Source organism: Artibeus jamaicensis, unplaced genomic scaffold (genome assembly GCF_021234435.1).
Source record: "Artibeus jamaicensis isolate MK-2021 breed Jamaican fruit bat unplaced genomic scaffold, CSHL_Jam_final contig_490, whole genome shotgun sequence".
NCBI lineage: Eukaryota > Metazoa > Chordata > Mammalia > Chiroptera > Phyllostomidae > Artibeus > Artibeus jamaicensis.
Genome location: NW_026521861.1, coordinates 16876783 through 16947631, shown reverse-complemented (window position 1 = coordinate 16947631; position 70849 = coordinate 16876783). Strand labels below are relative to the sequence as shown.

At 53.4% G+C, this 70849-nt stretch overlaps 1 protein-coding gene across 1 annotated transcript; it reads right to left on the bottom strand.

Moving 5' to 3' along the window:
* Window positions 1-23438: 23438 nt before the first annotated feature.
* On the bottom strand, window positions 23439-69729 carry HTRA1 (HtrA serine peptidase 1). Its single transcript, XM_037164857.2, has 9 exons — window positions 69055-69729; window positions 47105-47204; window positions 46464-46668; window positions 30392-30586; window positions 29621-29653; window positions 28197-28311; window positions 26929-26986; window positions 25396-25491; window positions 23439-24149 (listed from the first exon to the last, which is right to left on the bottom strand). Exons 1-9 carry the CDS (start codon window positions 69530-69532, stop codon window positions 23981-23983), a joined length of 1449 nt encoding a protein of 482 aa, XP_037020752.1. The 5' UTR covers window positions 69533-69729; the 3' UTR covers window positions 23439-23980.
* Between the last annotated feature and the right edge of the window lie 1120 nt (window positions 69730-70849).

The following is a 70849-nucleotide window of genomic DNA, read 5'->3' as shown; positions in this document are numbered from 1 at the left end:
TTTCTTGACCACACTGAGTCCCAGTGGTAGAATGGGCAGTTACAAAGGTATGAGCAGAGTGGGAATGATAGGCTAGATACAGGTCACCAGGACCGAAAGCCCTGATATCTAACAACAGACAGAACTGAAAAAACAAGCATTGTAGGACCTTGCCCTCCTGGCATGTGACATTTCCTCCCCTGGCATGTCACTAGTCATGGGGTAGACCCCCTTGGAGGAGAAACAGGGGTGAGAGAATAGCCTCACAGACTGCCAGACAAGCCCTGATACAACCACTCCCAAGCATTCAGCCCTCAGACCATGAAGTTCTGACCTGTATCACATTATCTTAAGAACAAAGCCTTGGGATCTACTGGAGGCAGAGTCTTGGTAGAACTAGAAATAACATCTAGGTCTCAGTTGTGTTTCTATTCCAGGCCCAGAAAAGCAGCAAGGCCAGGCAGGGTGAGCCATGGCTGACTTAAGGACCAGCTGTGATGACGAACGAGCCCCTAGCCTGGTGCTGACCAATCATTGGAATCACTCATGACTATGAAAGCTGATGCATATTCCACTGAGATTCTCCCCTGAGACCTCCAGGTAAAAGCCCTGAAGATGAAGGACACAGTAGCTTTCTGTCTCTAGAGCACACCTGTGCCTTCCCCTCACCATCCCCATTTTCTTTGCTTCTCTTTCTCCTAAGCTCCAAGAGCCCTTCTTTTGCGTCTGTATACTTCTTCCACCTCTGTGGCCTTCTAAAGAAACTTTCGTTTGTAACCAAGTTCCTTGGCTCTGAATTCTTCCTCAGCCCAACTCAAGAACTGAGGTTGAGACTTCCGCCAAGATGGAGGTTTAAGGTGGATGTGCCTGCCTCCTCTCACAACCAAGTTTAAGGACAACTAAATATTAGCATCAGAAAACACAGCCAGAACACGGAAAACTGAACTTTTCGGAAGTCCGCAAACAACAAATTCTTCGGCCCGGCCGGTAAGGGGCAAAACCGGCGGGCGGCGGGTGAGGAGTTACAAAGGAGAACTCGATCGACCCGGGCGCGGGCGCGGAATCCAGACGCGCGAATCCAGTCGCACGGGTTCCAAACCCAGGATTGGACCTAGTGAGCAGCCCACCGGGGGAGCGACTACGGAGGAGTCAGTGGGGAGGCAGTGGCAGCGAGTTGACTGTGGGTGCCCGGTTACGCGTGGGTGAGGGAGTGAGCAGTGGGACCGGCTGCGGCGGCGGCGCCATTTTCCCCGCTCTGACCACGCCCCCACATACAGCGTCACAACCCAGTGACCTGGGACTCCAAGGCGCCACTTCTCTCACTTAAAGGGCCAGAACAGACCAAAAATGTCGCAGGGGGTCCTCAAAGTCCCGGAGATAAATCTAAGTGACGAAGAAATAGCAAATCTCTCAGACGCACAGTTTAAAACACTGGTCGTCAGCTTCCTCACAGATCTGGTGGACTATAGCCACAAATTAGAGAAACATATGAAGGCTAAATTAAGGGAAATGAATGGAATTCCACAGGAAACCCATAGAGATGAAAAAAAAACTGGGACTCAACTCAATGGAGTGAACCAGAAGGAAGAAAAAAATGATCAATCAGAAAGGAATGAAGAAATAAGAATTCAGAAAAATGAGGAGAAGCTTAGGAACTTCCAGGACATCTTTAAACGCTCCAATATCCGAATTATAGGGGTACCAGAAGGGGGAAAGACACAACCACCAGTGGAAAAACTATTTGAACAAATAATAAAAGAAAATTTCCCCAATCTGGCAAAGGAAACAGACTTCCAAGAAATCCAAGAAGCACAGAGAGTACCAAAAAAGTTGGACTCAAGAAGAAACACACCAAGGCATATCATAATTACATTAGCCAAAATTAAAACGAAGGAGAGAATCCTGGAAGCAGCAAGAGCTAAGGGGACAATCACCTACAAAGGAGTCCCCATCAGGCTGTCAGCAGATTTCTCAAAAGAGACCTTACAGGCAAGAAGGGGCTGGAAAGAAATATTCCAAGTCATGAAAACTAAAGACCTACAACCAAGATTGCTCTACCCAGCAAAACTTTCATTTAGAACGGAAGGACAGATAAGGTGCTTCTCAGATAAGACCAAATTCAAGGAGTTCATCATCACCAAGCCCTTATTATATGAAATGTTAAAGGGACTTATCTAAGAAAAAGAAGTTAAAGAAACATGAACAGTGAAAGGACAACAAGCTCACAGTTATTAACAACCACACCTAAAACGAAAGCAAACTAAAAGGACAGCTAGATCAGGAGTGGAAACATAGAAATGAAGATCTCAAGTAGGGTTAGCAACAGGGGAGTGGGAGGAGAAGACGGGGAGAGAAGGTACAGAAAACAAGTAGCATAGACAGTAGATAGAAAATAGATGGGGGGGGGCAAGAATAGTATAGGAAATACAGAACCTAAAGGACTTGAGACACATGGACATAAGCTAAAGGGGGGGGTAATGGGGGGGGTTGGGGGGGGCAGGGTGGAGGGGAATGAAGGGGGGAATAGAACAACTGTAACAGCATAAACAATTCAAAAAAATAAATAAATTTATTTAATTAAAAAAAAAAAAAAAAAGAACTGAGGTTGAGGAACCAAGGTCATTGAACCCAGGTCCAACATCCAGTGCCTTTTCACTGCTAACACCACTGGTCCTTGGAAGATAATAATTACATTTCAGAACGTTCCTCTCTTTTTTTAAAGTCTTCACAGAAAAGTGGAAGTCACTTTTACTTTATGCACAAATGAATTTTCCTCCCTAAATGCAGCATGTTCCACTTGACCATGTGGGCCGGTCCTTCTGCTTGCTCACACTCTTGCACATTTTCTCGTCCCCCTCTCCTGAAGAGCCAGGTCCTATTTCACCATTTTCCTTTTGGAGAGTTTTGTTGTCTCTTCTTTGTCATCCACTGTGGGTTGCAGAATTAGTGCTGAGCCATCACAGCATCTGTGACTAGACAGGACAAGCCCTATTTTTCCTATTCAAAAATATCAGGGAAGGACTCTGATTGGCCTAACTTAGCTCCAGTGCTCAACCCTGAGCCAATCAGCTAAGACCAGTTGCTGGGGCCTCTAAGAATATGGCAATCCCCACTCTAATAGATGAAGCAATTTCCGAAAGCAATCGGAAACCTATTATCAAAAGAATTGAAGACAAAATACTCAAAACAATTGACACTCACAACAAATGAGACCCCATGGTAGATGAAGTGGCACAGAGCAAGAGCATCAATCACAAAGGTGACACTTAAGCTAAGTCATGAAAGAGGAGCAGGTAGGAAGGAAGCAGGGTGGGGAGGGTGCTTAGCGAGGGCTCTTGGTGCAGGGGGATTGAACACATACAGGGCCGTGAAGGTGCAAGGATTCGAGGAAGCAGACACACTTGAAAACTGCAAATGAAACATAAAGTGAGAGAGGCAAGTGTGAGTGATGGGGCATCAGAAGTAAGCAGGAGCCAGGGGGTGGGCCTCAGGGGTGAGCACCTGACGGAGGAGAGCCAGTGCTGTTGAGGAGGTAGACAGGGTTCTGCTCATCTCTACAGCAATTTCTCATGAATCTGGAGGCCTGTGACACTCACCTCTTTGCTTTATCTTCTTTGGGCTTTGAATCAGTGCTTTAGCCTTTGGACCTGGCTGCTATCAGACAAATGTTCTAGAAGCCTTCAATGCCCATTGTCTACAGGACAGACTTCCAAGTTTGACATTGAAGGCCCTCCACCATACCCATCCAATCGACCTACCTGCGCAAAAATGTTCTTCTGGCCAACCCGCATCTTCACCACAGCCTTCCCCTTCTTCATCTCTTCTCATTTCCACACACCAGCCCAGCTCTCCATCTGCAGCCTGGTCCATTCTCCAAGCCCACCTTCAACTTTCACCTTTGGGGGAGCATGAGAAAAGATCTGTCCACTAATCTGCTGCTTCAGACACACCTCCTGGCATCAACCCTTTGTTACATGCTTGCCTCTCATCTTCTGAGCTTAACTGTGAGCTCCTGGAGGCAGGGTACACGCTCGTAACAACACTCTCCACTTTTCAACATCTCAATTGGATTAACATGAATCAGAACCTGAGCAGTGCTCTATCCTTGTTAAAAGGGTGAACATTGGAACTTAGCACCAAACTGAGATGCCCTGACTGAGCCAACGAAGTGCAAGAGGACAGAAGAGAGTCATCCTTTTCACGCTGAGATTCAGACAATTTCGTACAGGTTGCAGCACTGCCAAGTGGGTCGTCTCCCCACCTAGCAGCCGTATCAGCAAGTCCTCACCTCCATAAAGGTCTGACTCACTTAACAGCAAGAGACAAGGGGTTTCACCCGGGAGAGTGACAACAGAAATCTCCAATGGAACTTTCCCGTGGACTGGATGAACCTCAGCATCATGTTGAATCTCTTGCACACATAAAAGATATATTCATAATCAAAATAGCTATTAAAGTTTTCATGAAAAATGACCAAGAAGCTTATAAAAACGATATTATAGTTAGATGTTGAGCTGTTGGCCAAGAAATCACCAATAAATTAATCATGGATTCAGCAAATGCTGCTGAAGCAAAGTAGACTGTGGACCATAAAGGAAATGTTTTGTCTGCATTAACTGCATCAGCCCTGCTAGTTTAACTTTGGGGAAGGACTTTGGGGAAGATATATTGGATGACTTGATGCTCTATATCAACTTACAGATTTTCTCTCAATATGCTTTTCTACAGCAAAATGGAGGCATTCAAAAATCATTTTATGGACCTTAGGCCCCACAAACTGGCCCATAAGAAGCATTTCCACCAGTTGATGGTAGAGTTTCTGCCATGAAACAGCAGAATCAGTGGCCATCATTTAGTCCACAAATACTTATTATACCTACTATGTTCCAGGAATGTGTGCTGAGCAAGGATCAAAAGCCCTGGCTTTTGGGGGCCTGCAGACTAGAGAAGAGATGATTCAAAAGCAAACATGTAAGTAGAGGGGAACTGAACCCGCACTTCTCCCCTGATCCTCTCCTCATGCACTTTCATCACCCAACTCACTTATTTAGATGTAACTAACCACCACCAGAAAGTAACAGTGGAAACTGTTCAGGATTTGCTGCAACCTCCCCTTTAAGGGGTTCACTGAGATGTCTTGTGTCAACTTGACAACAGAAATACTTCTCACCTGAGTTAATGGACATGAAGGCGATTCTCGTTATGACGGGTGTTCTCATCTGAGCATCCTGACCTTTCCTGGAGGGAGACAGCCAAAAGACTCTCTCCTCCACCGATGACCCACATTCTGACTGTGGCCAGATTTGTGATTCAGGGAACAAGACTGGGGTTGGCCCATTGGAAACTCCAGTTCAAAAGAATAAAGGTCAGGACTTCCGCCAAGATGGAGGCATAGGTGGATGTGCTGTGCCTTCTCACACAACCAAGTTTAGGGACAACTAAATATTAGCATCAGAAAACACAACCAGAACACGGAAAATTGAACTTTTCGGAAGTCCGTTAACAACAAATTCTTCAGCCCGACCGGTAAGGGACCAAACCGGCGACTGGTGAGGGGTTGCACAGGAGGACTCCGGTCTGACGGACCCAGGCGCGGAATCCAGACGCGCGAATCCAGACGCACGGGTTCCAAACGCAGGATTGGACCTAGTGAGCGACCGAGCAACCCACCAGGTGAGCGACTGCAGAGGAGACAGTGGGGAGGCGGTGCTGCGTTTTGACTGCGGTGGCCTATCTGCGCGCGAGTGGACAGGCGAGGGAGTGGGCGGCTGGACCGGCTGCAGCGGTTGAGGGCACCGCCATTTCCCCCGCTCTGACCACGCCTCCACATACAGCGTCACAACCCAGCGACCTGGGAGTCCAAGGCGCCGCTTCTCCCGCTTAAAGGGCCAGAACAGACCAAAAATGTCTCAGGAAGACCTCAAAGCCCCAGAGATAAATCTAAGCGACGAAGAAATAGCAAAACTCTCAGACGCACAATTTAAAACACTGGTCATCAGGATCCTCACAGATCTGGTTGATTATAGCCACAAATTAGAGAAACGTATGAAGGCTAAACTAATGGAAATGAATGGAATTCCACAGGAAACCCATAGCGATGAAAAGGAAACTGGGACTCAAATCAATGGAGTGGACCAGAAGAAAGCAAATAATGGCCAAACAGAAAAGAGTCAAGGAGCAAGAATTCAAAGAAATGAGGAGAGTCTTAGGAACCTCCAGGACATCTTTAAACGCTCCAATATCCGAATTATAGGGGTACCAGAAGGGGGAAAGGCACAGCCACCAGTGGAAAACTTATTTGAACAAATAATAAAAGAAAATTTCCCCAATCTGGCAAAGGAAATAGACTTCCAAGAAATCCAAGAAGCTCAGAGAGTACCAAAAAAGTTGGACTCAAGAAGAAACACACCAAGGCATATCATAATTACATTAGCCAAAATTAAAACGAAGGAGAGAATCCTAGAAGCAGCAAGAGCTAAGGGGACAATCACCTACAAAGGAGTCCCCATCAGACTGTCAGCAGATTTCTCAAAAGAGACCTTACAGGCAAGAAGGGGCTGGAAAGAAATATTCCAAGTCATGAAATCTAAAGACCTACAACCAAGATTGCTCTATCCAGCAAAACTTTCATTTAGAATGGAAGGACAGATAAGGTGCTTCTCAGATAAGATCAAATTCAAGGAGTTCATCATCACCAAGCCCTTATTATATGAAATGTTAAAGGGACTTATCTAAGAAAAAGAAGTTAAAGAAACATGAACAGTGAAAGAACAACAAGCTCACAGTTATTAACAACCACACCTAAAACGAAAGCAAACTAAAAGGACAGCTAGATCAGGAGTGGAAACATAGAAATGAAGATCTCAAGGAGGGTTAGCAACAGGGGAGTGGGAGGAGGAGATGGGGGGAGAAGGTACAGAAAATAAGTAGCATAGACAGTAGATAGAAAATAGATGGGGGGGCAAGAATAGCATGGGAAATATAGAACCTAAAGGACTTGAGACACATGGACATAAACTAAAGGGGGGTAATGGTGGGGAGGGGGGGCAGGGTGGAGGGGAATGAAGGGGGGAATAGAACAACTGTAACAGCATAATCAATTTAAAAAAATAAATTAAAAAAATTAAAAAAAAAAAAGAATAAAGGTCAGGTGAGAAGTAGTAACTGCCAGTGCCATTGTGCATCCTGCCAAATGGCAGTCATGGTGCACTGTAAGTGCTCCAGAATCCCTTTAGTACAATATTAACCCCCTTTCAGACAGGGATTCCCAAACCTGGTCCCGTGGACCTAGGGGCTTACAGGCCCCATGAACTCTTAACATGCAGGGTGAGCGTGCATTTTTCTAGGTATAGAGTTCATGATTTTCATCCAGTTTGCAGAAGAATCAAGCTTTAGAGGCTGATGTTCTCACCCAACCAGCCATTATGAGCAGAGGTCCAAGTGCAGAAAGCAGAGCCGTGAGTTTTTGCTCTATAGTCATGGCCACCCACAGGAGGGTGCCCACCTGCTCTGAAGTCCAGGTGACAATAAGCTTTATTAGGTTCCATGCATTGTGCCAAGCACCTTAGCTGTAGGGTCTCATTTGCCCTCCCATGGTCTTCAAGACTAGAACTAATACTATCCACTTTACAGATGAGGAAATGGGCTTGGGAAAGTTTAGTAAGTAGCCTATTATTACAAATAATAAGTGTGAGTGTTTGGATGCTATTCCAGTTCTAAGGGGTTTCAGGCCTGCAGGCTTGACCACTACCTTCTCTCTGCTCTCCCCATGGTCAGGAGCATTTGCCATCTCCTATGGGAACCAAAGAGCACTATGATTATACAGAGCCTTGAATTACTGCCCCCCCCCACTGTTAAAATCAAGTCCAGAGTCTAGCACCAGAAGTCCTCAAAGATGTCTATGGAAAAATCCAATTTAAAAAAAGGAAAAAAGGAGTGGACTTATGGCCAAGATGGAGGCAAAGGTAGATAAACTTTGCTTCTTCACGCACCCCAAAGAAGGACTACAACAAATTTAAAAACAAAAAACAACCAGAACTGCCAGAAAATCAAACTTTATGGAAGTCTGACAACCAAGGAGTTATGGAAGAACTATTCATCAAGACCAGTAGGAGGGGTGGAGAATGGCAGTTGTGGAGGAGAGGATGTACATTAAGGAGGCAGCTGGCAGACCAGATGGTCCCACATTTGCGTGCAGATAAACCAGGAGGAATAACTAGGGGGCAAGACAGACCACACAACCCAGGGTTCCAGTGTGGGGAAATAAAGCCTCAAACCTATGGCTGTAAACACCTGTGGGGATTTTGGTAGTGGGAAAAACTCCTAGCCTCACAGGAGAGTCCATTGGAGGGACCCACAGGGTCATAGAACATACATAAACCCACCCAGTCCAGAACTGACACCTGAAAGGGCCCAATTTGCTTGTGGTTAGCAAGGGAGGTAACTGAAAGCAGGGCGAGAGCCAAGCGAACAGCACTGTTCCCTCTCAGACCCTTCCCCACAGACAGAGCCATAACACAGCCAAGTGGGTTGCCCCGCCCTGGCAAATGTGTAAGGCTCCACCCCTTACAATGTAATAGGTGTGCCAAGACAAAGAAATATGGCTCAAATGAAGGAACAGATCAAAGCTCCAGAAAAACAACTAAGCAATGTAGAGATAGCCAATCTATCAGATACTGAGTTCAAAACACTGGTAATCAGGATGCTCACAGAAATGATTGAGTATGGATGCAAAATAAAGGAAGAAGTGAAGGCTATACAAAGCAAATAAAGGAAAATATACAAAGAACCGACAGTGAAGGGAAGGACACTGGGACTCAAATCAACTATTCAAAACTGAAGGAAGAAATAAACATTTAATTGGAACAGAAGGAAGAAACAAGAATTCAAAAATATGAAGAGAGGCTTAGGAACCTCTAGGACAACTTTAAATGTTCCAACATCTGAATGACAAGGGTGCCAGAAAGAGAAGAGGAAGAGCAAGAAATCGAAAACTTATTTGAAAAAATAATGGAGAACTTTCCCAATCTGGCAAAGGAGATAGACTTCCAGGAAGGCCAGGAAGCTCAGAGAGTCCCAAACAAGTTGGGCCTAAGGAAGTACACACCAAGGCACATCATAACTCCATTATTCAAGATTAAAGATAAGGAGGGAATCTGAAAAGCCACAAGAGAAAAGAGACAGTTACTTACAAAGGAGTTCCCATAAGAGTATCAACTGATTTCTCAGAAGAAACTTTGCAGGCAAGAAGGGGCTAGAAAGAAGTATTTGAAGTCATGAAAGGTAAGGACCTACATCCAAGTTTACTCTATCCAGCAAAGTTATATTTAGAATGGAAGGGCAGATAAAGTGCTTCCCAGATAAGGTCAAGTTAAAGGAGTTCATCCTCACCAAGCCCTTATTATATGAAATGTTGAAGGGACTCATCCAAGAAAAAGAAGATAAAAAATAGGAACAGTGAAAGGACAGCAAACTTACAGTTATTAACAGCCACACCTAAAACAAAAGTAAACTCAGTGGACACCTAAAACAGCGGAGCCACAGAAATGGAAATCACATGGAGTGTTAGCAACAGGGGAGTGGGAGGAGGAGAAGGGGGGAGAAGGTACAGAGAATAAGTAGCATAGACAGTTGGGAGAAAATAGACAGGGGGAGGGCAAGAATAGTATGGGAAATGTAGAAGCTAAAGAACTTATGACACATGGACATGAACTAAAGGGGGGAATGTGGGTGGGAGAGGGTGTGCAGGGTGGAGGGGAATGAAGGGGGGAAAATGGGACAACTGTAATAGCATCATCAATAAAACACATCATTAAAAAAAGAAGCTTAATGGATAGGCACACAATAGAAAGGACAGCTAGATCAGGAGTGGAAACAAAGAAATGAAGATCTCAAGGAGGGTTAGCAACAGGGGAGTGGGAGGAGGAGATGGGGGGAGAAGGTACAGAAATCAAGTAGCATAGACAGTAGATAGAAAATAGATGGGGGGGGCAAGAATAGTATGGGAAATATAGAACCTAAAGGACTTGAGACACATGGACATAAACTAAAGGGGGGTAATGGTGGGGTTGGGGGGGCAGGGTGGAGGGGAATGAAGGGGGGAATAGAACAACTGTAACAGCATAATCAATTCAAAAAAATAAATAAATTAAAAAAAAAGAATAGTACAGGAAATGAAGAAGCCAAAGAATTTACATGCACAACCTGTGGACATGAACAAGGGGGTGTGGGGGATGCTGGAGGGAGGGAGGTGCAGGGCAGAGGGGAGAAAGGAGAGGGAAAAATGGGACAACTCTAATAGCATAATCAGTAAAATACATATTAAAAAAAAAACAAACCCAGACAGATTCCCAAGGTCTCACACAGCCAGGAGCTCTGATGCCTCAGTGCACATGTCAAAGAGGCATTATGCACTAATAACAGGTAAACAGACGAACATAATAGTCTCCGTTGACTTTTTCCAGGTTTAGCTATTTAATTGTGGTCCACTCAAGGGTGAAAAACACAAGTTCCCCACCCTCTGTCAAGATCGCTTTGCCAAAGCTTATAATTCAACTCAAATCAAGCATGATGTAGGTAGTACTTACCACTTACAGGGTGACAGCCCCCAGGCCGCTGTGGAAGGGGAGGTGGCCACAGTGACGACTGAAACATCTCACAGATCCTTCCTGGAAAAAAAAAAATAAGGACACGGTATACATTTTGTGTAATCAATTCTAAAACTTGGGCACGACTCCTTGGGATTAAAAGAGTAACGGTGACGCAGATCACCCCCATCACCGCCATTTCATGAGAGCTGACGCCAGAACGGGCACGTTACATGCAGGTTCTCAGAGCCCACAACAACTCCAGGGGGTAGAATGTATTGTCTCGTTTTGGAGATGGAGGCAAGTCAAGAAAACTGCCCCTTGGTTAATCACTGAGTGGCTGAGTGAGCCACTCTCTGCCTCCCACCCCTGAGTCCTGCCTACCTCCCCCTGGCGCCTGCTGCTAACCCTCGGCTGTAATGTGAATGTCCTCTCTCATTATCTGTTTCATAGACTCGGTCTTCCAAGAAATACATTCAAAACAGTAATTTTGAAAACAGAGTGGACTTGTAGTCTTGATCACCACCCAACAGGGCTCTAAGATCTCGGAGGAGATAAAGCCAAAACTGGGGCTTCCCTCCCAGGGTGAGTTTCAAGACATCAACCATTCACTGCCTTCCATTCACTTCCTCATGAGCAACTCAGATATTGGACCACAAGCCCATGGCTAAGGGCTCCAGGAGCCTGCTCCCCGGGAGCTGCCTCACCCAGCAGATGTGCTCGTTTCCTGTGCATGACAATGAACATGAGAAACAGCACCAGCCTCCTAGCATCGGATGCAGGAGCAGATCCAGTGTATCCATCTTTGCATTGTGGTTAATCATTGACAGTATTTCTGTATAACTCAGATAATGCCAATAATCTCCAGCACAAAAAAAAAAATCTGCCAGAAAGATTAATTTTCATTGCCCCATTATGTTATAAATCAACACAATCCCAGACCTTCAGGTTACCAAGGGCTTAGGTTATGGGAAAATGCCTAGTTTTAAGAGTGGCTTCATTGTTATGGAGAACTCTGATTCCCAAAAGGTTTCCCAGCTAAGTCCACCATCCTCTGTTTTTTTAAACATCAGGCTCCTAAGAGACACATACTGTACAATCAAGTTGTACACTGACCTGATGCGATTTGTTGAACAGGACGAATGATAAATTTTTACTTAGCAAAAGTGACACATGCTAGAGATGCCATACAATGCTCACGTAACTGCTACTCTGCAGAACTGAAACTCAGTCCCAAGAATTCACCTGTCCAACACATGTTCTAAGGACTCAAGCTTCATGCTGTGTAGTTCATGAAACTACTAAGATTGTTCATATTTTGAAAAACCTTTGTCCAATAAACAGAACACTTGCCAATGGCCTCAAATCGAAGGTAACATCACAGTCAGGGGGTGGGGGGGGGGTTCAGAAGCACTAATAGGTTGCTCAGGGAATTCTCACACAGGTGACCTTTGAGACTCGCACATTAAAGAAACGAAACTGATGTATCTTGGGTACGAGATGTATCTTGGTACAATTGATGGCCTTGGGTACAAGGCCATCCCCTCCCCAGGCAGGGTGCCAGGCAGCAATGCCCTGGGGCTGACCCCCACCCTGGTAGGGGACAGAAATGCTCCCAGTTTTTTTTTCCAGAAGGGAGAGCTAAGATAAAGGTCATTTTTAACCCTGGGAAAGGGGGCTAATTTGTTTAGTTAGCAATTTAAAGGTGGCGATAATCAGAAAGTCATAGAGCAGGCGTGGTCACAGAGGGACTTCCCAAAGCCCCTTTTCACTCCGGAACTGCCCAGCCCCTTGGCCTCCACAGGCTTCACCTTCTTCCTCCCTCCTGCCTCTCTCACCGACCTTCTCTCTCTTTCAGCCTCCTCGGTCCCGACTTCCTCCACTTCTTGTTCTTCCTCACTGAGAGCTAAATCATGTAAAGAAATTTTTATCTTTACTGTTGTTCATTTAAAAATCGGAGGACCCCTATTTCTAGTTCCCTTTATAAAAGCTTACTAAGTTTATTTGCATTTTCCTTTGGATTATCATATCTTTTTCTTGGCGCGATAGGGATTCTCTGTGCTCCCTAAATACTGTGCATCCCTTTTGTGCAAGCTTTTGAGCTGGAACCCCTAAAAACACAAATATTTTAGATGCAGTTTTCTCGAGGGCAGAGATATGTTTTATTCATCTTGGCGCTGCTTCCCACAGGGCAGCCGACTCAAAAATGGAGAGAGCGTTCAAAATCCAGCTACGAAACAAGGTCCGTGAGCCCAGCTGAGGGCGTGGATGTAGTACTGAGAGGAGATGGCACCCAGCCGTGGATGTTTCTTATTGCTTCTGTTCCAAATGACCACAAATGGAGTAGTTTAAAATAACAACAAATTTGTTATCTTACGGTTCTCTTGGGCAGAAGTACAAAACGGGCCATAAAGACTAAAGCCGAGGTGTGGGCATAGCTGTGTTCCTTCTGAAGGTTCTTCCTCTCCTGGGAGAGGATCCGTTTCCTTAAGTCTCCTGGTGACGTGAGGTGGCCACATCCCTTGGCTCACGTCCCCTCCTCCGTCTGCAAAGTGAATCAGCCCAACCTCGGCCTCTGAAGTCACAGGTCCTTTTTCTCCTTCTGATCCTCCTGCCCCTCTCTTTCAGGGACCCCTGTGGTTATACTGGCCCACCCAGATAGCCCAGAATAATCTCCACACCTGAACAGACTGAATTTGATCCCACCTGAGGAATGTAACCTGTCTGGGGATTAGGGTGAGGATGGACCTTGGGTCGGGGAGGAGGGTTAGGAGTGTTCAGCCCACCTCAGGCGAGCACATGTCTTGGAATCGAGGAAACTGGGTTGCAGGAGGGGGAGCCCCTCGCGTGGGAGTGGGGGGCTTGGCTTCCTAGAAGAAACGTCTTTCCAGCAGAAGCAGGAAGGGCAGGTCAAGTTAGTAAGAGCTTGCATTTTGGGGTCATGCAAACCTGAAGCCTCAGTATCCTTCTATGTAGATTAATATAATTCATATTTATGTCACAGGGTAGGAGGAGTAAACAAGATGACGCACATAGAGTCCCAGGCGTGCGGTGGGTGTGCCCTGTGACAGTATGAAGGACATAGACAGAAGACTTCGGAAGCATCAGAGAGGGCGTCCACTGTAACTGCTCATTACACACCATTCCCCTCCAGGCTAAAAGGCTGCAGCAGAAGAGAAAGTGAAAAAAATGTGGCATCCTAAGTGTGACCAAGAAAACATCTTACGGTGCCCTTATCCTTCCCAGAAGTTACCAGTTCCACCTCCAGTGGCCACAGTCTCCTGCCAAGTGACTAGACTATATCCGTCCAGAAGAAAAAGAAATTGCGGCTGTGGTCAAGCCAAAAGAAATGCCCTTGGCTCCAATCAGGAAACGGTGTCCACAGCAATCCAGCAGCTGGGCAGCAGCCACGTGGGCTGTGCCCCAGGGGCTGGCTATTGTCCTCGTCCCCTGCAAGGAAACGCTCCCTTCTTGAGTTTCCTCAGACAAGGTTTTCTTCTAGAACACTGGCTGGGGTTTGTGAGCAAAACAAGTCTGAGGGGACTGTCAGTGACGCCCCCGGTGGTGGGCAGCTGACTCCGCCCAGCTTGGCGGCTGCTCCCTGAATGCCCAGAGCTGGGAGGCTGGTGTTTGGCCCCCACCAGGAAGAGTGTGGGAAGTTGCACCCCCCCCCCCCCCCCCGCCGCTCTCTGCGTGCCCGAACCCTAGGTCGGGGAGGGAGTAAGACCACAAGAACAACAATGGCACGGAGACACACCCAGCATCCTCCGGAGGGGCAATGGTGGTGATGTCGGGACAGGAGAGGAAAATCAGAAAGCAGAGGTGACTGGAGCCGAGAAACCAGGTGTCCGGAGCCTGTGCATCTTGGGCTCCTTCAGCGTAATAGTCACCCAGGTCTCCAATATTTAAACATAAAAGGCTCCCACACCACCTATGCTGAGGGCATCAGGAAGTCCCTGATGCTTGTAACTCCCACTTCCTACGCCCACCGAGCTGCATGGACTCACCATGGCCTGACCACCTCATCCGTTTGCTCCTCTGGGTCAAGCACTGGCCTAAAGGTTCATCAGCAAATCTTTACTCCAGTTTGGGGGCCATGGAGAGAGTTAACCTAAGAGCAAGAGCTTTGAGTATAAACCCCTCCCTCAGCTCTTCCCACCTTTGGTAATTTCCCTCCGGCTTCCTGAGAGGCTATGCACTGGGCTTGTTACACTGTGTCTCAGGGACACCCAGCAACTGGCCAGCTCCTCTCGCCTTCTTTGAGGAAGCAGCTCAGCCATCTCCTTCTCCTCCTAGACCAGGGTTTCTCCTGAGTTGGAGCCTCCACCTTTAAAATCCCAAAGCCTTCCAAATCCAGCCCCAAACAAAGGACTGTAAAGGCAACACGGACAGAGCCACGGTGGAACAGCGCTGCAGATGCATGCCTGAGGGACTGCCCTGCACGTCACACCCCCTCAAGTCACAAGGGCTCCCAAGGTCCAGGGCAGGTGAATCTCTGGAAAGAGCGAGTGACTCACAAAGGAGCCTGAGACAGCAGGGGGTGACTGGAGAGTGGGGGCGGGCGGGTGGTAGGGGCTATGGAAACAGAGGTAAGCCTCGGGAGGACAGCAGCCCCATCTGTAGGGATGGGGTACATACCCCGCAAGAGTTAGTCCCTGGCAAGCCTCGAGGGGGGAATCCTGTCCCCTGGTAGGGGACTTTCAAGGTGCGTGCTAGATGCTAGATGGTAGTAGAGTCAGCTTTTCCTTAGTGGTTGCACTTGCAATGGAAGTGAGAAATTTTTGTTGTGAGGTGCACCTGAGCGTCGTTTCAGTGATGGACACCAGGCTTCATCAGCCAGCGGCCGTGTGGCGACATGCTCGTACCCCGAGGGTGAGGCGGTACTCTCCCGTTGCAAAGGGTAAGGCGTCAGAGGAGAGCTTTTGTTAATGACACAGATCAGACGGCCGCGGAGAAGTGTGTTTCCTGATGAACTTCTCCGTGGCATTGTTTACAATGACTACACTAGGTGGTACCAAAAAGGGCTTTTATTCATGGCCTGCACTTGAGTATTACTCCCAAGGTGAACATCACACGGCGGCAGAGGTTTCCTTCCTCCCTCCTTCCTTCCCTCCTTGTGATAACAGGTGTGCACACTAGATAACATCAGAGAGTAACTTTCAAGACAGGCACTCAGACGTTATTCACTACTTGTACACTAGATGGCAGCAGAGTGGTGATTCTGGCTGGCTTCATCACCCCGCTACCTGTGTGATTTCAGGCAAATAAATGGAAGCTGTTTCCTCTTATGTTGGTTGCAGGTAACTGGCTCCCTCTCAGGGCACCTGTGAGGGTTCAGCGAGGTGGGGCTTTTAGCTCCTGCACATGTGATCAGCCTCACTCTCCCTCTCTCCTCCCTTCTTTGCCCTTTCTTCCCTTCTACGGCTGAATAAATCAAGAGTTTAGCAAATAGTCTTCTTTTAGCAGATGAGCTCTCCTATTGGTGTCCAACCAGCCACACTCCCCCTGGGCACTCACTCCTGCGCCTGTCTGGCTTCCTCCTCAGGGCAGCACTGACCACAGCCTCTCCCTGGTCCCCACAGCCCTGCTCCTCTGTAAACTCACGTCCTGCCTCGGCTCTGGCCAGCGCCAACCCCCACCAGTCTTCTCACGGCTCTCTCTGCTTCCTGTCCCCTATTTGTCCCATCCAACTGCCACATTGTGACCGCATGCTCTTTCCAAATTAGGGGTCTAATCCTGTCACTTCCCCTGCACGAGAACTACCAACAGCTTCCCCCACCCCAGCCTGGAGAACAGCATGTCTGTCTATCAACGGGACGGTGTTGAGACTCTATATTGGACGCCACTTTCTTCTCCTGGTTTTATTTCAGACCACACCACCCAGGCCAGTCTCCAGGAACCCCAGAGGTCAACATTAGCCTCCCTGCCTGGAAGACCAGCCAGGGCTTTGACACAAACGTGTCCCCACAATACCCCTTCCCCTCTCAGCAGTGCCCAGGGTGGGAACCAGAGAGTCACCGGGACATGTGTCGGGTGGCTGTCACAACACTCAGACTGCAGGAATGTGCCCTGGCGGGATAGCCACCTGTTTAAAATGGAGTCCTGTTTGGAATATACAAGGGAAGTTTCTCGAGACCCCCGGACAGAACATTCTTGTCAAAGGAACCACAAAGCCCAAGGCCTCTTGATTTTTCAACCTCTGGTCCCCGGGCCAGGGCAGGGCTGGGGGGCAGCCTCCTGTGGGACAGAAGCAGCTCTGAGCAGTGGGCCCAGGCCCAGCCTGACCTGCGGTGGCCACAGCTGCTCATCTTTCAGGGGCTGTTGTTTCTGGGGCCACTTCTCCCAAATCTGACCCTCTGGAACAATTGCAGAGGAGCATTATAATGAGAATAATGCAATACCACTTTCCCTTTCAAATTGGCTGCATGTGGAAATCTCTCGGGGAGCCTTTCAAAACTGCAAATCCTGATCACAGCCCACAGCCTCTGAACCAGAACCTCAGAGGTTCTGAGTCCAGGCCTGGACGTCACTGCTTCTGAAGCTTCCCACAGTGGTTCTGCTGCACAGCCACGTGTAGGAAAGGCCAGCACTCTTGACACTGCAGGACAGAACATAAGCACAGCCATTCAGAAAGACGTGACAATATGCATCCCTCTGACAGGTGATTCCACTTCCAGCCCACGGAAATAATTGAGATTTAGTTACAGAGATGTTGATGCCAACTGTATACATCATAGCAATAAGCTGGACATATTTTAAAATCCAAGCTGAACAACAGGGAGTTCTGGTACGGTCCTATTCTGTGACCCTTACAGAATATTCTAGAGTGGTCTTGTTTTGGAGACAGAAACGTGCAGGGTAAGAGGTTGTGGGACGGTGTCGGTGGGGAAGTCAGGTTACATTGAGCGGTGTGGTGACCATCTGGTGAGACGGAGTATGCCTATCTATCTGCAGGCAGACACGAGAGCGAGGGTGCTCACCACGAGTGGGCGCTGAGAGCAGGGAGGGGCGGTCCCGAATTCTTCTCAGTAGGTTGGATGAGTGCGTGTTCAGAATCCACTGTTTTAGACAAGGACCCCCAAGGGTTGGCTTCCTCCGAGCCTCAGTGAGGGGTGGGAGTAGACCGTAGGCATGGAATCCCTTGCTTAGCACCTGGGATGGCAGCAGAGAAACGTTTTCTTGTGACCTACACTCAAGCATTAAGATGCACCTAAGTGCCCGCAGTCTGTTTGCATGAAGGCATGCACTAAGGTCACGTGAGTTCATCGGTTGCATACTATGTGGCATCAGAGAAGAGCGTTCATCCCTGACCTTCCCTAAGGTGTTGTTCCAAGGATGCACACTAGATGGCAGCAGAGAAGCGCGTTTCCTGATGAACTCCCCACTGGCGTTACTTACACTATGCAAAAAAGGGGCTTTTCTTCACGACCGAACTTGGGTATTACTCCCAAGGTGTTATTCTGAAGCGCTCACAAGGTCCCGGGCAGGTGAATTACTTGCTCCGTGCCCCTGGAAGGAGTGACTCACATCAGAGCCTGAGACAGCAGCCGGTGACATGAGGGTCCCAGAGAGCAGGGGCTGGGGGCACAGAGGAGGTGGCAATGGCTGTAAATAAACACACCGACAAGTTGCCACCTGGGACAAGACTGACGTACTATGTCAGTTCCCAGAATTTCTTGCTGGGAGGCAGAGGGCCCAGCATGAGAGGGAAGCAGATCTCACCTCCCGGGCACGTGCTCAGTGGAAGAGCCCGCCAGCATGTGGGCTCCCTGGCTCTGCTTGGAGTGGGTCTGTGTCTCACTTGTGTCCGCACAGTGTGGACACAAAACCAGCACTGGATAAAAGGTCACGGGCACAGCATGTGAGCAAGATGAACAGCAGACACTGATCTGACCATCCCCAAGCTCAGCGGCCATATCTGGAGGGAACACTCTCCCGAGACCCCCACTCGCTTTGATTGACTTGCATCGATACCACAGAGCCGTCCACACACTGTCAGTGCAGCAGATTGAGGAGGGGCCTGATGAGAGAATAAACCAGAAAATAGCTTTAGACTCTAGCCGAGGCTTCTTGACCACTGGGATTTCTGACGAAGCTGGAGTCCTAGGGGGAGTGATCTAGGCTTCCAGGGTGCATTTTTTCCGCTCAGTGTGGAGGCAAGGCCTTCCAGATGAAGCACATTTTTTACCCTGGGTGGCGCTTCAGACTTTGCATTCCACTGTAATGACTCAGCAGACAGCACGCAGTGGGAAGGGCACAGGTCAGGCAGGCACCTGGCAGGGAGCAGAGGGAGCGGGGCAGTCTGTGGTGGATCGGAGACGGGAGTCCCTCCAGCCCTCTGTCCGCGCCCGCCGTGTCCGTGACCCTCCATGGGGGCAGGGTGGGTGATGCCCATGAAGCAGAGGGTGACGTTCCTGTCCTGTAAAGTCACTCTCACAAACCAGCCACCAAGCCTGTGCGGGGCCAGCTTTTCTTCACTGCTTCACAGGTGGGCCAGCGGGAAATGGTACCAAGGTGGAGGTGCGGGACTTCGGTGACAACCATCCCTGGCACGGTCAGCTGAAGGGGACGGTGGCCTAGCAGTTAGGAGAGAGGACTCTGAAGCCAGATAGGTACCTGGGTCCCAGCACCCCGGCTATGTGATATCAGGCTCTGCCCCCACAGCCCCATCTGTAAAACGGGGGTCCTCCCGTGCTGGTGGCTGAGGAGGTGCAGCCGGGGCAAAAGACAAAACTTGCCTGGCCCACCGAGACACATTTCACAGAAAGCCCCTCTGTAAAGGGTCTGAACCACTTTTCACTCTTTTACCTGAAAATGCATTTGTTAGTGTTTACTCCATTTGATCTTTGCTGATTCTTGGCAGGCGTGATGCGAGGCCATTGCTTTTTAAAGTTCTAAATAAAACCACCGCCCGGTGGCAGGAAGCCCTCTGCTGGGTGCGTACTCCACCCTCATTCTGATGGGAGCCCCACAGGGCCACGGCCTCCTTCCGGGTGGGAGCCGGCTGGGACAGCGGTGAGTCCGCCCAGCTGGGCCCCAGGACACAGATGGGGTCAGTGGCCCTGTTGGCACCGCACGAAAGCCGGGGCCCTTCTGCTGTGTGCTTCCAACACGCGGGCATTATTGGATTCCAAGAACTGGCCTCCTGCCTGGCGGTCAGGGTCCCTTCTGTGAGCTGTGGCTAAGTGCCCCTGGGGGCTGAGGCTGGGTGGGTACTAAGAAATAGAACCCACCACACTTGTTTTAAACCAGGGATAGCTCTCTGATGAGCAACCTGATGGTCCTCTCAGATCTGGGCAGCCAAGAGTCACATGTTAGGAGCTAATTCTGGTGACGGTTCTTTAGAACTACATGGGGTCCCTGCAGGAGAGCTGGGAGTGACCTGTGGCATGAAGATGGCTGTGGGAGACGGCACTGTGGCCTGTGTGAGACCCCCCCACACACGGGCCAGGCAGTCAGTGGGGGAAATAGGTGGCCCAGAGGTGAGGACAGCTCCGCCCTCTCCAGCCTGCCTGCCAGTTACATCCCCGAGCGGCTGAGTGAGGTCACACAACCCGCTCAGCCCGGTCCCTGCCAATCGATCGGCACTGTCAGGCCACAGGAGAAACCTGTTTGCTGTCCTGGCACAAAGCCGCTCTGATGCCGTCATGCTTCTGACCTCACCGATCGCCACCTTCAGGGCAGACGGCAGCTTCCATAGTAACCTTGAATCTGGCTGGACTGGCCCATTCGCCCAGACATAGTTCTCTTCCGCACAACCTCAGTGAGGCTGGCCCCGCTCCTGTGGCATTTGCCTAGCACCCTCCTTGCCACTGCCCGAGGCTCAGGGCTGTCTGAAGTGTTAGCCTGGCAGGGGAAGCACCATGCAAGTCCTAATAAAAATGCATGTTCTTCATCATCCGTAGACATGGGCATGCTTCCAGATTCTCAGATGGAAACATGCAGCCAGGAAAGAGAAGGACAGCTCCCACTCTGCAGGGCCCAGGAAGCTCAGGGCACAGATCTGATGTGGAGCCTCTCTCCCGGCCAGGGCAGGGCTGGATGGGGACCCTCAGGTGACGCAAATGTGCTGGGGAAATGAAGCCCTGTGACTGGCAACACTGGAAGTTTTGCGAAAGCTGAACGCAAAGGACCAGAGCCGAAGGAGCGGAGATTGGGAGAGGCAAGGGTGAGTGGGAAAGAGACAGGGGGGAGGGGTAGCTGCTGAGTCACCAGCCAGTGGGGCTGTTTGGGGGCCCGAGAGGACCAGGAAGAACCACACACTGAGTGGGGGCTGCCTGACCACCTCCCTGAAGCGGAGGTGGGCCCAGGCCAGTGCAGAGATGGAAGGACCTGGAGTCTTGGTTCTTTGAAGGTAAAGGTGAGTGGGGAGCACCACACAGAGGCCATGGGTTCAGACCTCCCGGGCTCACAGCCCCCCACTTGTTAGCTCCGTGACTTGAGCAAGATGCTGAATTTCTGAGCATCACTTTCCTCGCCTGTGGGAGGGATAAATTTAGCAACTACCTGAGGGTGGAGCTGAGGAATTGAACCAGCTAACAAAGGCAACATGCTCAAGCTGACGTCTGTCACACAGCAAACTACCACCCAACAGATGTCGGCTTCTGTGATTGTCATTACAGACCAGAACAATAGCAGGCTAATCACCAAAGCAGCCAGCAGCTGTATTTACCTAGTGGCCCAGTGCCATTATGGTGAACCCTCACCACTCCAGGGCAGGCAGACATTGTTAGTGTCCCCGTTTCACACCAGGGGAAACGCAGGCTCAAAGCCATTGGTTCCCGGCACGTATGCGGCCAGCTACGGGAGCGCTTACCAAGTGCCATGTATTGATTCATTTAATCCCCAAACAGCCACAGGAAGTAGGTGCAATGATTATCCCCATTTTACAGATGGGCAACAGGCAAAGAGAGGTTAAGGAGCTGGCTCAAAGGTCACCCAGCCAGTAATACACAGGTAGTAGCATTGAAGTCCACGCTCTTTTGAATCAGCTCTGCCTCCCAGGTTTAAGGCTTATTGATGTTACAGAATCTCCAACACAGCCCAAAGCAAGAAGAAACAGGCCTGCCCAGTGGGGCTCAGTTGGTCGGGCGCGTCCCTCAAAGCCAAAGGTCACTGGTTTTATTCCCAGTCAGGGCGCATGCCCCGGTTGCGGGCTCAGTCCTGGGGCGGGGTGCGAGTGAGTAGCAACTCCTCCCTGTTTCTCTCTCACACCTCGTCACATCCGCGCTTCCCTCCCTCTTTTCTCCTTCCCTGCTCCTTTCTCTAAAATCTTTTCTTTTTTAAAAGAAGACGAAGAAGAAACATATGTCCTGGAAGGTCTGCAGAAGCCACAAGGATGAGTGTGGGATGCGGGGCGAGCAGCCCCGCAGGTCGGTGCGATCCTCACCAGGCCCAGGACCCCGAGGGGCGGTGCGGCCATGGGCCAAACTCATGATGCCCCAAGGCGTGTGCTGAGCTGCCGTGTCTGTGGCCTTGGATGCCACTGCACATGCAGGCAAATCTCCAACCCCACCCAGAGCCGCTGGAGCTCAGGGACATGCTGCTGAGTGTTGACAGAGGACTCAGGCCAGTCGGCTGCCAGGCTCGTTCCTTCCAGAGGGACCATCTGTAACCTCCCAAGCGTGACAGGCTGGAGAGAGATGGGCGCCACCCAGCGCATCCTCCCCAACGGTGGCTGTACCTCAGCCCCGGGAACCACCCAGGGGAGAGGCCCACAGGCCAAACAGCTGAGGAGGAGGGTCTGTAGCCACAGGCCCCGCTCTGAGTCATCATCCTCTTTCAATGGACAGGGAGGGGACGCCAGCAGTGAAAGGACTTACCAGCTCCTTCCGGCCCCTATGAGGTCATCTGAGCGGAGGGAAGAGGGATGCACCAGGGTTGCACCGGACACAGCTGCTCAGCTGCCTCGGGTCAACACTGACGAGGCCTTTGCTGAACTGGATTGTTCCTACGTTTCACTTGGGCTGTGGGCCTTCCACGGCCTCTCCTGTTTTGAATTGATCTCAGAGGGCCTAGTGTCCTATCGATCCAGGAAGGGCTAAGCTCTCCACCTGGAGAACTGAACCTCCATCCAGTCTGAGGCCCCCCTTTTGCCTGATGACTCTTAGAGGGCTGTTGACCGTCTGCTCTTGCTGCAAACATGCCCCTCTCTGGTGTGTGCTCCCTCAGGGCTCAGACCTGTGTAGACTTTCAAGCTAACGTTTTCCAACAGGCTTCTTGGGTCCAGCTCCCCGAGCCCCCGGAAGCCTCTGCAGAGGCAGAGACGCCTCCAGCTGCCCGAGGCTGTGCCTGCTCCGGGCCGCTTCCCGGGCCGCCCTGCTCTCCACCCGCCAAGGCTTACGGTCTGTTTTTCTTTCAGAGCCCGAAACAAGTGGACTTGCCTTCCTCGGCCTGTGCTTTCTGGGGATTGAGGACAGTTTCTCATCACATGCCAGTCTCCTGCAGTGTCTCCCTTTCAAAAAACAAAAGGCCTGGCTTTTTGACCGAACTCTGGGGAGAAAGGGGCGGGGTCTGTTTTGCTCCGCATTCAAGCCTGTACCCTGGGTCCTGAGCCCAGTGCAGAGCAGGGGCCCAGAAACCCTGTGCGGACTGACTGCATCGTGGATGAGGTTGACTGACTCCTTCTAGCTTGAAAAGCCCCAGACACAAGTGCAGCTGCCCTCAAGTCCAATTTCACAAAGCCAGGGCAGACGGCATGGACGTTCGTGACACCAGGAAGCCCCACAGGGTGACTCTGAAATAACTGCTATGACTCCAAGCTCAATGCTGTGTGGACAAGTTTCACGAGAAGCCCGCTGACCCTATAATCGCCTCCAAGAAGCTGCAACCAGCTGTTTGAGGAAAGGAAAGGAAGCACACCAGAAAGCGAAGTATGAAGAAGTATTTTAATAGCTCAAACTCAAAGCCATCGTGCTCCCAGTTCCAAGGAGGTGGCCCAGAGAGGCAACTTTGGCTCACGTGGAAGCCAGCGTCCGCCCTCCTGCGGTCGGCATCTACCTGCTCTGGGTGCTGACTCAGAGGAAAGCAAACCCACGCCCAGGGCCGCTGTGGCTCCCCTGGGGCTTTCCTCTTATCTACGCGTTACATCAATGGCCTTCCTGGGACTGGGATGATGACTCAGTTGAAGTAGACGAATGTTGGCTGTCTAATAAGCAGGAACGGTCCAGGCTGGCAAGAAAAAGCACACTGCGCACATACGATACAGGAGGGCGAGTCTCTGCCTGTGGACCTACAAGGTACATGGGTTCTGCCTGCACACTATCAAGGAGAGGTCCGTTGGCCAGGGTGTTTCTGCTGAACAAGCAACACGGCGGTCAGAGTCTTGGGCGTCCCGTGCCACCAGCCCAGAGTCACTGTGCACCGTCCAAGGAAGAGCCTTCGAAGGAAACATGAAGTCCAGCTCATGCCTCTGCCTACGGGTCGATTTCCTCCGGGGTCACCGTGAGCATCACGTCTTCATTGCCCCGGCGAACAACCATGTTCAGGGTGTTTTCCTTTTTAATGACGTCGCTGACGTCGTTGGCGGAGACCACCGACTGTCCATTGATGCTAATGATGACATCATTTTCCTTGAGCCCACCGCTGCAACACAAGGAGAAAACAACTGTGATGCTGTCCTTCCTCCAGTCTAAGTGCCAGGAAAGGTGACCGACTTGACAGTGGCAGAGGTGCAGTTTAGGACCTAGAAGCCCCAGGCGAACAGGGTGGGTGGTCGTGAACTTATGTGACTTAAACCCCTGAAGGACTGCATTATTTCCTTTTGAGATCAAGTCCATCACAGAAATGCCTGCCAGCACTCGTGGGACCCACGGCAGACTGACCACAAAGGAGGCACAGATGTGCCATATTTACCCGCCATGTGCCATGGCCAAGGCCAACTCTCTTGTAATGGGCATCACAGCCCACAGAGCCGTTCCTACAGGGATGGGTGGAATGGTTCTCTCAGGGGACACTTCTTCCAAGTCATTGTTGCTGTAACTGTAGCTCTTGTGAATGACAGCATCAGAGAAGCTGTCCCAGCCTTAATGGTCTAGCACAGGGGCCAACTAACTACTTCTTCACAGGGCCAGACAGGAAACATCTTAGTCTTTGTGGGCCTTACTTGTCTTCTGTCACAGCTACTCGCCTCTGCTGTTACCCTCAAAGCCACCGTCGAGGACATTTCCTGTATTGGGTAGGGCTGTGTTCCAGTGAATCTTCACATACAGACACTGAGGTTGGAATTTCACATGATGTTTGTGTGTCATAAAATACTATTCTTATCTAAAGTGCTTTCAAGCATTTAAAATGCAAAACCTATTCTTAACCTCTGGGTGGTCCCAGAGCAGGCAGCCCACCCAACCTGGCCCCCTGGTCGGCTGCCCTCCTCTGGGTGTCAGGTCAGTGCAGGTGACAGACCCTGACTGTAGGCTGCGCTACTTCTTCCCATCTCACTTCGCTGCTGGTACTTGGTTATTCTTCTAGAGCCATGGACAGGCCTGGCCGGACCTGTAACAGACGCGATTAGAGGAGGAGGCACAGGGGCCCTGCTCCTTAAACCCTCTTCCCCAGCCAGGCCTGTCCGGAGACTCATCGTGAGCCCACAGCTCCTTCCATCTAGATGACCCCTCATGAATCGAGGACTTTGGAAGGCAGGAAGCTCCCTTTTGCTGGTGAGTCCTAAGCGGAACCAGGGAGGAAGGCCCAACTGGCAGGACTGACCGAGGACGTCCAACCAATTTGTCCAGATCCTCACAATCACCTGAGCTGACGTGAAAAGGGCACAGCCCTTCCCACAACCCCCAGGGACTACAAGGTATTCGGAAAAGGAAAAGAAATTCCAACTCACGCTTCCGCGGGGGTGTCAGGAATCACTTCGATGATATATGCTCCCGAAAGCACATCCGGGAAGTCTCGGTGGCGGTCCTTCAGCTCCTTGGCCTTGCTGTTTAGGAGAAAAAGCCCGTGTTGACATTAAGTACCAACAGGCCCTCCACTGCGGGGACCCGGCTCCCACCCGGCTTCTCCTCCTGTCCCTGAGTCCAAAGTAAAATCCCTCCAGGAAACCTGATTCTGCTTTAAATTTCCTGTCCATGAGACTCAGAGATTTACCAGGTAACAGTAGGAGAAGTGTTTCATCATTATCATTAATTTTATTCATTAACTGATAGTAGCTACCATTCAAGGAGTCAGCATCAGATAGCAGTTGGCTTGTCTGAAGCCTCAGCTCTGTCACCTTCTGTGTGACCTTGGGCTGCAGCTTAACCTTTCTGTGCGTTAGTTTCCTCAAATGCTAAAGGGGGATCATGGCTCAGCTCTGTGACGTGGGTTGTTGGGAGGATTAGATGGAATCACCTGCTTGCAGCACCAGGCCCTGGTGCAGAGCAAGCAGGTGACGAACAGTGGCTAGTGTCACTGTGGCTGTGCTCGTTGTCACCACCCACTTGGACACACGTTAAACCACTCGGTCCCCATCACACACCCAAATGCCTACAATGGTATCCTCATCCTGGACATCAGGAAACAAAGGCATTTCAAGGCCACGTCAGTCTCAAGGTCACAAACCAGGACCTGGCCAAGCTCAGACGAGAACCCAGGAGGCCGGACCCCAGGCTGACACCTCTGTCTCCCATAGTTCAAGGCCAGAACTGCTGCCCATTTTAGTCTTGGCTAAGAAAGGTACCAGCATTCATAATATGTATCAAGCCTCTCATATAGGTTCACAGTTAATTCATAATTAATTATAATAATAATATAGTAATGTCTACATGAACATGCTCTGCCCTTTGCTGAGTTTACCTACAACAATTTCAACCACGCCCTTGGTTACCAACATTCATGTGATTACATCAGATTTCTTCACCAAGGGTGAAAAACACCAGCATGTTATGGGCCTGGCGGCCACATGCCACAACTTCCACCAGCTCAGAAAAACAAGCCCATCAACCTCTGGGCCTGGCCTGGCATTCCTGGAGCCTCGGCCCACAGGCGGCAGAGCAGTGCTGGCGGGGCGGGGTGCGCTGGCACGGAGGGAGGTGCCCGGGGCACTCCCGGAATGTGGGTTTCCACAGAGCGAGTGGCGAAAGCAAGGCCTGAGGGAGAGTGACCAACACCACCTGCTGTTCAGACCAGCCTTCAAAGAGGAGGGCAGAATGTTCTAGAAGGAAGGCCCTTTTTAGAACACAAAAACAAACTAAAAGGTAAAGCAAGAGGTCAAGGATAGCAACCCCCCCCTCTTTCCTAATGTGGCACAGTTTTAATCAGAGACTGAGAGATCTTAAAGCAGTGTAGAGTTTCTCTTTTAGGGGTACCAGCCAGCACCTTCTGAAGTTCAGGTTCATTTACACTTTAGACATAGACACACATACATCCTGCTACCCACCTGGATGTGAGCGACATCATTCGGATGCCAATGTACTTCTTCTTAGTGATGGCTTTGCCTGGTGGGACAACAAAAGGACAACGGAGGGCAGCACGGTTGGTGGCTGTGCTGGGGACACCAGGACCCATGAGGTCCAACCCCCAGTTTGCAGTGGAGAAGGTCAGGGTCAATGGGGACACAGACCGAGACTGCAGTTCAGATTTGGCTGTGGGACCTTGGAAAGTCCTGTCACTTCAGTTAATGGCCAAAAACCCTGGGTGTGGTCCTTGATTCCTCTCGATGCCACCCTGACACCTGATAGGGGTTCCAGCCTCCCTACAAACCCAGATGTGGCCCCATCTGTCCACCCTGGCCTGGGCAACTGGGACAGCCTCTTGCCTGGTCTCCCAACTGCCACCCGCCCCTCCACCTGAGTCACCTCCCAGCCCCGAGAGCGACCTTTCAAACACATCAACCAGATCTGAACATCACTGTCCGCCCTGCAGCTAATGTGCCCCTCACCCCGGCCAGCGGTGACCCTGGTGGGCTTCGCTCCGCACCTGAGCGCTCACCGCATCCAGCTGGCAGGCCTGCTGTGGGGCCCGGGGCTCACCACGCTGTGCCCAGGGCGGACGCCCTGGCCCCCCGTCAGGACGCTCTCCCCCGACATCCCTACCTGCTGGCTCTCACTCCTTCAGGCCCCAGCTTAGAAGTTGCTTCCAGCCACACCACCTGCACCGGCTGTCCCTGCCCCCGGCTGCCCCCCGCTCCCCAGCTCCCTAGCCACTACCCTGCTTCCTGTTCTGGGAAGCATGTCCTGCTATCTGAAACCCTCCTATTTAATTTGTCCACCATCAGCCTCCCCGCTCCCCCAGGTAGAAGGTAAACAACACCCCTGCAAGGGACCCCCAGCCTGACCCCGAGCAGATGGGTCCATAAACACTCATGGAATGATCTCCCCACACCTCAGCTTTCTCCTTAGTCAAATGGGACCGATGACCCCTCCTGAGAGGGCACGGAAACTAAACGACACGAGCGAATCGAGAATCGAGGGTTAGGCATCGCCCAGGATGGTGCCTGGCACACAGGAACCCGTGTGAAGTGTCCCAGATCTCAGGTCACAAATGGCACATCTCTGCGACCTAACACGGGGGCTCACCACACGCAGCCCTTTCCCTTCCTGGCTGAAAGTCTCGGGGTCTTTGGTGGGCCATTCTCCCGCCCCAAGTCCCGGAGCAGCGGCCAAGCCTCGGCTGCCCCTGCCACCGGCTGTGGGGGCCTCTCTCTACCTTTGGCCTGTCGGTCGTGCGACTCCGTCAGGAACTTTTTAATCTTATCCGAAGGAATGGCAAAGGAGATTCCGGCTGTCACTTTCAGAGTGTTGATGCCAATCACTTCCCCGTCCTGAAAGGCAAGACAGAAAGGGCTTCCTGAGCCCCCGAGGTTCACCTGAAGATGCACCCCAAGAGAGAACGGAGGATCTGTACTGATGAAGAAGTCTTTGAGTGGGGTGGGGGGAGGGGTTGAGGGGGCCCAGGGGACGGGCATCACTTAGGCAGCGTTAAGTCCCGCTCAGCAAGGGCAGACCCACACCCGCTCTGGCTGTCTCAGGGGCCACCATGCAGTAGAAACTGCCTGGGCCAGAAAGTTCCATGACACGCACTTGACCTTTCACGGGGAAGGGTCCCCAAACCTCGGAGTCCTTGGGGTGGCTGTGCACACCCCTTGCTTCTCCCATTTCCATGACCTCAGCATTGCTCTGCTCATTGGGAGGATCAGGATGGCCTGCTCCATTCCCAGAAATGCAGTTTCCAACAGCAGCCCGGGGCAGAGGTGGGTGGGGGCAGAGGGGGTGCACAATGGCCTCATTTCCTCTGCTTGTCTGGGACTAGCTTGAAGTCATGGAAGAAGCCAGTCTACAGGGAGTGCTTTGATTCCAGATAAATCCAGTTTAGTCAACGCTACTCAGTCGGAAATGATCCGGGAATAACAGCTCACCTCACCTCACGCCATGCGACCATCACTCTGAATACTCTTGGTAAATGGTTTGTTCAACTCAGGCTTGAAAGGGAAACCAGCCAAGAGAGTATAAATCACTCCTTGCACACTTCCCGTAGCACTGAAATGCCGTCCCCAACCCCAGGGGACCCTGGAGGAGGCGTGGCCACCCCGGGCCTTGCTAAAGATGGCCTCGGTTGCGTCCCTTGCAGATGAGAAGTGAGACTTTCAGCTGTGCCCTGGCCCTGACAGTCAGCTCCTGGGGCTTCAGTGACATCTTTGACAGTGGGGTAACTCCTCATTCCAGCCAGGCCTGAAGGGAGGGCTCCTGGCCAAGACAAAGACTGTGGACAAGTCCAGACGGCTCCTCCAGCAGCCTGGAGGCTTCCGTCTGGAGGAGCCGTCCTCCTGGGACAGGTCAGAACTGCTGACACCTTCAAAGTAAAGGCCTGCTCCTCCAGCTACTCCGGCAGGGGACCTGAATGCCACTGCACTTACTCATGACTTGGAAACACAAGTGTGTCCCCTGGTATAACTTACAACCCTGGGCTGCAGCACACCTTACTCTGTGCAGAAAGATAGGAAGGGTCATTTGCAAGGATACAGTACATTCATAGATTTCACTTTAAAAGAATTAACATGCTGGGCAAGTTCATGTCTGAAAAGAAAGCAAAAGAAAAATAGCACATACACAGGTTTTTAAAAAGGGCCTTACCAGGTTCACTAATGGGCCTCCCGAGTTTCCATACTGAAATTAAGCAAAAATCCAGAGGTTAGAGTTTGCACCCTTCCCTGCTCCAATCTACTTCACTGCCTGGCAGGTTTCTGAGTACAGGTTCTTTCCTGTGATTTGTTCCTGCCTTCCTAATATTTTGCTGGGAGAAAAGGGACCTTAACCATTTTCAGAAAGTTTTAGATATGCCGTAAGTGGATTTTTTTTCCTCCAAAGCTCGGAGGCCAACTATGAACTCCCTAAAACACCCAACACAACTTTTTCTTGGAAGCAGCCCGGCGGCCCACCGCGGCCGTGCGCCGGCACTTCAGTCTGCACAGTACGGACCTGTGGGATCCCTACTTTGCTGCGGGGGCTGGAAATCCGCGTGGCTCGTTCTCTTCCCATTCCTTCATGCGGACCACCAGAAAGCTTGGGAGCAAAACCCATCAGAGGCGGCGAGTGCACAAAACGCTGTGTCTCTTGTTTATTTTAGATGGATGTAGGGGGGAGAAAGCATTGCTTTTTACAAACGGCAACCCTACTGGGAGATCACTGAAGTGGAAAAATGTGATTTTAAAAAGATTCCACTTCCGAGGTAGTATGGAGCAAGCAACCCCTGGCCTGATTGGGCATCAGATAGTGGAGGGGTAACACTCAGGTGGCGCCCCAAACCTCTGCTGGCACCTAGAGGATCGGGCCCCACCCCTGGTCCCCAAGCCCGGCTTTCCAAACACCTGCCCAACCCCAGCAGGTGGCCGCGGCCAGGCTCACGTTGATGATGGCGTCTGTCTGGATGTAGTCCATGTCCGAGTTCCGGAGCCCCAGCTCTTTGCCGCCACGCTGGGTGGTGCTGACGATCCCGGTGGTGACTGTGTTTTGAAGGGAAAACGGGCTCCCAATGGCGACCACGAACTCCCCCGGCCGCAGCTCTGAGGAGCGGCCAAGCAGCAGCACGGGCAGCTTCCCCTGGAACCACAACGTTGGCGTCACTGCGTTTGGTAACAGCACGGATATGCGCACTGATGTCGTGCACACTGAGCCATGGTGGGCACGCGGACACGCCAGGCCTTGCGGGAACCTGGGTCAGTCCTACAGCCCTGCCCACCCGCAGTAACCAACTCACTGCCATGAGCTGTAGGAGCTCTGGAGCCACATGCCAAGGAAAATGGGAAGGTTACCGAAGGCCACCTTAGGGGCTCAGCAGGTCTCAAAGCTATCAGCACAGTCTTACTCTGAAACCTTGAGACCAGGAGACAGAGGGAGACACATTGCAGATTTGCCTGGAGTTACCCTGGAGCACAAAGCCCAGGGGGGATACTGAGCCCACGTGCCACTGGGTGGAAGGCGCAGGCTGGAGCTGCGGGCCCTCACCACAGGCGCGTCCTCCTGAGTCCCAGGCAGTCGGGGGCACCGAGGGCCGGGGCTGCACTGACTCACACTGGTGCATCCTATGCCGAGGGGCAGAGATGGGGCTGGGGCAGCAGGGTATCCGGGACCCCAGACGCCACAACCCACAAGGTGGGCGCTCCCCTTGTCGGAGAAGTTCCTCCAAACCACCTCTGCTCCTGGCTCAGGCAGGCAGATTAGCCCAGGGAGCCCGGTCCTGGGTGCCCTGTGAAGGCTGGGCAGAGTCGAAGCCCCAAACATGCACACGAGGTGGAGTTCAAACCGAAATGGGACAAGCTAACGCCAGCTCGAGTCACCAGACCGAAGAGAGCGAGGCTTCCATCAGGGCTTCCATCGAGGCGGCCTTAGGCCCTCCCTTCCTCCCTCCCTCCTTTTCTCCCTAGAGCCAAGGAGCCCCTTCTGCCTTTGTTCTGAGTCAGAGCAAGCAGCTGCCCCCAACAATGTGGACCAGGCCTGGGAGGCAGCGCTCTGGTCCAGGCCTCACTCCAACTGCAATGCAAGGTCCCTCCTATTTGTCCACCTCCAAAGAGAAAGGAGCAAGGGGGTCGGGGAGGGTTGGGTGGGAGGAAACCAGCGGGGCTTCAGCATGTCCTCCACCAGGGATGGAGGAGACATCAGCAGACGAGGCAGGGTGACAGGGGGCCCATTTAACAGATGAAGAAACTGAGGCTCCGAGCAACGTGAGATAGCGTTAAGGAACTTAACCCAGGGCTGTGACCCTCAGCCACCACACACAGCAACACCTTGCCACCAAGATGCCCCTCCCCACCCCAATAAGGGAGGGGCCGCTCAGGAAGCTGCTGGGCCAGTGAGGTCACAGAGGAGAAAGGAATGCTGAAGTAAGGATCTAAGCCCTGAAGGTGACTTCAAGGGAGAGGTGGGAGAAGGGATACCCCTCCAGCACACCCTGAGAGGCCTGGTCCAGCATGGTGGCTGAGAGCACAGGCCCCTGGCCAAGCTACCCAACAAGATCCCAGCCTGAACTTCTGACCCTGGGTCCTCAGTGTCCCCATTAGAAAATGGGGATCATGTCACACATCCATCTCATCGGTTAGCTGTGAGAATTCAGCAACTTCAGATCTGAACATCTTTTGAGTAATCCTGGCTCATTTCAAGCATCACACAAGTGTTGGTTGTCGCTATTCGCATCAGGGTCTGTGCAGATGCAGTGGCGGAAACCTCACCAACTGATGTCCCACAAGCTAGTCCTAGTCACCCAGCACCTTCCCTGGGAGAAGCCTGGTGCCACAGGTCTGCACTGACAGTGACTCTTTGACCTTGGGGTCGCCTGAGGCCAGAGAGCACGGCGCTGCTCTGGAGGGGGGCAGGCCTGCAGCCTCACGCCCCGCCCCCCCCCCAAGCTCTCCAGGCCAGCATCCAGGCACACCAGCGAGCTCAGCAAGGCCTGTTTACCCTGGGCCCATGCCAGCCACCCCTGCCAGGAGTGACCTCATCCAACAGTCGCTGGGCAGAGGGTGGGTGGGAAGGAGTCCGCGTCAGTGATGGGGAGGCCCCCTGGGGACACTACTGCTCCTTCAGGGCCTGGGAACAGCCTTCAGGGCTGGGCTTGAGGGGTAAGCGAGGGGACACTGCGGTGAAGGCCCCTGGACCTGGGTCCATCTGGCTACCCAAGATAACCATGGCTTTTCACCTACTTCAGTGCACGCGATCAAGTTCAAATACAGAAAGGTGGGCTTGGCCGACATCAGCTCAGCCACAAGCTGGGAACCACATCAGAAAGTTACTTGCCACTCCACCTCCACAGCGCCCCCCACCCCAACGCCCTGGGCAGGCAGCCAGACCCAGGCTCCCAGGCCTCAGGGCGTTTAGAAGGCTGAGCAGCCAGAGACAGGGCTCTCTGGAACTCTCTTTCTCCAAGTCTGAGCCCAGGGCCTGAGACAGGGAAGGAGGCAAACGCTTGAGGCAGGGCGTGTGCCGAAGCGGTGAGGACACAGGGAGAGACCCCCACGAGGGAAGAACATCGAGGGCCTGCAGGCTGCTCAGCCACGCTGGCTGGGTGGGGCCAGGCCTCTGGGGGATGCCCAGGGAACCCTGTGGACAAGCGTGGCCCCAGTGCGATGAAGCCACCCATACTCAGGCAACCACGTGGGGTCAGACAAGCGGACATCAGCGATGCGTTGAGACCCCCAAAAACAGACCTCCACTGAGCACAGAGGAGGAAGCGCAGGTCTCCAGGGCTGGTCAGTCGAAGCTGTGCCGGTGGGCGACATCAGTCCTCACCTTGTGCAAGTTTTTATTCCTCCAAACGTTTCACCCACAACAGACAATCATTAAGAAAAAGCAAGTAGACACGTAACAAGGGGAGGGGCATGACAGGAAGCTTGAATCAAGATAAGGGAACGAACTGTTTATGGCCCAGATGACAAAGCACTGGGGACACAGAGCACCCTTCCCCCCATTTCACAGACATGTAAACTGAGGCTCAGAGGAGCAACTTCTCACAGCCAATGAGCAGCTTGGTCGAACGAGAAGGCAGGCTCCCCAGCTCTGAGGCCTGCTCTCCTAGGGCGTGTTGACCCAGAGTTCTAAGTGTTGGCAGGGGCCTTCGCAAGGGAGTGACATGGAGCAGAGGTGTGGCCCAGCCAGGTTTATGGCTCCGCCTGCAGCCGAAGTGCCTTTTGGGGGCCAGCTCTGGGGAGCTGGCTAGCCCCACAAGCATCAGGCTGCCCATCTGTCCCACAGCCAAGCAGGGCTCATTCTGTGCCCCCATCCTCACCTCGGGCCTGTCTGCTCAGTGCAGCTATAGGATGGCTGGCCAAATTCCTGTGCAGTAATTGAGCATTTTATTCCACGGCTGTCTAGACATATACTCCACGGGGGAACTCAGGCAGATGAAATGCAGATACCGCCAGAAGCGCAAAGCCACGCTGGGCCTTGACCTGCCCACGTGAAATGCTGCTGCTCACTCTTGCTCAGACCCTGCGGCGCTGTCTGCAGGCAGGTGCCTGCACCACCCGCATCAAAGCACCCCCAGGCTCCCAGCTGCAGGCGCCACCTGAGCTCCTCTGACGCAGGCCCGGCCACAGGCCCCCTTGGAGATGCCAGTCCCCTCCCAACGGCCACTTCCCAAGCCTTGCTGCCATCTCTCCAGAGCCTCGCCACATGCCTCCTAAGTGGAAGAGGGCAGACTGTCCTCCTCCACCTGGCCCTTGAAAAGGGCAGGGGGAGAGGGGAGAAAGAGGCCAGTGGCTCGTCAGCTGCTCCAGCCCCTTGGAGGATGAAAACGCAAGCCCAAGTCCATCAAAGCAGGAAGCTAGGAAAGCTCCTAGGTGGCCAAGGCCAAGCTTCCGGGCTTTGCGTCAGAGCTACGTTGGAGCCCTCAGGCCCCACCCAGAAAGCCCGCAGCTCAGGACTGGTCCAAGTCCTTCCAGGATGAGGGACAGCTCAGCTCCTCAGGCCACCCTCGTGCTCAAGAGAGCGGGGAGCCTGGGAGGCAGCAGAGGAAATGGTCCTCTGCGTTGAAGTGCACACCCCACCCCCACCCCCTGCACTCTGCGAGCCCTCACTGATGCCCAACGACTTCCTCACGACAGGGCCAATGAGAGTGACTAAGAAAACACAAGTCCACCTAACACCTGAGCTGTCAGCTGACTGCTACCCACGTTGATGGAGTACGAGTCTGGGGAGGGTGTCAGAGTCCTGGGTACAGAGTCCTGGGTGCAGACTCCAGACTTACTGGGACTGTGTTAAATTACTAAACACTGGCTGCAGGTGGGATATGAATTGTGTGGTTGTATTAATGCTAAAACTTGGAGGAGGCTGGTGGCTGGGCAGATTAAAGAAGGCTCTTGGCGTTTGCTAACAAACGAGGTCCTCGTTTGTAACAAATGAGGACCAGCAGGCCCGGTGGCCGTCTTCCTGGGGACACTGCCAACCCCAAAGGGAACTTTCTCAGCCAGCGCTCACCCAGCATCCCCGAAGCACCTGGTACAGTGAACACTAAGACCGGTGAAACCCGCCTGTGCCCCCCAGGCTCACGGTCTGATGGGCAGAGAGCCACACAAGCTACCAGAGTGCATAGCATTAGAAATAAACAAAATCCAAGTCTCCATTTCCAAGGTCAGCTCAGCCTAGAATCTTCCATAAGGGCTAAATATAGATCAACAGCCAAAATGACTTGGGGGCAGCCATGGGGGTGTTTTCAGCTGCACGTAACAGAAAACCCAACTCGAAATAGAGTGAGTAGCCACTAGTCCAAGGGCAGGCTCAAGGACAATAGAAGAAGAGGCTCCCTCCTTCTGTCTGACTGGCCTGTTGTCACGGTCATGAGACGGTTGTCATTGTGCCAGGCATCATGTAAAGACATGACAACGCCCAGAGGAAGGGAAGACCTTTCACCTTGGGTGTCTCTTCAGAAGGGCAGAGGATCCAGACGGGCCCTGAACATTCCTCATCGTGGGTCACTGGCCAGCAACGAGGCATAAGGTTGCCCCCCGTCCACCCACTGGTGAGGGGACGTGGCCTCGTGACAGCCTTGCTGGCTCAGGGTTGGCCTACTTTAGGAATGGGTGGGACAGGAGTGAACCTAAAACGAACTTGGGGGGAGATGGTTCGTTGTAGAGTGGTGACCCTACTACCCAACAATGTGTAGAATGGGCTCTGGTAAGTATGTTTTATGTGGGTTTGGGGCGGAATGGGGTGGGGGCAAGAGGAGAAGTCTGCTGCAAAGGAAAGCGGTGGCCTTGAATTTTCAGTGGTGGTTTGCAGGGCACAAGTGGTCCCAGCAGAGTCACAGGCAAACGCAGGCTGCACATGGACGCTTTGCGTGCCCCCGGCTCTGGCATTCCCTCAGCCTTCACAATGAGACAGAGGGGACAAGCCCTGTGCCCATTCCCCTCCCCAGGGGACCGAGGGCCCCACAGCCAGGTGGCAGCATCACCAGGACTAGAATCCTCTGTGCTCCTGTTCCGGGTGCTCTCACATCCAGTCCACCCTGCCCACTGGCCCAGATGCTCAGAGCACAGCTGGCCAGCAAGAAACAGCTGCTCTGTGCCGGGATTGGGCCACAGGGGCAGGGGACAGGAGCAGAGACGTCACACAATAGGGTGATGGGGGACCTGAGGCAATGTCAGAGACCTGCCACAGGAAGCTGAGCTCCTGCATCCCGGGGCCATGCTCTTCTTCCGCTGGCGGGAGCCCATAGCGTCCTCAGACAAGTCCGCCCGGGCGTGGAGACAAGCCTGCGTGCAGCCGCTGCCTTCAGGGTTCTATGTATGGCCCGGGCCCCTGCTGCTTGCTGTGAATCACAGTGGCTGGAACCCCCCGGGGAAGAAAAGCTGGGCTCAGCTGAGTCACAGCCCCCAGGCCCATGGCTTGCTTCCGCCTCCTCTTCAGAGTCACAAAGAGTGGTGCAGAATGGAGACAGACAAAACGAGTTCACACAGGCACAACGGCACCAGGGCCCCCGAGTGTCTGGGATCACACCATCCGCAGCAGCAGGCGTCTGGACTGGGTCTTGGTCCTGTATCCACTCACCCCGTGACCTTGGGCCACTTGGACTTCTGTGGGTCTTGGTTTCACCACTTCTGAAATACAGGAGTAGAGCCTGGGGATGTCCAAGGCCACGCCCACTCTGACAGTTAGGGTTCTTTACAGAGGACCTGGCTGATTTCCCAAAAAGCCTATTAGCAGACAACAGTTCAATGGTCAAGATCAAAGCCGGCACGAGAGTCCTTAGTAAATCTTTCATACAACTCCCCAACAGGGTCAGATGACCCCTGAGAACGCCTACAGCTTCTTGGAACACTCCAGAAAGTGCTGCCTCAGCAGTGATCGCCCCTGTTTCAGCTTCTGTCCATGCTGGGCTTTGCCTACCAAGCCCGAGTGCTCACTTCATTGCGACCTCCTCCCCTGAGGCTCGGAGACAAGAGCAATAAAAAAACCACTGGAGCTAAAGGAAAAATTGGCAACTTTCTTTTTAACTTAACGAGGCGAGTCGACTGCCTCTTTTTCTTCTTTGAAAAGTAGAAAGCGCTCCCATTACAAAAATATTTTTGTTGCTGAATCTGCAGAAGCCACAGCCTCCGCCAGCTGCCCAGCACACTCGCTTCCAGGCTGGGCCAGTGTGTTGAGGGTCTGCTTCAAAAGCTAAGGCTGCAGCAACTGGCTGTGACTCAACAGAGTGATTCAATGTGCCTTCTGGAAACAGTTATGGTAACCTTTCATTTTCTTGAAAAAATATGCAATGGGGAAAATAGCACGTCCCCCATGCCCAGCAAGGGGCACTGCCGTTGAACTTGCCAGCCTGCTAAGGAGAAGCACACTAGGCAGCAGAGGAATCGAGGGGGATGCCGGCATCTAGGACTGGTCTGCGAGCCAGTGACCAGCCTGGTAAGGAAGGAAGTGAGCCCGGGAGGGCTGGCAGGGTGAGCAGAGCCGCGGACTGTGGGCCCAGGCAAGGCAGAGGTTTGCTGGGGCTGAGCTACTAAGGGCAGGAGCAGCTACAGAATTTGCATGGCTCAGGGCAAAATAAAAACACAGATGCCAGCCAATAGAGGCACTAAAAAGGGCCAGCAGAGGCACTAAAATATAAAGTTTATGCCTTTCCCTCCATGCCCCTCTCTCTCTTAAGCTGTCCCGATTTTTAAAAATTTGCTATGTAAGGTCGCACTCCCTGGGGCACAGATGTTCATGGGGCAGGTGCAGACCGCAGGGCCCAGGACCCAGGGCTCTGCCCAACAGCTATTGCACAGACCCATGCACGGGCCAGCCAGGGGTGGGGAGGACAAGCCGGACATCTCCCCAACCCAAGGGCCCAACCCACAGGGAACAGACAACCTCAAGGGCATTCAACTTCCTTCCTCACCGGGACACACTAGCAGTGATTGCTGTTTGGGGCCAGGGGCTCTCAGGGGACAGGGAGCTGGAGGCCAAGCACCCATCCTGGGGAGGAAGGCGGCAGGAGGAGAAAGGTATGAGCCAAGGCTTCTGTCCCCCAGCACACACTCCATTGTCTCACGAAACTTCACTGACAAAGCACAAATTAGGGCAGTGACCCCAGAACATTAAACCAGGGGGCCCTTCTGAGCACAGGGCCTGTGGGTACCCGGGTCACATACCCAGAAGGCCTCCTTGCCAGGGGAAGAGGTTGAGGACCAAGAGTGAGATGCCTGGGATTCAGATGAGAGAGGGTGGAAGTCATTAGTGATAACAAGGTCAAGGTTACGACCAAGGGAGGGTGGCTCCCCACAGCAGGTGAGCAGTGGGTGAGGCGAAGGAGCCGAGAGGCCCAGGCAGGAAGAATCTGCAATGTGGGCTGAGAGCACCAACACACTCAGAGACCAGATGGAGGGTGGGATCAAATCGCCGCCACCGTTTCCCCGGTGACCACATTATGGTGGCAGAACAGAGGTAGGAGAAGGGGACAGGGACAGGCGTGGGAGGGGTTCAGGTGGAAGAGACCGGAGAACTGGGAAGCTGGAGGGAGAAAGAAAAAGAACAGAGGAGGGCTGTGCAAAAATAAAAAAGGAGAGAAAGAGCAAATGGAAAAATGAAACAACCGTCCCCTCTTATGGGGGTCCCCGCGTATGGACACCACGATATTCAGTCTCCTTTGAGCTACGGCAAGGCGTGTTGGCCTCGCTGACGCTCCCTGAGTCCAAAATTAACAGTTGGAGGTGGGAGCGCCATGGCCAGTGCGTGTGTACGTTCTGCGGCAGCCAGAGGAGGCAAACACATGGTCTCCGTCAAGTCTAAGGCCCGTCTCCCTGTACGTCAGCCCCTGTGATCCCCACTTCTGCCCACTGACGTCATCTTGTTCGGCCAATAAACATTCATAAGAATCAACGAATGTGACCTGGCTAGTGTAGATCAGTGGATCAAGTGCAGGCCTGTGAACCAGAGGATCGAGGTTCAATTCCCAGTCAGGGTACATGCCTGGGTTGCGAGCCAGTTCCCTGCAGGCCAGTTCCCAGCAGGGGATGCACGAAAGGCAACCATACATTGATGTTTCTCTCCCTCTCTCCTTCTCCTCTAAGGTTAAGTAAATAAATAAATATTAAAAAGAAAAAAGAATCAATGAATGTGAAAGTGAATAATGAAAGAGTCAACAAATCGGGTCTTAAAAGACCTATCGGGATATTAAAAGTGGGGTTAGCCCAAGAATCGGGGCCAGTCAGGCCAAGGGTTTCAGCCTGGGTAGCTGGCTCTGGGGACAGGCTGGTTTCCAGCTATCTACAAGGTGCTGGCCCTTGTTCAGGGGAGCAAAGGGGACAGCTTATACCGACCAGATCCCCGCCGGGAAGGGCCACGGTCTCGCTCTGTCTGGCTCGGCGCCCACCAGGCCACAGCCATGCTGAGTCTGCTCAGCCGAAGGCACACTGGTTCCTCACCGCCTGTGGCCACCTGGGGCTTGGGCCACATGCCAAGAGGTTGACCAGGATATCTAGCTTCTTTCTAATTCATTTTTTAAAAATCTTAAACTTATATACAACCTCCCCTAGATAAAAATAATTTGAATGGTCCATGCCACAGGGCATAGTAAAAGAAGTTACTTAATACATACTCATGACATAAAATGGGGCCATAGAGAATTTCTTCACCACGGGACCACTGGTTTCAATGAGCGGCCTGGTAGCCAACGCAAAGAGGAAAATACCGTGAGTCCCGTGTTCTCGTGATCAGATTCTGGTGCCTTAATTAACAAAAGTAACTTGGAAGTCTCATTTCTTCCTCGCCACTGTTCTGGGAACCAGGATCCACCCTGCCGTGAACGAGGGTGGGCAGTTCACAAGAAGCCCTCGGCACCGGGGCCCCTCGAGAGCCAGGCTCCGTAAGGCCCGGGAGCTTCCCAGAGTGTGACCGGGAACCCCAAAGACGCAGGGCCAGTGAGGAGTGTAGACAGCACTAAGAGGAACCAGCTAAACAGGCACACGCCTTGTGTTCTGGGAGGCTCTCACGGGCTCTCGGGGAACCAGGTTTGCCCTCAGTCCAGGTCTCCAGGATGCGAGTCCCCCACTCCTCCCCTCGCCTGGCGCTCTCTTCTTCCAATCAGTGCACTGTCAGCACCTACACTGGCTGGGAGGTCTCTTCCCAGCCCCCAGTGCCTTCCACCTCTCACCCTGCTCCTTCCTCCTCTGTACTCACCTTATGTATTCCACTTGACCTGTTCCCCGCCCCAGACCGTGATCTTAATGGCTCTTCCCTGTTGATGATACATCCTCAGCGCTTAACACCCGGTTCACCCAAAATAGAGGTTCAATTAATATTGATAGAATCTGTGAGTGAATAAAGGATACGTGAAAGGATGAGCAGACCAGACCTTAAGAGATCATTATGATTTAAAGTTGGAGGAATATAATCAATAAAATAAGCTAACGAGGAAAAGAGAACCAGACACATGGAAACAGGGAACAGACGGACAGCGGCCAGGAGGAAGCAGGTCGGGGGGGAGGGTGGAAAGAAGGGACCAGACACAGAACATGTACAATAGACCCAGGGGCATGGACAACAGGGTGGGGACTGACTGGGAGCGAAGGAGGGGCAGGACGGAGGAGGGTGAAGAGGGAAAAATTGGGACAACTGTAAAAGAATAAACAAGAATAAAACATAACTAAAATAGAACTGGACAATGATTTGCAAAGCATCTTTGAATTCATGTCGTTACAGAGACACAGGTAAGAAGGCCTTGTCTCTACGTAACCCAGCAAAACCGCTGCAGCAGCCACGGCAAAAGCGCACAGTCCCCCGCAGAGAAAAGGCAAATGACACCGGCCTCTCTGGTCACCTAGGCTTCGCCTCACTTGGGTCTCAGGAGCATATTTGTGTCTTGGTGCCCTCAGCAGCTCCAGGACTGGGGGTTAATGGTCTCACAGTGGGCCTGACAAAGTTTTTCTGTGAAAGGCCAAAAAGTAAATAAATATGGTCTCCATCTGAAGCATTCACCACTACCGTTACAGGTTGAAAGCAGCCATAGACTCTACCTGAAGGAATGGATGTGCCTGTGTTTCGATAAAACTTTATTTACACAAACTGATGGAGGGCTGGCTTTGGGCTGCAAGCTGCAGGTGGCCAGCCCTGGACTCTTAACACACTGTTCCCCACTCCCTAAACTGTCCAATGGCACCAGTGCACGTCCCCCTCCGTGAAAAGGACCGGAGACATTCCCCATCGGCCACCTATAAATTCAGAGCCACTAACCTGGCAACCGCTTTACCAGAACCATAAATAATAGTGTTAATCCAATTCCTGAAGAGAGCGTGCCAGCGTGAAAAAAGGCATTACCATATTAAGAGAAAAACAGAGCCAAAGAATTTCCTTCAATCAACCGAGTTCCTGAACCAGGGCCAGAGAACACACACAAGGGCCTGGTTCGGACAGTCTGGGAGCTGAAGCATTTCCACATTGAATGCCATCGGAACAGCAGGCAGCTGAGCTCGTCCTCCTCTGCCCCCAGACCCTGCACAGGGGGTGGAGCACCCTCCCCTCCTCCAGCTGGGTGGCCGCTGCCTAATGCATTATTGATTCCCATCCCCTAAAAATGGTAAAAATCAATACAGTAATGGAAACCTGGGAACATCCGCAGGGTCTGTGGCTTCTTTAGCAAATTTAATGGCAGCTCTGTAAGTCTGGGGAGAGAAAGGACAGGGACGATACCCCGAGACCAGCACCGAGGGAGGGGGAAGGAGTACAACGTGGAAAAACACAATGAGAGGGTGGCTGTGGCCAGAGGCCAGGCTGGAAGATGGGGAGCCATCCAGAGCGGGCTCTCTGTTACCTGATGCGCTTCTGGGTGAGCTGGGGCTTAGTCAGCGCCTTCTCACGGTCAGGTGGTCTGAGGAGAGCTGGCTGGAGGGCCGGCCTGAGTCACGCCACTCTCTGTCTCAGCACTGACCCAGGGACAAGCCTGGGGGACACCTGGACCCTCCCCACTCAGAGAGCTCAGGGCGATCCCCTCCCAACACACAGAGCCACATTCTGAGAGGAGACCAGAGCCTGCTCTTCTGCCACGGACAGGGGTTTCAGGAGAAAGGCACCAGCCCCCGCGTCCCCAGACCCCAGCTCTGAATGTCACACGGAGCAGCCCAGCAGCCAGCTCAGCAGAGCTGAGCCACCCCGGCCCCCAGGTCTCACTTTCAGCCACTTCAAACAGGTCTGTAGGTGGCACCTGGCCCAAAAGGTGGCCAGAGACAGACACAAGCCTGGGGGGTGAGGGAAAGAAAAACACCCCACCTCGTAAGCCTCAACAAGGCTGCTTCCAAATATTTCCCCAGCTGCTGGCGTCAGGGAAAAGCGCCCACAGGAAGCCTGACACCTTGCCAGCTCCCCGAGTTCGCGAAGACCACAGGCTGCTGCAGCCCCGGCAAAGCCGGCTGCCGTCCAAACCCCAGGCAGCCCTGGGGAGCGAGAGGAGCACTGGCTGAAGTCAGAGGAGACAGCGGTGGGAGGGGGCAGGCGGGGCTGCGGGGGTGCGGGCGCTTCTGCAACCTGGCTAGTGCCCCATCGTCTCATCTGAAAATCAGTCAGAGAGCAGCTACCTCACTCACCAGCCAGGCGCCTTCTCCCTCCACCCTCCCCTGCCCCCCTGCCCCCACAGAACAAGGCCCTGGGTGGGGGGTGGGGGCACAGGGACAGGCCTTGCGTCCTTCTGAGCAGAGGGCGCTGACATTCACACTTGGGACACTGCCTACTCGGGGCCACCTACCACCTGACAGGTGTGTCCCTCACTCTAGCAGCGAAGATGAACTTAAATCAACACATAAATAAGTCAACTGTAATTATGATAAGGAGATGAGGAGGGATAAACAGTGAAAGGTGACTGTTTCAGGGGTTATACATCCCCAGAGGGACACGGACGGAGGTGGGGAGATGATAGCAGAGCGGGTGGCCAAGCAGGGTGGGTGAGGCGTGGAGGGAGGGGGCACCCCGTCGGGCCAGACCTGCAGGGGTTAAGCTCTCTCTGCGAGGGTGGCGGGAAATGTGTCAAGGGTTGTATGCAGACAGATAGGACAGGACCCGAATGTTGCAATCGTTGGGGGGGGGCGGGTGCTCTTCTCCCCTGCGTTTGCTAATCAACACAGCTGGAGAAACAGCTGCAACACAAGCCACTTTCCCCTCTTACCTTCTTCAATCCATTCCCAGTATTTCTGCCTCACACTCTGGCCTGAAGTGAGCGAAGAGCCCTCTTTTCCCTCCCTCTCTCCTTCTCCGCATTTCTCTCTCTCAGCTACTCAGGGGAAAAAACTGCACAGACAAAATGCTGCCTTTGGATACAGAACGAAAATGTTCTGCAAACACGGCCAGTGTCATGCTAAGCACATTTGGAAACAGTTTGTATCTGACGCTGAACTAGTTTGCCCTCAAAGCTGCTTCCTATTAAAATGTTTGTGCGCACACTGTCCCCCCTTCCTGCAGCAGGCTTTCCCACCCGGCTGAGGGAAGGGAGTTCCAAACCCTAGGATGGAGGGGAAGCCTGGGGGGGGGGGGCCCCGCCTCCCCTGACTCCGCGAGGGGAGGCTGACCAGGCAGGAGGGGCCTGCTGGCTCGGCAAGCCTTCTTCCAAAAGTTTTCCCCACTGAAGGTTCAGCGGGGAGGGCCAGTGTGCATGTGTCTCCCCGGCACGGAGAAGCCAGAGGAAGAGTTATTTGGTCTCGGGCCCAGAATGTCTCTGGCAGCCTTGGGCCCACAGGGGTTCACTGGAGATGCGAGGGGAACTCCAAGAATGGAAGAAAGAGGAGGCAAATCAGGTTCAGAAAGGGCCAGAACTCAGACACTGCCGGGGATCTCGGCAGCAGGAGCTGTGCCAGTGGCACTCACGTGGGTGTTTGTGTGGGTGACAGCCAGATGCAACCCCACGGGGCGGGTCTGCTTGGTCCAGTGGCTCACGGGCACCGTGACTGATGGTCCCACCAGTGAGAGAGAAGCAGACCCCAGAGGAAATGCTGGCCACTGCTCCAGAGGGGCGGCTGGTGGCAAGTGGCAATGACATCAGATGCCCATGGTCATTCGCATTGATCGGACCTGGGGCGATCACCCCTTCTGGTAACGGGGAACCCTTTGTGTGAAATCACAGTGCTGGAGGGGAGAAATGGGCCCAGAGTAGGAGCCAACAACTGGGCCCTGTCGGTGGCCACTGTCACGCCGCTTCCCTGGGTCGTTGGAAATAGCTCTGGGAGGCTGGGCCATGGCCTCACCTGGCAAGCACCAGTTGGAATCACGTTCAGCCCTCAAGCCCAACTTTCGTTGGTTCTGTTCTGCCTCCTCTGGGTTTTCCTGCCCTGTTTCCCCTTTCCTGTCACTCCTGAGAGTGACTCACATCAGGCAGCCCCCACCCGTCCATGGCCCGCACAGGGTTACACCGTGTGCGTGCCAAGGTGAGGGAGGCCTCGTTCCAAACCAGTCTCCACACGCCCTCCTATAAATCATCACATCAACCACGAAGGCGAAGAAAGGACTGGAAGAGGCGTCTGCATTCTCCTTACTTCCAACAACTATCAGCAAAAAAGAAAGCCATTTGGTCTGTGGAAACCAGTCTCTTGTGTGGGTGTCTGCAATTTAATATCCTTTCATTTTGATTCCATTTCAAAAAGCCACATTTGCTCACCTTTCAATTATCGAGCCCCTTTTTCTCGGGCTAGAAACACATCTCAAATAGCAGGCTGGGAGCGGAAGGGCGAGACCCCCAGGCCAGCGGGAGCCGGGTCGAAGCCACTGCGCCAAGCGGACGGCTGAGATCCCTCCTGCCCTGCCGGGGCCTGCCAGAGTGACACCGGCTCACACTGCACCTGAGCTCCAAATCTGAAAAGAATCCCGGCCCCCTGCCCCCACCAGAGCAGCCATGCGGTCGACACCCACACGCTCCACACGAGGAACTGCTCGGTGGAGGCGGGTCACGCAGCACCCAGGCCAGCGCCCGGCTGGCCCTACCCCGATGGCTGGCTGCCTCCCAAGGGCTCGGTGGAGCTAACGTGCCCCGGTGTGGGGCCCCAGGATGTGCTATTCTGGCCCATCTCCGTCCGGTGAGACTGCCACATCCTGGACGCCCTCCTGGCAGCGTCCCTAAATGGGGACGGCCAGCCTTCTGTGGTCAATTTAAAATCCAGCCTTCCCATCGCACGGACGGCCGTGGGCTTGGGCAATTGCGGAGCAGCAGCCTGGCTGACCTTGAAGGCTGTGCCTTCACCACAGCATGGCGGTGTGGCCTCGGGCAGCTTTCTGAGCCTCGGTTTCTTCCCCTGCCAAGTGGGGTTAATACGACTACCTGGCAGATTGGGTGAAAGTTACAAATAAAGGCATTAGAGCTCATCAAATAGAAGACATCGTGATTATACAGTGACCAATAAACACGTTTTGAAAGATTCATTGTTACTCGCAAGACCACAGTGACCTGACAGAAATAATAGACAATTGCAAGGCAACCTTGCAAGAGGCCAGTTCACTACACCGGGCACAGAGCCGTGCCTGCCCCGAGGAAGGGCACAGTCAGACACAGCCTGTGCGACGCCACCCTGCTGGGACTTCACCGCCCACCCACAGGTAGTTACGCAGAGAGCTGGAGAAGAAGACCCTCTGGGAGCTCCATCTGCCATCTTTTCCTGGCCAGCTGCGAGCTTCCAGCCCTCCCAGAGTCGTCCTTCCTGACCAAGTCGGGAAGGCACATCTCACCGGGCGCACGCCACACAGCAAGCCAGACCCCCACAACCAACCAACCTACCGACGAGTGGGAGTTTCTGGCGTCTCTCTAGTAAGAGCCAGATTTAACGTCAGGCACGGAGATTTTGCTGAACAAATCCACAGAGCAAAAGGGACTTCAAGCACAACATTTAAGGAGAAAGCAAACCATTTCTGAACACAGCATTTCCCAAATGGAGTTCGCTGTGCTTCAGCTGTGGGAGCGAAGGGAAACCAAAGATCCCATATTCAGGTCATTATAATCGGGGGGCAGGCCTCTCACGAAAGAGTCATGCGCACATTAAGACATTGAAAGCTCCGGGCAGTTCTGTAAGGGAGGGACGCCCTTGCTTTGTTTGATTTCAAGGTGTCCCAAACCTTCCTAAGTATGGGGTAGTGCTTCAAAGACAGAGGAAGTTGGCCTACAAAAACCTAATTTGGAAGACCCACAAATTTGCATCAACAGTTGCCTCAGAATGGAAGAGAGACTCAATTTCCGCTGCTTACCTACAATTTCTTGGAAGACCCGTGGCTTTGCTTTATAAATATGTACAACACTATTTTCAAAAGTCTCTGGCCTCACAGCCTGCTGATTTGTTACGGGAGCTGCCACAAGCCCGAACCCCTGCCCCTCCCCGACCCCAGGCCACAGCCAGCATCTCCTATTGCCGCCCTTTGGCCCAGATTTGACTGGTTCAGTCCAGTGACACTGCTGTCCCCAGAGGAGAGGAGGCCTCTCCAGGTTTTGCAAGTTTCAGCCCGAGCACCTGAGAACTCAGTGCTGCGGGTGGGGGACAAACACGCGTACCTCGTGGTCAATTTTGATAAGGGCGATGTCCGCCTTCTCATCCACGTCCTTGATCTTGGCTTCGTAAGTGGCGCCATTCCTCAGCTCCACTTTGACCCGGTGCTTGTTGGTCACCACATGGGCGTTGGTCACAATCAGTCCATCTTCAGACACGATAAACCCAGACCCGCTGGCCACTGGCACCTCCCTCTTGGAGAAAGGAAGCCTGGAATGCAGAAGAGCAGCCAGTCAAACCTGAACCACCTGGAAATCCACTCTTCCTCACGCTGCAGAATGGGCTCGCCAGCGGCAACCCACATCCGGCCATCATTATGATACATTTGGGGCTCATCTAACATTCTAAAAGGGAACGTTAGGCCAACTTTTATACGCATCAAAATAAATTCCATTTAGAGAATGTTCTGTGGGAATCTCTTCGGGGCCAGAGGCCCTTCAAACATCTGGAAGGGTCAAGAATGTAGATTTAAATAGTCAAACGGGAAAACATCTTCAGGGAGAAACCCTCTCCTCCTCCCCTGGGATAAATTCAGTGACTCTGACACTTGAAAGGGGGCTCAGAAGGAGCTCCAATGGGCTTGCTCTGAGCAGCATGTATTGCCGGAAGCTTCAGAGGCTGCAGAAAAAAGGAAGCCCCTCTTTACTTGCGGAACAATTCGATGTGAACCACGGCGGGAGCGATCTTCTCCACCACGTCGGCAATGAAGTTGTACTTATGGCGCAAGCTGTTGGGGTCGTCCTGCCCTGGGAACGGAAGCACAGAGAAGACACTTAGCCGCCTGGAGAACTCTGGGTGGGCTGGGGGCATCCAAGGTCCTTAGGAAAACCTGGAGAGGGGTGAGGACAAGATCCTGGACCTGGGCTCTATGGCATAGGTCCTTCTGGCTCTGGAGGATATACCCACCCCGAGAAGACAGCAATGTCTGTCAAAGATGACCTCTTTGCCTGGCTTGCTTTCTTCAGTAGCTTCACTGGGAAGATGTTGAGCTAGAGGCACCAGCAAATAACTGGACCTTCTACCAGTTATTCCAAGCAGGTCACCCCAGGGTCACCTTGACATGGCACCCCTTCGCCAAGTGTCCCCTCCCCAGTTCCCCCAGCACCACAAAGAAGCAGTCCTTCTCAGCACACTGCCACTGTCCTGGGGAGAGCTGAAGCTGTTCCTAAAGGATGGCCATCAGATGTCATAGGTTTAAAAGATAATATGAAAAAGTATTCAAAGGCCCAGCTCCCACCGCGACCACAAGGCCAGGGGAGGCCACTGTGTGTCCCCAGAGCAGGGTTCCACCGCACTCATCCCAACCCCAAACTTCCCAGGCCAAAGGGCACAAGAGGTGCCTTGAAACTCAGGGAAAGAAGCCAGAGGGACACTGAGGGACCCCATTTTTCTATATAAAAATGTGCACTAGAATGAGTGCACCTCCTCATGGTAGGCACTTTTGAAGCTACTTGCAGACAAAGCTATCACACACCCAGTGCAGGGCTCCCAGCAGGGCCGAAGGTTGGTTGCCAACCAACAGATGCACACACCCAGGGCATCTGATTCAGAGAGCAGCTCCCGGAGGCAGACGCACGGTCCCAGAACACCGTCTGGCTGGCTCGGGTGGTGGCGAAGGCAGTGTGGCCCCGGAAGTGCAACCTGAGCGCCTGCTCTGGCCCCAAATCCCTGCCACCTGCTGGTGCTCCTCAGCTAGTCTCTCTCTGCTCAAACAGCCCGGAGGGGTTTGAGGCTGGCATGTGGCTGAGAGCCATGAGCTTTCCCTCCTTTCTCGCCTCTGCCCGTCCAGCCCGCCCGGCACTGCACAAAGCTCGTTCCAGGGCCCCGGGACTCTGCAGGTTGCTCACAACCACGTGGCCGCGCGCAGAACCTGGCAGGAAGCTTTCGGAAACCTTTACAGCAACTTCACAGAGGAACGCTAGGCTCGTTGCCACCGAGAGCTTTACATTGGGACTTGTATTTTTGTCTTTTTATTGCATTTTGGTAGTAATTCAGTTTTAGCACATTGTACATTGACTCGGGAGGGGTAGGAGGTAAAAGGAAAAGGGACCTGTGCCTTCGCCACAGATGGTCTGAGAGGCAGCGGTCTCTGCCCCTCACCACCCACCCTCTGTTGCAGCTCACGCAGGGCGATCCTGGAGCTTAAGAGCACCCCACTGGCCTGCAGAACTGCCCCTCACTTACCAAAGGGCCTGTGTGTCCCCAGCACACACTCACCTACACATACGTACTGTTATGCTCGCACACTTATACACATATACCTATACTCACATATGCTAATAAACACATACATTCCCACACCTACAGTCATGTATGCACCCTCATGTACCCACATACATGCATGCCTGCCTCCCCTTGAGGGTGCAGCCACCCCGGCCTAGGCCGTCAGTGACAGCTGGGACATTTTCACTTGCTCTGTGGTCTCAGCACGGCATTGCCACAGGTTTCCCGTCTGCGGAGATTGTTTCCTCAGTCCCTGCCATGGCTGTGTGTCCCTACCAGGGACCTCAATGACCCAACTCAATAGCACTGGCCCAGGGACCTCTTGGGGACCAGCCTGCCTCTCCTGAGCTTTGGACAGGAGACAGAGACTTCGATGCATGAAGGGCCGCTCTCTGTCCTGGCCCCTGGGCTCGGGCTGCTTTCTTGAAGGGCTGGCACCTGCTCACTCTGCAGAGCGTGATTTTCTAGGGTGCAGAAAAATCCCTGCAGCTCCTAGGCAAGATCGACTAATTCAACGAAGTCGTGGCAGCAGGATTTTATCGGTTTTGTGTCCAACGCTTTCCCACGCTGCCTTATTTTTATTTTTCCCTTCTTCCAAGGGAACTGGAAAGTCAGATGTTGCTCCCATATCATATTTAGAGAAACCAAGGCTCACAGACTTTAACGACTTCTCCACAGACACTGTATTTTCTTAGTAGAAGGAATAAAAAATGGCAGGATCTGAGCAAACCCACAAGTTTCAAATTTCATGCTGGCCCCTGTGTCTCTGCCATGCCCCCAGGTTCCAGGGAGTTGTGGTTACCTGGTGCGTCTGCCCGACTTCTCCAATGGGAGACACAAATGAAGGGAGGGAAACATTCCTTCCCACTCCAGCACCTGGGGAACATTGCAGACACAGCTACAAACAAAGCCTCTGGGCTTCCTCAGGCCGGCTTCCTAGGACAGGCCAAGGCAGGTGTGATCCAACCAGACCAGCAACCCCCAGGGAAGCACGGATCTGAGACCCTCATGGGGAGGACAGTTGTGAGAGCCTTGCCACCCAGAACCATGAAGTCACTTCCTCTGTCTGACTTCCAAATAAGCATGGGGGAATTTGCCCACATCGGGAATGATGGGTTTTTCCAGCTAAAATGAGAACTAGCTGCTTTCTCACACAGATGAGAGAAAGTGGCCCCAGGGTCTGTCCCCTGGGAGAGCAGAGAGGGTAGCAGCCTGGACCCTAGCAGCCCCGGGTTCCATCCTCCATCTGCTGGGTGGCCTCCATTTCCCCATCTGTAAAATGGGGGGCCAAGTGCCTCCAGAAGGAGCTACAAGGCCTATTGCAGCTCCAACACTGTGACCCAGTCCCACTCTTTCCCTCTTACCCCAACACACCACAGCAAGGCAAGAGCTTGAAGGGTTGGGGATTGGGCCCAGGACCCTCCAAATTCTGCAGATGAATAAACAGAAAGGAGCAGCCGTGGGAGCCCAGACCACACAGAAAAGCCGACGGACAAGCCTCAGTCGTGCAGCTTAGACGAAAAAGCGACCCGTGACCTCCATCCCATCCCGTGGTGAGCCAGCATCCATGGAAACACCAGGCTGAGCAGAAACGACCGCGCGCAGGGAGCGTCAGCTAATTGTTCACAGATGGGCAAACTGTCAAACCAAAGAGGAAGCGTTTTTCTTCTCCTAATGCAACCTCAGAATGAGGAAGACAAGCCTCTCGAAGAGCAGCCTGGCTTGGCCTGAGAGAGCTGCTCCGGGACCTTGAACGCTTGTCCGTCAAACTAGAGCAGAAGCTGCTGCTGTCTCGTGGTCTTTAGAAACCCTGGCTGACCCCACGGCCCTGATCTCTCCTGCCGGTCAACCATCCTCCTTCCGGAGGGGTCAAGCGAGGTGAAGAAGTCCCAGGGACGGTCCCAAGCTGGCTCTGCCACACCCCCTCTCCGTGTGACGCAGAAGGAAGGAGGGCTGGGGTGACCGGGCCACTCAGCCTGGGGAGAATGGGTCAGAGCACCAGCTCTGGTCTCAGAACATAGCTCTTACCTGCTGTGCGACCTTAGGCAGGTCACCTAAGTGCTTCACATAAAACAGGATGATAACACCTCCCTCAGCGTGTTTTGGAGGCTGGTTGTATGAGCTACTTTCTATGAAGAACTTGGCCAAGTCATGCATGCAGTTAAAAAAAATCTTTTTTAAAGTGTGGGTCAAGGTGCTGCTCAGTAGGCAGCTGTGGACAGGTGTGAGCACCACATGCCTCCGTGGTGCAGCGGACAAGTAAGGGGAGAGGTAAAGGTGTCTAGAGAATCCCTCCCCACCTTGGCAAATGCATGCGGACCCTGCTACCGGGGCCATCGCGGCCAGCCGTGCAGAGGCAGGGACCAAGGGGCAGCGGGTGGTAGCAGTTTTCTGGGCTGGACAGGTACCTCTGCTCCCCATCTTATGAGAGCACCCCACAGCCCCTGACGTAGGAAGACAGGGAGTCGGGTCAGCAGAACAGTCTGAACTGAAGGCCAAGTGCATTTTCAGACTCCCAGGAGGCAACCTGCCTGCCCCAGAAGACGACTAGAACTCCCTCGATGAAGTGAGAGATGGTTCACGGGGGCCAGAACGGATGTGGCAGAGGTAATGAGGATGGGGAACCTTGAGCAGGGACCAGGCCCGGCCCTTCCTACGGCTCCGTAAGTGTGCAGAAGGCTGGAATCGGCCAGCGGTCAGGGACGGCCTGACGTTTACAGAAAGCTGGCAGCTCAGAATTCAGAAACACACAAGGAAGGTATTTGCTACATTCCTGACCAGTGAAGAAAAGGGGAAAGGAAACAAGGACCCACATTGGGACTCAGAGAGGGCACATCAGTACAGACCCCGCCACGCGGACAGCCTGATGACAGGGTGTCATAGACAAATAAATGTGTCCGCGTGAGTTCCACAGTGGAGGCTAAACGGACAGATGTCTTTCATGACACAATTCACCACAGCTCGCTCAAGAAGATACATTTATCCTGAATGATCCACTGTCTATCAAATAAATTGTATTTGCCATTAAAAACCTTCCCACAAAGAAAATTTCAGGCCCGTATGGCTTCATCAGTGAATTCTCCCAAACGTTTAAGAAAAAAAACAATGCTAACAGTTCACAAACTTTCCCCACAAATAGAAGGAAAACACTGCCCAGCTTAGAGGAATTCAGCATCACCCTAAAACAAAGGCAGACAAAAGACATCAGGAAAATGTGGACTAATGTCCACCATAAACATAGACCGAATACCCTTAAGTGTTTAGCAAACAGAATTCAGCAATATAATGAAACAAATACTATATCATGACCAGGTAGGGTTTATCTCAGGAAAAGAGAAATAAAGCTGGTTAACATTTGAAAACCAAACAAGGTAATTCACAACTTTAGCACACAGGCTGTGGTGAAAGTAGGTTTACAGTTGTGAGTACACAAAACACAGTTTATGTTTGTATTATTATTTATTAATTATTTTATTATTTTCCATATGAGCAACTACAAACCTACTTTCAGCCCACCCTGTACTAAGAGAGAAAATCCAAATAGTCATCTTAGTATGCAAAAAAAAAAATCTGACAAAACCGGACACCAATCCATGATCAATAAATAGTCTGCAGACTAGAAATAGAAAGCTGTTTTCTCAGCCTGATGACAGGGATCAGTAAAAACCTAAAACTAATGTCGCACTGACGGGTGGCGACCGAATGCTTCCCCTCCGAGAACAGGAACATGGCCAACACATCCACTCCTTCCACTTCTACTCAACATTTTTATAAGTCTTAGAATAATTAGGCTACCAAAAAAATTAAAGGCATAGAAATTGGAAAGAAGAATCTAAAACTGGCCTTATTCACCACTAACATAAGGGTCCCCAGAGAAAAAGCTTAGAACTATCCAAATGTACTACCGAGAATAAACGAGTTTATCGGTGCCGCAGGAAAAGAGGCCAATATACATGATCGATTGCATTTCTATGCACTAGCAATAAAAAAAGTTGAAAACTGAGGTTTTAAAAATATCAGTTATAATAGCATCGAGATTATTAACTACTTAGAGAAATAGTTGTCAAAATATGTGCAAGATTCCGAACACTGAAACCTACAAAACACTGCTGAAATAAACTAAAGAAGACCTAGATAACTGGAGAGGTACCACTCATGGGTCAGGAGTCTCCCTCTTGTTAAGCTACCAATTCTTCCAAAATTGATCTACAGATTCAATATACTCCCACTGAAAATGCCAGCAGGAGTTCCTATAGAAGTCAATTAGCTATTTCTAAAATGTATGTGGAAAGCAAAGACCCTAGGATGTCCAGAACTATTCTCAGAAAGAGAAAACAGAATAACATCCTCCGTGATTTTTATTTCAAACAGAGAAAGTCTGAATAACTAGGATTCGTAAAATAGTGAGTCACAGGATTTAGACAGAGCTTTCCACTTACCTAATAAATATTTATCATTGCTGGGTTTAAACACAACAAATGACCCATTAAGAGTAGCCAACATTTCCTATCATTTTATGAGTTTTTCAGTTGGCAGGACTCCATCTGAAGATAATAAATGATTCCCTTTTCCTTTTAATAAACTACTAGCCCAGCACACAAGGCCAGGAGCTCCCTTGGAGCCCATCACCCCTGGAGTTTCACAGATGATACTTCTTAACGACTCTCAACAATTTCCTTACAGGAGGAAAGAAAGACATGCACACAGGGTTGATAAGTTTCCACAATTATTATCAAAATTAGATTCACAGACACTTCCATTCCCAAGGGTTTGCTGAAAAGCGCCAGGCCCTACGATACGCACTGGACATACATGGCCTCACTGAAGGAAACCTGTTGCAGTGAAACACAAAAATCCCAATGAACCAACACCAGTCGAAGATTTAGCACAAAATCGGACATGTGCTTTACATACATCGGAATGTGTGCTTCTTCCATCTCTGGTGCAAAAATGTCAGGTAAAGATTAGACGTGAGGCAGGAAGAAGAGAGAAGCGTGTCTTTATGGTCCCGGTGCCTTGGTCCTCACACTCTGCCTTGAGGCACCCCAGGGGCCCACAGCAAGCTTACGGGAGGTTTCAAATGTCCTGGGGAAATAGACAGTGAGTGATACTCGGTCTCTCGGACGTCTTGAGAACTAGCTCAGTTGCAAAATCAGATCTCGTTGCAGTCCTTTCGATGATTCGTGTCTTTGTGAATTTGGACTTCTGGTGGCCACGGTGAAAAAGAGCAAGTACGGCCCGAAATCAGTGTTGAGTGGGGGTGGGGGAGACTGTATCCAATGCGACTCCGAGACCCGAGAGGCTGGGTGGCACCAACAGCGTGCGCCCCATTCGTAAGTCACTGTGGTCATCAAATAATGAAATTAAAATATATTTAAAAATTATTTTTCCAGTGACCATTATGAACTGTGTTGTAAGGACACAAATACTAAGTGGTGGGATCTAGTTACTTGGTGAGTGGAACTATGAGGTATTTCTTGGGGCCTGGAGACCCGCGGGGCTCTGGTTCCACACCTGTCCCTCCCAGGACCCAGCCCACACTTTCCACTCTGGCCACCCTCTCACCAGGCCTCCAAAACACCCTGCCCCTCCACCCCCTGGTGGTCGCACACCCACTTTCTTCGGGCCTATTATCACACCAGCAGAAAGAACGAGAGTTCTCATTTGCTGAGCATCTGCCGAGTGTCTGCACACACGAGGCACTGAGTGAACAGTATCTCTAATGATTCCCACTAGACCCCAGGCGGTTGGTGTCCTTTCCCATCTACAGAAAGACAAAGCTCACAGCCTGCTGGCCAGGGAGGGGCAGAGGGGTGAGGCCAGCCCCATGGGTCTGGCTGCTGAGCTGGGGCTCTCTGCCCTGCATCTGAGACCTCCCTTCCAGGTCCCAACCCTTTCCTCCGGCCTCCAGCCCCCAGTGGCCCCTGAGGTTGTGAACAGCTCCCCACTTCCGGGCCCAAGAACACAGGGCCAGGACCCAGGACTAACAACCCAGCCCTCGCTTCCAGCAATAACAATCACACAATCCAGTTTCTCACCAGAGCTGACAAGTAGAGCTCATTTGGAAAACAGAACGCCGTGTATTCGAGGGAAAAGAAATGAATCCTCCTTTATTCAGAGGGAACAGCATGTTCCCAAAATTCAAATCAGCTTCCAGAGCAGACCGATGGGATCAGTGGCATTTTAATGCACTGTCCTACATTCAGGACCGGCTGGGTAATCTGCAGAGCGCGTGGCGCAAGACGAAAATGTGGCAGCCCCTTGTTTCAAAGTTACGAAGAATCCCAAGATGGTCCCAGCAGAGAATTAAGCGTAGGGCCCCAGGGGGATCGCCCATGGGTGGCACACTCACGACACCAGCCCTGCCTGCGTTCCAAATGTGTCTGATCTAAAACCCAAAGTGCAGGTGAAGTACAGAGGAGCATCACACCTGGTCAGGCGCTGATGGCAGAGCCGCCGGAGTCTGGCCGAGCCAAGGACCACACGGGCAGCCTCCAGCGGCTGACACAGTGGCCCACGTGCAGGGAGGCTGGCGCCCATCTACAGTGACACAGGGCATAGCTCACACGGGGAGGACAGTGCCTCGTGCTGCAGATTCCTCAACTTCGCAATAAGGAGGCTCAACTGCGGTCCCTCCCCACTCTCGCAGAGAAAGGGAAAAAGTCACCTGAGACTCTCCACTTCATTTCTTCCACTTTCAATACCATCAAAGGTATAGGTGCTTTAAAAATCATGCATCAGAGTGCAACCCAGTTCCGACAATTGGAAGCAACTCTGGGGAAGGGGAAAATGTGAAGAACTCGGCCAACAGGGCCACTGGACGCGGCCAGGGTCTGCTCGCCGAGGGATGGTAGCAGCTCCGAAAGGGACAGCTCACCAGCCCGCACTTTCCTTAGTCTCCCTAGTGCTTCCGGTCCAGCCCTTCTCCTCCTGCTGTGGCCTGGCCTGGGCACAAGTGACAAAAGAAATGGAAGTTCTTTCAAAGACATGGGCACATAAGGCGTCCATTGAACAGAGGTTGGAAACGCAGGCCCGTTTTCCCTTGAAGCGTCGGGAGACCCCTCCTGACCATGGATGACCCAGAGAAGTACTCACCCCTGAGATACCAGCTTGGATCCACCCCTGCTCTAGACTCAAAACCCCGCCCCAAAGCCCTGGGACACGCCCCGGCCACCAGCAGACACACAACCAACCAGGTCCCACCTGCCCAGCAGCTATGAATAAGGTAACAACCCCCAGTGGGGTGTTATGAAAACTTTAAATAGTCTTCGGGGACGGCCCAGTTGTTCAAGGGGTCATCCCCCTCCCACGGCCCCAGCACCCTGAGCAGCAGTCCCCCACAGGGGGTCCGGTCTTCAGAGCCTCAGCCTCCAAGTATCAATCTAGACTCAGATCCCCAACTCGGTGACATCCCAGCACTTGTGGCTGTGGGGGGGTGTGAGGGAGGCTCTCCTCTTCGCCATCTTTACACAGTCTGAGGGCCACATCTGGTCATCCCGCTGTCCCTGGCATGGCCAGATCAAAGTAGCTACAAAGAGGCTGCTTGCTGGGCAAGTAGATCCAAGCCCAAACTTGGAGGGGACCCTCAGAGGAAATCGCCCTCCATTCACATACCCTGTGTGCACCTGGGGGCGAGGCCTCACCCGTCTGGCCCACTCACAGTGTGACACCTTTTTGGGGGGGCCAGCAAGTGAACGATGCCAGGGCTGGACCCAGGGCTCACCCCTCCAGTGTACCCCACTCCCCACCCACTTCCCAGCACCGTATTGCCCTGAGCCAAAGGTGGGGTGGAGGTGCAGCAATAGGGAGACAAAGCAGAGCAGAGAGCAGGAGATGCTTAAGGCTAGGTCAAAGCCAAGGCCAACAAGACAGAGAGACCACCCCGACCGCACTGGGATAGTGCGAAGGGGCCACCTGGAATAGTGAGCTTCAGGTGAAGGACTGAGCCCCGCTACACTGCTGCCACGTCAGGGCTTCTGATGTCAGGACTGGAATTTGGGCTGTGAAACCCCAGCCGCGCACCGGGCACCTGAGGCCAGAGATGACAGCTGTCCCCAGAGCGCAGGAGCATAGAGAATGGACCAGCAGGCAGGGGGTTAACTAACTTGACACCGTGCAGCCAGAGAGGTGCTGGTCCGCATTCAGGGAGGGCAAGGGGGATGATTTTTCATGAAGAAAAGCTCTCTTTGTGAGGCTGAAGGATGAATTTGAGAATGACTGTGTGAGGTGCAGGAGGAGAGGGCTGGAGCAGCTGAGGGGGGAGAAGGGAGGCAGACATGCTGCATTACAGGATCCAGAATGCCAGGGACTCAGCTTCCCCCTCGTCCGGGAACTCGGACAACCTCCTCTCTGGGCATCGGGAGAGCAATCAGTTTAAACAGGCTCCTAACGGGCTGCAGCAAAGACTTCCTGCGAGACTCGTTTTCTCCGTATTTTCAGTCGGAGTGACTGCATTCTATGTGTCCCACTCCATTAAATTCCAAGGACACCTGTCAGCCACCGCTCCAACCCAGAGGCTGGCCCAGAGCTGTTCTGGTACGTGGAGGCAGCAGACACAGAAGCGAGACTTTGCACATTCCAGAAAACCAGACCCCCATTCTAATCGGATGGGGGGCCTGGGCACAGAGGAGCCTGACCCACTAGGGCTCTCTGGGCCCTGCCAAGAAAAGGCACAAGAAGAAGAGAAGCAGCACTGGCTGGGGCCCAGACAGCAGACGAAGTCTAAAGTGAACCTGAAGGTCCAGGGCACCTCTTAGGAAGAAGGAGACAAAAAAGACGGCCTTGGTGTCAAACTTCCCACAGCCAAAGACTCTGGGACCAGTTCTTGTTCCAATAAACCGAATTCACAAGTTGCAACTGTTACTATTTTTATTAACGCCCTGAATTGAATGGGACTACTATACTCTCTGTCTTTTGCACAGAAATAAAGAAATAAAATTCAGGGGCATCACATGTGACCTATTTGTTTCCTCTTCATGAATAGAGGAGGAAGAGGAGGTGGAGCCAGGAGCCCGGCCTGGATTTCCAGCCCACACTGGCACTTCCCAGCACTGGCTGCCCCTCTCTTTCCGGTGCAGCCTCCCAGACGCTCAGAGTGGGAGAAGCTCTCCCGAGGCCAAACCTCAGCTGGCACAGCTGTCCCCACGTCCCTGGGTCCCGAACAGGAACTGTTTGCAGGGGCCAGGGCCAAGGCCGCACACAGCAGATGGTGCTGAAAAAGGCTGGGCAGGTGAAGGGAAGAGGCAGAAAGACTGACCCAAACAAGTCCAAGACCATCTCACCCGATTAACAACAAGCGTTTGGAGGCGCCCGGCCAGCTGGCGGCCGAGCCCTGGATGCACCACCAGTCACGAGCACGGCCCAGTTCTGCGGCTTCCATTCTGCTGGCCCAGGTGCTTTATCCAGAGCCACATGTCTGTGTTTCAAGGTGCCTGTCACTGATAATTACGTCTCAGTGTCACTGGCCAGAGCTGAGTGCTTGGGCTTGGTCAGTATTGTTGCCCGTGACAGTCTTTGCTGACCTATTTTATGGCCAAGGGAAAAAAGTTTCCAATCAATTACACCAAACGGTTTTTTGGCAGGGGGCTGGGGTGTTTTTGTTTGTTTGTTTGTTTGTTTGTTTGTTTGTTTTGTTTTGTTTTTTCAGAAGTCTCCTGAATGCCTGGCATGTGTCTATTATTTTCTTGAAGGAAACGGTTGATTGCTCAGTTCACAAAAACACTATTAACTTTCTTCTTGATAAGCATCTGGCTCCAGTCTCGACCTTCCCAGATTTCTCAGCTGGGTTCTCTCTTCCTGCTGCGACGGCTCCTGGCTGTTATGTCTGGAGAAGCCAAGGCGGTCCCAGCTCCCGAATATTTCAGCCACAAGCAGCGGGCAGGGAAGCGAAGGGTTGGTTTATTAAGGGCCCCGGAATGCATGCCTCAGCTGGCAGCAGTCACCCTCCCTGGACCCTCTGGTGGAAGAGGGACAGCTTGGGGCTTGGGGAAAAGGGACAAAGTGGTAGAGGTGTGATATGATGTGGCGTGACGGTGACGCCAGACGCTCCATCCAGAAGCACCCTGAACCCACCAGCTGATAAGCACGAGGTTCCAGACATGAGGAGGAGACTGAGGGGCACTTGTAAAATGAGATAAGCCAGAGGGAGTCTGTCTCAAGGAAGAAGGGAGAAGTGAGTCCTGAGACTCGGGACAAGCCACTTCCCCTCTGTGCACCTCAGTTGCCTCATTAGTAAGACAGGGTAGGCCGGACCACTTCCGACATCCTTTCCAGCCCCGCAAAAGGCTGTACGGCCTCATGAATCTGCGAAGTGGCTTCCTGATCCCCCCTCACCACGTGCAGTTCTCATCAGGATGGAGTTTCCCATTTTCTACGCAGTCTTCCTGGGTCTCGTGCGCCGATGTTGCCTGTGCAACCAGTCACTGCCGCCTGGGCAGTGGAGAGTTTCACAGGGACTTTCAGGCTGAGGTCAGCAACCCCCACCCAGGAGAGGAGATCAGACACAAGTCCGGCCTTCTGGTACCACACAGCGGATGCCACTCGGTCAGGAGGGGGCTGAAATGTGGACACGGTTACAGCAGGGACGCGTCTTAGGGACACTGTGCTCAGCGAGCGAGATGGAGACGAAGGGCCACACATTATCTGATGCCCTTTATATGGAACGAATGTCTGGATGCAGGGAAATCCAGCTGAGATGAGAACAGATTAACGGTTGCCTAGGGCTGGGCTGAGGCTGGGGGGTGAGGGGGAGGTATGGAGGGCTTCTTTAGAAGGGTACATTGTATAGTATGAGAATTATATCTCGATAAAACAGAACCAAAAAAAGAAAAAAATTAATGTCACTTGTTTCTCCTCACTTCGTCCACATGGTTATTAGAAAACTGGATTTTATATGTGTGGCTTGTGTTTTCTGCCTGTACAAAACATGGGAGTAAACACATTCTTCACTTTCCCAAACAAACAGACACAGTCAGGCCTCCTCCTGTATCCTGGACAGAGCTGGCGCCCGGGAAGCAGAGAGCCCTGGGCCAGGCATCCAGAAACTCCGGTTCTCTGTCCCCGCCTCACCTGTGACCTCGGGCCCTCACATCCCTTGCTTGTCCAGCTCCTCACCAGCCACACGACCCCTTCCGGTTAGACAATCTGTGACCACGGCTCCATCCCCAGGTAAAACCAGAATGCGAAAGTACTCTTTCCAGCCCCAGGTTGCTCATCCGCCAAGATCGACCCGAGAACGAAGGTCATGCATGGACAGAAGAGGCAGTTACTGACCCAGCTGCAGGGCCGGTCTGCTACCGCCCCACTCCGCTTATCCTGAAGGGTTTCTTTGGGGAGGGGACTTTCTCTTTGGCTTTCCTAGCTTTCAGTGACTCAAGAGGTTGATAATTCCATAGCGGATGGCGATGAACATGGGTACAAAACTCACGGAAAATAATTTAGCAAAATATGCCAAGAGCCATAAAAAATCCATATGCTTCCCCAGTTACTGCACTTGTACCTATCCCAAGGGAATGAGCCTAGATACAGAACTAACCATGGACATGAGCACGTCCGTTTCAGCTTTGTCTGCGACAGCAGCCGTGGCACAGGCGGCCAGGAAGAGGGCGAGAGAGTTCACCAGACACTGGGGTGACACTCGGGACAGAAAGGATGCAGCTGCCCGGAGGCTGCTGGGATCACAGACCTTTCTTCCTCTCTTCATTTTTTTAAAGATTTTAGTTATCTATTTTTAGGGAGAGAAACATTGATGTGCGAGAGATACATCGATTGGTTGACTCTCACATGCCCGGGGGACCAGGCCTGCAACCCAGGCACGTGCTCTGCCTGGGACCTTTCACTGGTCCTGACTGAACCAGCAACCTGTCACTGAGCGGGCCAGCACTCAATCCACCGAGCCACACCAGCCAGGGCTTCTCTCTATGTTTGATGTCATAACTAGACTCTCTTTATAACTTGGAAAAGCTGATACAGGACAATATGTGAGCAAATGTGCTGATGCATTTCCCTGGATGTCTACGCGAGGGTGAGAGACATGACTGATGGCAGTCTGTGTGCCGAGAGCAGAAACGGTACTCCGCCCAGAGAGACTCCAACCGCAGCTTGAAAGACACTGAAGCCTCTGAGCCCTGATTTATGATGACTTTTTTCCCCCTCAGCAACATCCCTGTAATTACAGCTCAAGGGCATTAACATGCGCTTACAGTTCTTGAGAGGAGAAATCAGTCTTTATATGGACAGCTTTCGAGTCTTTTTCCAACCCATGGAGATCACTGGGGCGAAGAGTTTTCTTTAGCATCATTTTATAACAGGAGACTAAGTAAAAGCACCGCCGTTTCTTGGCTGCCTGGGAAAATCCTGTGGGTGAACCCTGCCCTCTGCCTTTGAGTGCCTCAGTTTCCCCATCTGTGAAGTGACAGGTTGAGCTATAGCACCTGCAAGGACCTTCCACACTCAGGTTTCACCCTCCAGGATTCCATCCTTTCCACAAGCCAGTTGGTGGCCTTGGCCAGCCACCAGTGTCCCCGCAGGGAAGGGGGTGCCCTTGCCCAGAAGATGGGGGAAGACATGAAAATGGGGAGTGGGTGTGGTCAGAGATGGGCTGTGGATGGTGAGAGCACAGTGAGAGTTTTCAGGGGACGGAGAGCTCTGTGGCTGACCCTATAGGGACAGACGAGAGTCTCACACAGCCCCACACGGAGGACCCTTTCGGGATGGCCTCAAGTTCCACCCTTCCGCCCACACCTTCTATGCTGCTACCAGACTTCACCCAGGTTGTTCCCAATGAACCACACTGGGCTGCTCTTCTCAGAGTCAAATTGATAGGGAAACGTCGAGCTAGGCTCCCAGCAACCTCAACTCAGGCCCTTTCCTGACCAGCAAATATTCCATCAAAACACAGGGGAGAAACTCAGAAGACAGGTCCCAGGCCCAAGGCAAGTGGGCCTTGCTCTCTGCAACAGGGGCGCAGGCAGCCGTGCGAGCTCTATGATGGTGGAGGTTCTGCTGTTTGGAACCACGGCATCTGCCCTGGGAGATGGGGGAGGCGACCTCTGCCTTCGGCGTCCCTAAATCAGAGGGTCAGTGCTTGAGGACAATTCCGTCCCCTTGGCCAAGCTATGATGTCTCAATGGGACCACGGAACATGAGAGGAGACCCACGTCCTGGTGCCCAGGAAGCCGCCTGCGTTTCCACCCTTGGCTCCACTGACTGGCCCGGGTTCCTCCAGGAGTCCTGGAAGAGTCTGGGATTGTCGGCAGAGATCCTCACTCCTTACAACAGCAATGCCCCTGGCTGACCCATCTGACGCTCACGATGTCCTTCTGAGGTCTCCGGACAGCATCACTAGCCCATGTTGCAGATGAGAAAACAGAGGCTGGAGGGAGATAGTCACTCATCCAAAAGGACCAAGGGGGGCAAGACCCAGGTCTCCTAACACCATGGACCTTAATGGAGCCATCGGTTCAGGGCTTCTTTATTGGCTCGGGAGACCCCAACACCCCCTCCCAGGAACTGATAGACACAGGCAGCAGAAAACCAGGGAGGCTGCAGTTGACTCGAACAGCACTGTGAGTTCACCGGACCTACGGGACGTTAACAGAAGACTCTACCCAACAACAGCAGAACATTCTGCTGTTCACATGAAACATTCACCGAGAGACCACCCTCCGCACCACAAAACACACCCTAACAAATGTCAAAGAACAGACACCCTGCAAAAAATGTTCTCAGACCACAAGGGGACTGTACTCGAAATCAGCCAGAGAGAGGCAGCTGGAAAGCCCCCAGATTTTGGAGAGTAAACCGCATGCCTCGAAGTAACCCCGGAGTCAAAGCAGCCTCCGGAGCAGGTGGACAGTAAGGCAGACTTGGGTTCGGTCCGGCTCTGCCTCCTCCCGCTGGGCTGGGCGCCTGGGACGATTCATTCACTTCATCCCTGCCCCTCCTTCCAGGAGACCGGAGACAATGCCCCGCCTCCCAGAGTCATGAAGAGGGAAGAGCAAGGCAGTACTGTCACCGGATCAGCACCCAGCCCTTCAGGCACTGTTCCGTCCAAGGCTGTCCCCTGCCCTCCGGGCTAGCTCAGCCTGTGCCAGAGAGAGGCAGCTGTGACTGCTAAAAGCTGAGTCCTCCCTCCTCCATATCCAGTTGGCAGCCATCGGCCTGGGCAACCTCAACGGGTGGAACACTCCTCTCTCCATCCATCCCCACCGAGCGGTGACTGCCACTCGGAATGCTGGCACCAGAGAGAGGGCTCTCCTGGGCACGGGGTACGAGCTGACTCGACTGCTGGACGAAGCACCAAAATCTGTCCCGAGAGGAGAAAACACAAAACAGAACAGCTCACCACACAGGCGGGCCCACTGTCTTCTCGAGATCTGATTGCACAACGAACATTTAAAAGTTTCCCGAGGCCTGAAGATGTTGCACAAGGCCCTGAGTCACGAAGACGAGTTTATTCGAATTTGCAAATGATCACAACGCCAGCCACAGCCATCGGCCCTCCGAGACCATCGGGTGCCTCGGGAGACAGGGCTGACTGCTGGTGAGGGACCAGCTGCTGCCGCGTGATGCGAATTATTGTTATGAAGTAGGCTTATTTGACGCCCTGTCCTAGGAACCTACACGAACAGAGTAGCTGTGGATTCCTGCACCACTTTTTGTCTCCCAGAGATGCGACCCATCTGTCCCTGTGAGGAATTTCCAAAGCGTGGAAACCAAGCCCAGTGCTGTTCAAGGGGGTCTCGGGGCTTCTGTACAACTGCCGTCCCCTGAGCATCGCCAAGTCCAGGGAAAGTCCATGAGGTGACATTTGTAACATCCCAGGCACATTCCAGACACGCAGGTCTTCATTCAGGAGAAGGCGCGCACGTCCCACCCCAAACAGGCGACCCCCGCGGGGTTCCAAAGGTGACAGGCAAGGTCGCCTCTGGATCCCTCTGCCCAGAGAACCTTTTCTAACTTACTTAGCGACAAATTCCAAGCCAGGCTCCGGGACACACCCCCGCCTCCTCCCCCTCCTATAACTGCCTGCCCACCTTATCCCCAGGGAGACAAGCCCACCACAGCTCTTCCTGCACCGAGAGCCTCGCTGCGGGACAGCTGGAGGATGAGGAGGGTAAGGGCGCTCTGCCAGCTCTGCCGGCTGTGTTCTGGAGCAGTTCTCTGCTCGTCACGGGATTAGGTGCTTCCTTCCTCCAACACCCTCCGAGGTGTGGATAGACGAGCTATTAATTTTATCGCTCTTTTACTGACGAGGACACCGAGACTTAGGGGGATCGGGCCACACAGTCAGGAGGTGCTGCTCTGGCTTCAGAAGCCCAGCCCTAAGGTGTTACATGACCGACTACAAACTTCAGTAAGGGCCGCCGAGACTCACTCACCACCGACTCCCCAGACCCGGACACTCCCGAGTACACAGTAGGTGTTCAATAAATGCTCTAAACGCACCTCATGTCACTGATAGCAAAAGCTGAACTCTGCGCCCCTCAGCAGCAGCAGAGGGGCCCCTTTGCTGCCACTCACATCTGTTCTGCTGCGTGATGTCCTGGCCGGTGCCTGTGAGACCACGTCAGCCGGCAGCACCGGCGCTCCTGCCACTGCGGGGGGCCTTTTGGAAAAGTGACTGGAATGGCTACACATCTCGGTTTCTCTTTGATTTTCTTTCTTAATGGCAGGGAGGGTGGGGAAGGAGACATGTAATGGTTCAGGAGGGGCCTCTTCCCACGGACCCCCATACCCTGGCCTCCCGGCCCCTGGGAAGCCAAGAGGGGCACCAGGTTCCCTGGAGCCTCATCTCCTGGGGATGGGCTCGTCACCACTGTGGCCGTCCAGGGTCTCGCAGCAGCTGGCACAAAGCTGAACTAAGCACAAGGCCGCCAGGCCCAAGATGGGCCACATGCATTCAAGGACAACCTTGGCTTTAACCATCAATAATTTTAGAAAAAGAAATGAACTCCTGAAGAAGCCAGCCAGCCTTTGAAACAGGGATGAGGTGACCACAATTCTCCAGAGACTGGTTTTCTTACGTGAATCACAGCCCAGTCCAGCCAGAAGGGCCCTCAGGGATCATCTGGTCCTATCTCATCATGGTGGAGGCCCTGAGAGGTCGGTGGCCGGTCACCTGGTCAGGTAACAGCCGGGGAAGGGCCCGAGCCAGCTGCCCGCTTGCCGGTCCCTCCACCCCAGCTGGCCTTCCAAGGAACGCTCAACCACTGCCAAGTTTGATTTCTTCTTTAAATGAAGCCTGACCAGAGCTATTTATTCACTTCATGTATAAGCTCATGGAAACTCTGATTGCTCGCTCCAAGGCACGGTGCTGTGTCCAGGACCACACGGCCCCACATGGACTCAGGGCCCAGCTCCGCAGTCCCGGGGCTGCCGGGCCTCCGACCACAGTCAGCTCACGGTCCCCACCACCTCCGCTGACCGAAGGCAGTTATTTTAGGTTCTGATGCAACCCATTTACAGCTCTCTGGATGGAATGAAGTTACTCAAACGCTTGGCTTTTGCTGTTAACTTACTAATGTTATAAAACCTTAATATTTTAACTCTCTAGCAAAACCAACTCAGAATAAAAGAAGATAACCAACTGCCCTAGCCAGGTGGCTCAGTTGGTTGGAGAGTCAACCTGGACACCAAAGGGCTGTGGGTTCAATCCCCCTGGTCGGGGCACATATGGGAGGCACCCGATCGATGTTTCTCTCTCTCCCTTCCTCTCTCTCTAACATCCATAATAAACATGTCCTCAGCTAGGGATGAAAAAAAAGAAGACAACCAGTCCAGGTGAGCGATGTCTTAGAAACATCGAAGCCTGCGCTTCCTCCCCTGCAGTGCCCGGCCAGCTTCCACCTTCAGATGCCTTCCCTCATCAGCGCCGGGTGAGACCAGCTCGGGGCGCCCCTGGGCGTGGAGACCCTTGGGCCCATCCGGGCTGCTGTTTGTGGGCTTTCCTGGAGCGTGTACCAGGAGGACAGATGGACTTGGCTGCTGGTGTTTGGGAGTCTTTTTCGGAACCCTTTCCTGGCTTCATGTCCATTCACAGCAGAGTATGCAACGCTGTACACCCAGGCCAGGCTCCGGCGAGGCCTGGGAATTCTCTCCCCACCAGCGACTTAAGGCCCAGGGCTCCACTTTATTGCAGCCCCCTGTTCTCTTGCTTTTCTTCAGCAAGGGCTGGCTGTCCTCCAGCTCCCGTGCCTGCTGCCCAAGACTTGGGATGTGTCTCATGTTTCCTCTCAAGGCCATGGCCGTCTGGAGCAGTTTATTCCAGCTGTTAGTGGAGGCTTAGCTGGGGTTGGCTTAGAACCTCCGTTTCTCCGTCAGCACACGGCATGGTGATTGGGAATGGGCTCTGGACCAGATGTGCGGGTTCAAGTCCTGGGTTAGGTGCCACCCTGGCCTCTGTCTCCCAGCAGTGACACAGGGCAGCTACCCTGCCCCTCACAGGATGGCCAGGAGGGTCATATGGGCTCAGAGACCCTGGAGACAGAACGAGCACCGAGCCTATGTGAGTCCGTATTATTTGATTACACTATTGTGAGTTACAAGTCCTTCCTGTTCTGTAACCTCCTGACTGGGGCAGAGCTTTTGCTTTAAACTAATCTGAACTGCTGACGGTGGAAGCCGACAGCCCTTTGTTCTCTAGCACAGCTGGGCACTCTCCCGTCCGAGCCCTGACAGCAGCGTGCATTCCCGAAATAGGTGATTTGCCTTCGATTCCAGGACCATGATTAGATGCCCCCTGGAGAATTTGGTAAATGGCTCACAGACTAACAAACTCTTTTTTGGAAGGACACCACCCTCCACCGTCCAAAGACCCAGCCTGCCTCCAAAAGGCACTGCTCACCAGCCCAGGGACCTCCGGCCCCAGGACACTTCCTTCCTGGTCCTTCCTCTCTGCTCCAGACAAGCCCTCCTTAGCATCTCGGAAATCGTGGGCCTGCCTCCTGTCTCCGAGGCTCCTCCCTCACTTCCGGGCAGGGCCAGCTTCAGGCCTCCAAAAGGCCTCCTATGCCCCGCGACCTACCCCCCCCACACACACACTCCCTGCTAAAACAGCACTCCTGCCAACGCTCTCAGCCAGAGCAGGCGGCCAAGTCACCTCATTTAACAATGACATCAAGTGACCTGCAGGTGGGCAGGGCTGAAACTGAAAGAAGGCTTGGCTCCCAGGCTCCTATCCTCAGGGGCACCTCTGTAAGGTCAAGGGCACAGGGCTAGCGCAGGGGAGAGGGGGGTGGAAAAAGCAAAGCCTCCCATTAAAGGAAGCGTGGATAGATGTGTAGTTCAAGCACTTCTCATTTCTTCATCCATTCATCCTTTCATCATCCAACCGCATGCCTATCTGGCGCCTCCTCCGGGCAGGCGGGCAGGCAGGCGGGCGGGCAGGCAGACAGACAAAAAGAGCCAGACACCCTGTGGAGCTCAACAAATATTTGCAGAAAGAAAAAGGGAAGGATGAGCACCGTGCTACACCCTCTCTGTCTCCCGCTCTTTTCAGGGCCACACACGCCCTTGCGTGGCTGTCCACTGGCCGGCTCTCCAGGGAGCCTGCCGAGGGCCTGACCCAGGGAGAGGAACTGTTTCCCTCCACACAGTGACTGCGAATGGCCGCCAACTCCAGCGTCACTCAGGGACGCACCTCACTGGCAGTACATTAGGCACCGGTTACTCAGGACCCCGGGCCAGCAGCTGCTTCGCCCCTGACGCCCTCCCCACCTGTCCTGGATGCACCGGTCAATTCAGCACGCCCCAAACAAGGCTCCACTGAGGATGTGCCCCACGCCAGCTGGGTGGGATGCACGGCCCAGCCTTCTGGAAACGTCCTTCATGCCGCCTGTCCTATGCCCCAGCTCTGGGACTAAGTAATGCACTCAGAGCTGTATCGGGTTCAAACTGTCTGGGTTCAAACTGTGGCTCAGTGGCCTTGGCACGTCATGCAACCTCAGTTCCTCCACCTGCAAAATGGGAATGGCAGCAGAGGCTCCCTCCTCTGCGGCTGTGAAGACAGAGTGAGGTCTCGCGTGGGCACCTCCGACACCAGGGCTGGAGCCCAGAGCAGGCACCAACAGGTGCGTGTTTTCATCACAGACCAGGCTCCGCGGTCACTCACTCCTCTGCAGGGAGCTCTCCTCCCGAAACCAGGCTGTTTCCTGAGGGCGGGTACCAGGCTCCCTGCACTCTCCAAGTTTTCCTACACTCCCTGGCGCCGTCCCCTCAGTGCGAGTCAAACCGTGCCAGATCCCAGTTGGTCGCATTCCCACAAAGAAAATCCAGACCCAGACCAGCCCCTCCGCTGGGCTCCCCTCACCCCCTCTCCATGCACTGCCCACGGTGGGGAGACAGAGGGTGGCTGCGGCCAGGGACACTGCCCAGCCCTGCTGGCCCTGCAGGGCTGGACTGGCCGCAGCTGAACTCCACATTGTTTACCCACATGGTCTCTCCGCCGGAGAGAAGTGTCCTTCTGGAAGGTCTCTGAAGGTTTCTCCACCCTCAGCACCACCACCACCGGAGACGCAGCTTGTTGATACAGAGAAGAGAGAAGGGATACAATTCTTCCTCATCCCTAATCCCTCACACTTCCACCTCTTCTGATGTTGTGACCCAAAAGCCCATTCAGCTTATTCAAGCAGAGTCACTTTCATTTTTGTAGGATTGGCTCAAAACACTGAGAAGCAAGGCCGGCAGCCACGCCTCAGCGGCGTCTGCAGCAAGAAGCCCATGCCTGGCCAGGGAGAGCGTCTGGGGAGACTTGGGCGTGGGGTGGGCAGCATGGTTCCTTTCGAATAAAAAGTTAAACAAAGTTGTCCCAGATGGGACCCATAATAAAGTGAGTTTGTGGATCATCTTACAGGGGGAGGGGGGCGAGTCGGATGCAGAGAAGTATTGCAGAATGGAAAGAGACAGAAATGAGTCCCTGTGGTCCCAACGACTCCAGCTTGCTTGGCACAAGGACCTCACCTTCCCCAGTCCCGAACTTCCCTCCTCCCGCAGGCTCCCATTCCTACCTTTGTCCCCGGGGCCAGTGTTGTGCGGTTCCCCTCAGGGCGCGCAGCAGCCGGCCACCAGGTGGGACGCCCTGTCACCCTGACTGCAGGACAGCATGCTGGGCACCCCCTTGGGCGCCCACCGGGTACGGAACCAACCCCAGGCTGGGCGCAAAGCTTGGCTCAGGGGGGGCCCCGAGGCATGCTGCTTGGGGTCAGCGCCCTTCTCTCCCAGCGAGTGGGTGCCTGAACATCCCTCAACGTTTTCCTGCCCCTCGGTTTGCCCGTCTGCCCCGCAAGGGCCAGTTTCGGGCCGGGATGGGGAGACCTGGAAGCTCCCCGGAGCTAGACTCCGCAGGGGCAGGGTGGGGATCACGCCCGCAGGTACCTTGGCCGCAGGCGCCCCGCTGCAGGACGATGACCGGCGGCTGGTGCAGACTCTCCGAGCGGCGGCTGGCGGCGCGCAGCTGGCACAGGTTGGCGTAAGTGTTGGAGTCGCTGCCACACACCGGCTCGCTGCTGGCGCACTGGCAGAGCCCGGCCTGCGCGCGCCGCCGCACGGTGGCCGAGGCGGGAACCCCGAAGGGCACCACGCACTGTAGCCCCTCTCCGCAGGGGCCCTCCTGCAGGCCGCACTCTGCGCCCTCGGGCGCACCGCACACCTCGCAGCAGCCGCAGGCGTCGCGGACGCGGCCACCCTCGCAGTGTCCCGGCGGCGCTGGGCAGCGCGCCACCTCACAGCGCTCCGGGCAGCCGGCGGGGACTAGCGACGCGCGGCTGGACCTGGGCAGCTGCACCGAGAGGTGCGCCGCTAGCAGCAGCAGCAGCAGCCGCCGCGGGAGGGACGAGGCATGCGCAGGCTGCATGGCGGCGCGGACGGGCGGCGGCGGCGGAGGCAGCGGGCCGGAGACGGCTGCGGATCCGGGGAGCTGCTCCGAGGAGAGCGCGGGAGCGACTGGGGACGCGGTACGAGTGCGCGCAGCCGTGCAGCCCAGCCCACTGGCCTCGCTGCAGTGACGAGCCGCTTTGGGGACGGGCACAGCGCCCGGGAGGGGGGCCGGCCGGAGGGCGGGCAGGAGGGCGGGCGGCTGGACCTGGGACCGCCTGAGGCGGGGGCCAGGCGGGCACGTCTGGGCTCGCGGGCCCGGGCGGGGCGGGGCACAGGCCACTTCCGCAGGCTCCGTTTCCCGGTCTACGGGTACCACTAATTCGCCCTTTGTGGGGTTGCTCAGCACGACTTGCCACCTTAAAACTAAAAGGAGACTCTGCGGAGGTCCCTCACGCGAGAGTCCCCTGAAAAAGTTTCCGCAGATTGCTGAGCTGGGGACCGGCGATGGCAGCGGGGAGAGGGGTGGAGTGGGGGGGACTGGAGGTGACGCTGCGTGATGGTGGCACCGCTGGCGAGCACCCCTCTGGGACTCGCCCACTGGCCCAGAACTCGAGACTATGACCGCGGGCCCTGTGCAGCCGTACAAAGACTGCGACGACCGTGGGACTGGCAGAGAGTGTCACGGTTAGGTGACAAAAAGCGAAGTGACTAGAATATAATAATTCGCACCTGGTTCCTTTTAACGCTGTGGGTGGGATGCCTGTTCGTACCTGCACAGAAGAATCGCCTGGGGAAGGAGATGGGAGACGCTCGTGAGGGCCCGAGGGAGTGCGAGATCTGGATGGGAGAGGGGCTCGCACTGTGAATCCTTCACCACACGCATGATCAGCTCTAAATATTGTTGCTTTTAATAAAATGGCTCACCTTTGCTCTTCCACTTGAGTGTTGGGTGCATCCTTTGGGACAGAAGTGAGTCACGGGGCGGGGGTAAGGGTGGGGGTCCTGGAGGTGGGTCCCCAGACTTTGCCAGGCCCTCAGGCTGCAGGCTCCAGGCCACATGGAGCAGGTGGGCCAAGCTTGGTCCCAAGGACCCCAGAGGAGGGTGGCTTACACACACCCTGCCGTGCAGGGACCAGCACGCAGAGGTGCCCAAAGGCAGTGGCCAGGGAGTGTGGACCTTGGGGTGCAGTAGGCACGGGAGGGAGGCTTAAGGAATTTTGCTCTATTCTTCCCGCCCTTCCCTTGTGCATGCCTTTCCCAACAAAGGTTCAGTAGCTTTAAATTCAAGTATAACCACCCCTCAAAGCACCTCCCAAGTCTGATCCATGTGAGTGCCCAGGGGCTGTAAGTCCAG

Bases quoted from the DNA above. Each gene is read 5' to 3' on its own strand.
- HTRA1 (XM_037164857.2), bottom strand. From the start codon at position 69,532: ATGCAGCCTGCGCATGCCTCGTCCCTCCCGCGGCGGCTGCTGCTGCTG. The intron at 29,654-30,391 runs GTGAGCCTGGCC...GCTTAATTTCAG, and splicing joins AGACAGACGCCATCATCAAC to TATGGAAACTCGGGAGGCCC. The intron at 24,150-25,395 runs GTGAGTTGGAAT...CTTGTGTTGCAG, and splicing joins CCTGACACCCCCGCGGAAGC to CGGTGGGCTCAAGGAAAATG.